Source organism: Adiantum capillus-veneris, chromosome 10, assembly GCF_014529385.1.
Source record: "Adiantum capillus-veneris isolate H3 chromosome 10, ASM1452938v2, whole genome shotgun sequence".
Classification (NCBI taxonomy): domain Eukaryota; kingdom Viridiplantae; phylum Streptophyta; class Polypodiopsida; order Polypodiales; family Pteridaceae; genus Adiantum; species Adiantum capillus-veneris.
Window position 1 is genome coordinate 50,032,457 of NC_140940.1, and position 72,089 is coordinate 50,104,545.

Sequence of the window (72,089 nt, forward strand, 5' to 3'; positions counted from 1 at the left end):
GGCTTGGAGATTTTGGCTCTTTTTTTTTGGAAAACCCACAATGGTGAGTGTATTATATTAGCTTAACCACAAGATTACAAATTTTGATCAAGCTCGAGCCAAGTCATGATGTCTCCCAGCACTCATAGATACATCAGTTGATAGAGGAGCCACCCCACTACCCTTTGAAAAGGACCTCTACTTGATCAATGACCCAAATCATAACGGAAGTGAAAATGTATTTATTTATTATAGTTGATAGGTGAAAAAAGCTTGCTCGATGGATAGCCTATGTGAAAAGATATCACGTTTTTTGTACATTTTATTAGTCAAGTACTTATAATATTTAATTAAATGGAAAATTGTTTATTTATTGCAACTGATGGGTGACAAAAACACAAGTGCACTATGAATTATGCAAAAGGATAGCACATTTATGAATAGTTTATTATTAAAGTGCTCTTTATGACCTATAATCATTGTACGTCCTGATGCATTTTTCTCTTGCATGTATTTATTTATAGATTTTTTGAATGCTTAAAATGAATACAAACTGTTCGCCAGGTCGTACGATGACCATAGCTTATAAAGAGCACTTTAATAAATTATGCATAAATGTGCTATCCTTTTACATAGTCCGTAGAGCACTTGTGCTTTTCCTCAGCTATAATAAATAAATAATTTGTCATTTTCATTATATATTATGAGTACTTTAATAATAAAATGTACGTAAATGTGATATCCTTTTGCATAATCTATACATTAAGCAAGCTTTTGCCACATGTCAACTACAATAAGTAAATACAATTTTATTTCCGTTACACAAACATATATCCAGACATTGCGGCATCAATTGCCCTATTCCACTCATGAGAGTTCATTTGTCGAGCTATATTGAATTAATGGCATCTTGTGTGTCTGAGTGTTGGTCTTTTTCTTTGATAATAGTGACAAGTGGTCATAATTGCATGGCCAGGCACCCAATAGAGCATAAATCTTGTCCAAGTGAGTTCTATTATTATGTTCTTGAGACAATTGACAAAACTAGCTATGTCTTCCCCAAGATCCATCTTCAATTTGTAAAGTGAGTGTAATTTGATAACATGCAGGATGCGATGATGATCCTTATAGCTTGCTCACCTTTGGCTTGGTTTGTGCACTCATGGACTATGTTTATGCGCTTTCACTTGAAGAGGGATCACTAATGGTAGGTTGACTATGCCCCATAAACCCTTCTTCATCAAGTAGCCCTTGAACTTCGTTTGCCATGTATGAAACCCATCGTCAATAACTTTATCAATTCCCCTTTTTCCCATAGTGTGCTATAGAAGGGCCTTAATCAAGCAAACTTTCCTTCGATCAATGTCTAACCTCTTCACAAAAGCACAATAATAAGGCAATCTCCATTTTCAAAATTTAATAAAAGTAGACATATTTGAGTGTTTTACTTGAGGGTGCAAAGAAGTTAAAGCCCTTTATGCAATGTAGAGAGAGAGAGAGAGAGAGAGAGAGAGAGAGAGAGAGAGAGAATTTTCCTATAGATGATTTATTGTTGGTAGCTTTAAAGGTTGAAGCTATTGAAACACTTTGTGCTTTGGCTACAAGTCTACCACTTACTGTGTGAATTCCCTCTAGTGTAGGAGTAAGCCCTTTTTAACTTCAATGGCAAGCTTCTCTTTGTTAGAGCCTTGGTTGAGAGAACTCTACCCACACGATTGGGTTGAATTGTGAAAAGCTTCTTGTCCCCCCACAAATGAAAAAGAGGTCTGCTTGGAGTCAACCATGTGAAAGCTCAATAAAGTGGGCTAATTGCATGCAAATCAAAGGGTTAAGATTGGTGAGAAGGAAAGTAGTATAATTTTTTTTCAACGAAGTGGTAATTACAGATGTAATCTAACGGGAGATTACTAAAAGGGAGACAAGAAAAATACAACAATCTACTCAATAGAGTCCACCTTAATTGTTTTGAATGATAATTGCATATGGACACATCCAATATCTAGCGCAATGAACGAGGAATTTCATTGAGATTGCCCTACATGAATGCATACACTTCAAACGCAACATAACCTTCTCCTAATCTAAAGTATGATTGACCTGGACAATTAGTTACACACAAAAACAAAGCATGCATCAAGAGGTAGAATAGACACAATCTAAACATGATAATTAAATTAAACAAAAACTATACCTTTAAATAGAGCTAGAGAAGATAATACACGTGGGTTGTACAAGTCAAGAGTCCAAATTGAGCTCCAATTCAACCCACTCCATTCAATGTAAGACGAGGCGTTGGGCAGCTAAGGAAAGTCCCTTCGAGTATCCAAACATGGCCCTTCCGAGTTCGAGATTATTAAGTATCATAACCTATTTCAATGCTCAACTTTGAATAACATTCGAGCTTGCTTCCCTCTCACCTTCAACTTGGACTCCCTCTCACCTTCAATTTGGACCACTCCCTGTATACCTCTCTCTACCAACAACTCCATGGACTTAAATTTGCCACCGTCATATCCCCATGCATCGAGAGTCATTGATTAGCTCAACATAGAGCATGCAACATGTTTTGTTTGGTCCCTCAAATCATATTTGACTTTGGAAGAATTCTCTCTCTCTCTCTCTCTCTCTCTCTCTCTCTCTCTCTCTCTCTCTCTATATATATATATATATATATATATATATATAAAACAGGACTCGGGTTCAACTCTCCTCGTCAAATAGATATTTAAGGTCTTTTGGGATAGTTTCCTACGACGTTAAAACAATCTTCTCCTCTCTCTCTCTCTCTCTCTCTCTCTCATGCGCGCGTGCACACACACACACAATTCTCTTGACAAATACTCTTTGCTCAGTCCCAGGAAGCAATATGCTTGGGGTAAGTTCCATTTATACTCCCCATGAGGCCTTCAAATGTACCCTAAAAACTATGTACAAAAAAATACACTGAGTTACGAAAACTCAGAAGCAATGAACCTTATTGCACAAAGAAATATTGCTGGTCAGTAGAGTCCTAAAAATTTCCACCAACCAACGCCAACTGTGCCCCACAGAAGGCAATTCAACACTCCACAAATAAATCCAGTCCGAAACATTTCCGGTAGCTCCACATAACCAGCTGCATTTGACAAAGAACCCATCAATAAAACATAAATGCAATGGACTCAAAACCAAGTGAGTTAAGGTAAAGCTTGAAAAGGCTGATTCTGAACTTCCCTATACCCTTCTCACATGACCAATTGATAAATACATCGGTAGAGTACAAAATACAAGGAGTAAAAAATTGTGCACCAAGTAGAACCCATGATCCATTGCTAATAGCAGGTAGGTCTCTACAATTTTCGGAAAATAGAAAATCCTTTCAAAACTAGAAAAGATACACGAGGGAAGGGTGAGGAGGATTTTAAAAATAAAACTCAAATGTTGTTGGCAATGTAGAGTCCCAAATCATTTGGAAAGTCAAAGGACTTAGAACTCCCTTATAAGAAAGGTTTGAGGCATGCATATCGCTTGTGTATGTCTCTGTATATACTTTCCCTTATTTTTGCATTGCCTTTGGTGTTTCCTTTGTGGTTTCCATACGCTATGTAAATTGGGTCTTGCTTACCCTAAATTTTTGGAACATGGGTTGCTTAAATATTTGGTACTCTTTGATTTTCTTTGGTTCTTCTTGCTTACCCCAGATTTTTGGAACATGGGGCAGTGAGCACCCCACGTTCCAAAAATTTAGGGTAAGCAAGACCCAATTTAAACCCAAGAGCTATTGTGAATAGCAGTTAGCACACTCCTTTTTCTGACATAGATGGAAAAGGCAAATAGGAACCTACACAAGCATTCTTGACAAAAAAAACAAAACACATCCATCCTAAAGATGAGTATCCATGTACAGGCTTGGTGAAAACTTCTTACCTCCATAATAAACTGCAGCTTGTCCACTGCTGTAATGAGCAAGCCCACCAAAAAGGCTTGTGTTGTAGGCCAAGGAAAGGGCTGCGAGTACACCTGGGACGCCTGCAGCAATGTGCATTGCCAAGAATGCCGAATAAAGTGCCCCAACATGAGCCGTCTGGCTCGCAAACAGATAGTGAATTATAAAGTAAGCTGCTTGTAGTATAACAAAAGCTGCTGGCCATCCAAGGGAAAGAGAGAGGAGAACATTATCAACCCCATCTGCTAGCCATTGTACAATCCCAAGGCTTGTGAGCTGACTGGCCATGCCTACAAGCACTGCAAACCAGGCGAGTGTATCCCAAGCTGCCTTTTCATTTAAGCAATCATCCCAATCTAATACACCCAGCAACAGAAGGATAGATAGGCCAAGCATGGCAGTCACCACACTTGTGATACCTATCTGGCCCCTGAAAAACAACAAACTACTACTCATGAGCAGAACACGATCAGAATGCATGTATTTAGCGGTGGAAGATGTTCATACCCAAAAATCCAAAGTGTAACTGCAAACACCATCGTCACTATCATTATCCATTCATCCACTGTAATGGGACCCATCTCTTGCAGCTTCCTTGCTGCAAGAGCCGGTGCATCTGGAGTATCTTTGATTTCTGGAGGCGATAATTTGTAGAGTATTAGGGGGTTCACCAGGAGAGCAACAATGCCCGGCACGCTTGCTGCTTCAAACCACTCAACCCAAGGATTTGAAAACATGACACCCAACTCTTCGGCTAGCTTTATACACAAGAGGTTCTGGGCAGCTGCGGTTAGAAATAGAGCACTTGAATGTCCTGCAGCCTGTTGTCAAAGGTAACATGAACAGTTTTAGGCAAATGTGTATCCCTAATAGAAAATGCACAGATCAATAACTGGCATTTATGTATGTAAAACCATGAACATTGCCTATATAGCTTTACAAATGATGAAATGCAAGTGCCTGATTTTATTTTTTTAAGGGAAAACCTGATGAGTGTAGACGGCTGAATAGTCACTAGGTGGGAACGTCTTCTTAGAAGATGGGCAGTGAATTACTTAGTAATTACTAGAGTAATTACTACAATAAACCCGAAGTGTATAAATAGGGCCCATTACATTGTTATCGGGTTGGCAATTGTTATCACTTGGGTTAGCGCTTTGGCTATAATTGTACTTAAGCATCATTGGCAGTATTGTCGGCTGTACTTTTTCTCTGTAATCATATTCGCTGTAATCTTGATCTGTAATCCCAATCATGGCATATATTTCAGTTATACTTACTTCTCGTCCAGTCTTCTGAATCTGAACCTTATTTCCAGTACATAAGTCTGATTCTTATTTCAATATGCACATTTCAGTCTATTCTCTGATTTCTGTCCAGTCTGCTGTCTAAAATCTTCCCACACTAGTAGCTGAAATCTTTCAACACTGGAATTAGCTGTCTCAAGAGATCAGCTCCAATTCCATTTTGGCGATCACGGTGGCTCGAGCTAAAGCTCGTTGACTGAAAGACTCTTCTCCCAGTTGAAGTTTTCAGCAATGGCACCAAAGTCCAATCGTGACCGAAAATCTACCATTCGTGTGGACCCCATTCCTGAGGAGTCAGGAAGAGAGTCTGACCCCAAGCAAGAGAAAATGATTGATAATTAGGCTCAGGAGGAGCATAGTCAGGCTGATGAGGCGCAGGACTCACAGCACTCCAGTCATTCTCGTCGCCGACGGGCAGAACGGGAAGCACGAAAGGCAAAGAGTTCCAAGAGTTCTCAGTCTCGCCAAAGAGATGAGCATACCAAGGGCAGTAAGGGAAGTCACCGTACTTCTAGCAAACAAAACAGGGAAGACACTGATACTGAGACAGAGACAGAGATTGATTGGGATGCTGACACTGATAATTGCAAGAAGGCTCCCAAGCGTCATTCTGAAGCCAAGAAGAGAAGTGGCGGGATCAGAAGTAATCGAAATGATTACATAGCTTCCCTGAAGATTTCCTTTCCAATATTCAAAGGAGGGAAAAAGGATGATCCAGATGTTCCCATACAAGCTTTCGAGTAGTATGTTGAACTAAAAAACATTGATGAAGATGATTGGGGGGAATATTTTCCACAAACCTTGAAGGAGGCAGCGAGGAAATGATATTACCATTACCCTGCATGACAACTGAGATCATATAACAAATTGCTTAAGGCCTTCAAGTTGGAATATTCCGACAATCGAGGGGACGAGGATATTCTCTGTGAATTAGATAAGATCAAACAGAGGAATTTGTCAGTCCACAACTATGTAGAAAAGATAAAAGAGCTAACCAGGCAGTTGCAAGAACCGCCGTCTGAGAAGAGATTGAGGGCATGGTTTCTGAATGGATTCAGAAGCAAGAAGCTTAGGGAACAAGAAGTACCAGCCCCTACAAAAAAATTCAATGATCTGGTCCAAAGGGCATATAAGCTGGAACAGCAGGCTAAGAAGGAGAAGGGCCACAAGAAGCGAAAGACCAGTAGCAGTAGCTCTGCTACTGAAACTTCTGATTCTAGTGAAATATCCAGTAGCTCCGAGAGCAGCTCCAATGAACGAACAAAGGAGAAATCAAAGAAAGGATCATGGACCAAGAAAATTGAAAAGATGGCTAGGTAGATTACAGAAATTAGCAACACAAGACAGCCGGTTCAAAAGATGGAGACTTGGTGTTCAAAATGCAAATCCAAGGACCACATCTCCACTGAATGTCCACAATGTACCTACTGCAAGGTCTTTGGTTACCTATGGAATAATTGTGGCATCAGAATTCGTAAGAAAGGAAAGGATCTGTCAGTGGTTGCCTACACTGAACCAGTGAAGGTAGAACCAGTCAAAGTAGCTCAAGAGGAGAGACCAAGTACCAGTGGTACTGGTCAAGGACGTGGCAGATACCAACCAAGAATGGGCAGAGGAAGAGGAAGAGGCAACTTCTAGAACAGGAGCATGAATTGCTATACTTGTGGGAAGTATGGTCATTTTGCAGCCCAATGTCCAGATGCACCGGTAACGACTGCTACTAAGGCTAAGGCACCAGAGCCAGTCCCAGTCAGGGTGGTTACCAGGAGCAAGGGAGTAGTCATTGAAGAAATTCCAGACATTTCAGAAGTACCAGTCAATCCTAACAGCAGCAAGTGGACTCAACAAAGGGAAGTTTGGAAGGCCAAAGGTAAAGAAAAGGTGGTGGATGAGTGGCAAGAGCAGCGGGAACTAGCAACTAAAATCACGAAGGATTTAGCTAAGAAGCTGCCAGAGCAGCCGGAAAGTTCCGAAGCTAGAGTCATTCAGAGGATACCAGCCCAATCGACTGATAAAGATCAGTCAGTACCGGCCATGACAGAGACCATGTTGGCTGTGGTACATGGACTAGCTAATGAAATGGAAGTGGATGGAAAGAGTAGAAGCACTGCAAAAGAAGAGTGGCAGTGTGAAGATACCAGCTCTTCAAGCTCTGACAATCAATCTGACCAAGAGCGAGAAGAAATTCATGTGAAAATTTGTGATAGAATCCAGAAGCTGACTGTAGAGCTGGAGGATATAAGAAAGACCTTGCCTGAGGTGGCCAACTTTATCAAACAGCAGAGGAAGACTGAAGCAAAGGCCAAAGCAGTGGACCTGACGGCTGTCCGGGATGATGAAGTTCCACTTATTCAGGTAGACTACAAGGTCAGAAAGCAGTGGAAACCTCTCTCAAGCGTCATACTGGATGGAGCAGCAGGAGTCAACATAATGGGATCCCATCTTCAGCAAAGAATGGGTATCACTAATATAAAACCAGCACCATTCAAAGTAAGAATGGCAGATCATAGAGTCGTACAGGCGACGGGCATGATTGAAAACATGCAGATAAGAGTTGACAGGGAGAAATTCAAAACCAGTTTACTAGTCCTAGATGTGCAGGGAGCATATGGAATGCTACTAGGGCGCCCATGGTTAAGAACAGCACATGTTGTTCATGACTATGCAAACCAAACTTTGACCATAGAAGGGGCCAGTGGTGGCAGAATCCAAATCCAGACCAACAACACCAAGAGCTGGAAAAAGGAACGGAGGCCGAAGGAGTTGTGTCAGAAGTACAGAGCAAAGAAAATCGAGCGAATGCTAGCGGCTATGAACATATTCCCTTTGGCAAAAATCGACTTGAATGCAGTCTTGATGAACAAAGAGCAGGCTGACAAGCAGAAGAGACAATTCCCTGATCAGTTTACCGAAGTCAATGCAGGGGAAAGAACAGTTCAACTAACTGGAAGGATGGAGGAACCAGCTAATACTAGTATAGTAGAGGAACCAGTATGTTCTGAAGAGTACCCACTGGATCAGAATAATGATTCAGAAATGAATGGACCATCCTGGGAATATGCTGAAGAATCGACCAAACGAAAAGGAGGCGGACCAAACTGGTTGCTTCCAGACGATCAGGAAGTAGAAGAGTGGAACTTGGGATCATAGGAAAATCCTAGAATGATCAAGGTCAACAAGCACCTCAACCCGGCAATGAAGGAAAAGGCACGGAAAATGTTCCAGAACTATAAAGATGTGTTTGCATGGGAACATACAGATTTGAAGGGAGTAGATCCTGAAGTCTGTCAACACCGAATACCACTGAAACCCGATGCTAGACCAGTAAGATTGCAAAGATACCGGATGAACCCCAATTATGCAAAGAAGGTCAAACTAAAAAGAATGGGAAATTAAGAGTTTGTGTTGACTATAGGAAACAAATGCCCAGACTATTAAGGATCCATTTCCCTTACCTTTCACTAATATGTTGCTTGATGAGATCGCAGGATATGAGATGTATAGCTTCATGGATGGTTATAGCGGCTATAACCAGTTACAGATCGCTCCTGAAGATAGAGCTAAAACCACTTTCATCACTGAGTGGGGAGCTTTCATGTATCTAGATGGTGATGCCTTTTGGCCTGTGCAATGCACCAGCTACTTTTCAGCGGTGTATGATGGAGATGTTTAATGAATTTCTTCATCAGATGAGGACCAGCACCTTCTATTCCTAGAGATGGTTTTTAAACGCTGTCAGGAGAAGAGGATTTGTTTGAATCCATTCAAATCTGTTTTTCTAGTATGGAAGGGACAGCTACTGGGACATGTGGTTTCCCGCAATGGAATAGAGATGGCCAATGACAAAATACAGTGTGTTCAGCAAGCTAAAGCACCCAGAATTGCTTCAGAGTTGAGTTCTTTCTTAGGTTATGTGAATTTCTATAGAAGATTTGTACACAAGTTTGCTTCTCAAGCAGTACCACTATATGAGCTTACAAAGAAGACCAGTAAGTTCAACTAGACTGCTGAGTGTGAGGAGAGTTTCCAGAATTTGAAAAAAGCCATTACCAGTGAAGCAGTCCTTACGCAGCCGAATTGGGATATTATTTTTCACGTACATGTGGATGCTTCAGGATTGGCAATGGAGGCAATAATAGCTCAGCCAGATGGCAGAACAGACTATCCGGGTTATTTCTGCTAGTCGCAGATTCAGTCAGGCTGAACAAGGCTATACGACTACTGAGAGAGAAGCCCTCAGAATGGTTTTTAGCGCCACGAAGTTCAGGCATTACCTGTTGGGAGAGTTATTCCATTTTTATGTGGATCATCAAGCTCTTTTGTTTCTGATTAACAAAGTCATTATTCAAGGCAGGCTGATAAGATGGATGATGTTCCTTACGGAATTTGAATTCCGAATTTTCCATAAGCTTGGCCGAAACCACTGTGGAGCTGATTTTCTTTCAAGGAGTACAGAAGGATATTCAGAATCACCCTTGAGAGATGAGCCAGTGCATGCTGATTTATTTCAGTTAGAGGCAGAAGAATCAGTGGATCCTGAATGGTATGATATTTATCAATTCCTTTCCCAAGGTGCCTTTCCAGAGGATTGGAAGCAGAATCACAAGAAAGCTCTGATCATAAAAAGTCTGAAATTTACCATCATAGGAGGATTACTTTATCAATTGGGTGTGGATGGTATACTTCGACGATGTGTCCCTATGGAAGGAAGAATGCAAGTGATTTCAGAAGCGCATAATGGTGAGTCTGGTGGACACTTTTCCAACGAAGTAACCTACAAGAAGATTCTGCAAGCTGGTCTGTGGTGGCAAACACTGATTGCTGATGTCAGAAGTTTTTGTAAAACTTGTGACATATGCCAAAGAATGGGCCGACCAACAGCTGCAGATATGACTCCCTTAATGCCAATACAACCATTGGGAGTATTCATGAAATGGGGACTGGATTTTATGGGACCTTTTAAGAAGGTGACTCCCAGGAAGAACGAGTACATAGTGATGGCTACTTGTTATGTTACCAAGTGGGTTGAAGCTAAGGCTCTTCCTGACAACACAGCCAAGTCAACTGCAAGGTTTCTGTTTGAGAATATTGTCAGCCGATATGGATGTCCAGTAGAGATTGTGACCAATCAAGGAACACATTTTATCAATGACACTATGGAAATCCTATTGGATATGCTTTCAGTCAAGCATCGGAAACCTACTCCTTACTATCCTAGATGCAATGGACAGGCTGAAAGTAGCAATAAGACAATAAAGACTATTCTCACTAAGGTGGTGCAAAAGAAACCAGACCAATGGGATTTGAAACTTCAGACTGCTCTATGGGCTTATAGGACAGCTTATAAGGTAACTACTAGAATGACACCATTCAGAATGGTGTATGGTACTGAAGCTGTGGTTCCTATGGAGTTTGTAATCCCCAGTCTGAGAATGGCTGTGAAGTATGGATTAAACTTCAACCATAATCTTAAGAAAAGGCTGGATGAACTGATGCAGTTAGATGAACTCAAGCAACGGGCTATATTGGAACAAGAAATTGTTCAACAACGAAGGAAACACTGGCATGATCGCCGAATTAAAGTTCGAGAATTCCAGAAAGGAGACTTAGTGCTTCTATATCAGTCTAAACTGGGTCCAAAGAAGCCGAACTTGAAGATTGCCAGGGCAGGACCTTTTGAGGTTGATTGGGTCTTCTCCAATGGCACTAGAAGCCATTGCATTTGCATTTCGGATGCCCAATGAGCCCAAACCTTCTGTGGCAACTGCGCAGCAAATAAGTATCGCCCTAAAGGAGGATGAAACGGCTAGACGAAAGCGCAAGGCCAGTGCTCAAGGAGTTCCAGTAGCACGACTGGAAGCCTCCGCTGCTTACAGGTTTGTAGCTAAAGCAGTAAGCCTTAAGAATAACCCAACGTATGTATCCGAAAAATTGTTTGCTATGCTGTTGGCCAAGATTCTGGATCCACAAGTCCAAATAAACCTTTGTCAAATTCTCTCGCATAATGTACTCCAGCAGACTGCCAAGCTAAAATCTCAAACTGTTTTCAAGGCATGGTATGTTTGGCAATTTCTATATTAGGCTATTGCTGCAGATGTTAATGACCAGGTAAAGCAGGCTTGGAGTGAGAAGCCAATTTCTAAACCAAAGAGAATTGAACTGTCCTCAGACGACGAGGAAACAGATAGTCAAACCATTTCCACCGACCTGAAAAGAAAAGCAACTACAGATGAAGCTGGCAGCTCAAAGAAGTAAAAAATTACATTGACTAAAAGCAGTGAGTTTTTGAAACAAATAGAAGGCCAGGTCAAGGCAGTAAGCACTGAGAAAGCTGAAGTGAGTCAGATTGAGCAGCAATCTGACGACGAGGAAACAGATAGTCAAACCATTTCCACCGACCTGAAAAGAAAAGCAACTACAGATGAAGCTGGCAGCTCAAAGAAGTCAAAAATTACATTGACTAAAAGCAGTGAGTTTTTGAAACAAATAGAAGGCCAGGTCAAGGCAGTAAGCACTGAGAAAGCTGAAGTGAGTCAGATTGAGCAGCAATCTGCTCAGACGACTGTGGCTGACCAGCCAGTTGTAAAAAGTACAGTTGCTACTAGGTCTGGGAAAGATTATGTCAAACCAGTCACTGTTGAGAAGATAACAGACCAGTCAGGGGACAAAGGCAAGAGTCAACTGGACAAAGGGAAAGGTCCAGCGTTCTCAAATTGGCCTGGTGGAGTTCCATAAGATACTGGTAACCCTCTCTAGTAAAACAAGATAAGTTGCAGCAAATGCAGACTCTGAAATTGAGAGGGCATCTTCTGCTCAACAAAGCTGATTATGCAACTTTACCCTACGTGGCTCCAGTGGCAATATATGAGCCTATTGATTCTGATCCAACCACAGTCAAAGACAGATGTTCAGTCCTTATACAGTCTTCTTGGAATACCATTGTCAGCTGTATGGGACAACTGGTGGAGGCTGCTGGATCAAAAGAAGAAGTCAAAAAGCTCAAAGCTGACTTGGCAGAAGCACAGCATCAGATTGTAACGCTCCAGAAACCCCAGGAAGTGCAGAACATACAACACAGGGTACTGGAAGCTCAATCAAAAAGGACTCATGAGTTGTTAAACAAAAAGATAGCTAAGGCTGAATCTGAAATCATGATCATCAAGAGTCAAAGGAATGAAGCACTGAGAGCGGACGAGCGAGCTGAAACAATGCTTAGGATGAAGCGGGCGGAATTCAGAAAGCTGCTACTGCACCATACAGCTTTGAAGGCTTCGCTGACTGAAAGATACATCTACAATAGCTTGTCTGAAATTTTAAACCCCTCAGGCAATGTTGTTTTCAACTTGGAGAATTTAAAGTCCTTGGTGGAAAGTATGAAGAGCGATTTGCAGGACAAGGTGGGTGAGTTCAATAATGCTCTGATGAACCAAGCTATAATGGATTATATTGAGCAGCAGACTTCCCCAGATGAGGATGAAGAAGAGGAAGAAGATGAAGCTAATCAGGAGGAGGATGATCAAGAAGCTGGGCATACAAAGGATGATGATGATGCCCCACCACCATCTCCACCTCCAGGACCTGGTACTAGTGGGACAGGGCCAAATGAAGGAGGACAGTCACAGCCAGACCAAAATGAGGGCCAGCAGGAAGGACAGGACAAAGAGCACCAGTCGGGTAATCAGCAGAAGAGCAGCAGCCCAGTAACACTGGAAATCAGCCAACTGATCAGTCCCATCTCAGCAGAGATGCTAAAGGGAAAATGAAAGTACAGGATGAGGGACCAGTTTTGTTGATCATCAGCATTCACTGCAGCTCATTACCTTAAATAGGTAACTAAGACATCAACAGGCCTCCATCACCAGACAATATCTGGAGGATGATGCTCTCTGGACTGACTTGGAAAGATTTCAAAAACTATATGTGGGAGCCAAGGAAATGGTAGAACATTGGAAATCAGCAGCTTTCCATGATAAAGAAGCTTGCCGACTACCTGCACATCCCAGTACAGTCCAGCTGTTGGAACGAATTCCTGAATGGATACTCAATGTTGATGAGAGAGTGGTAAACCCGCACTGGCAAAGGCAGTCTACTGCAGATTGTCGTTCCCTAGCTCTGGAACTCGAACTTCTGTTGGGTAACAAACCAACTTACCGCTGTATGAAGGATGTTAGGATACAACTCAAGGACGTTTTGGTACAAATGCAAGCTGCCAGAGGTGTTTTGGATCAGAGAGTCAAAGCCATTCTTGAGGACCAAGCAACCACTAGCAGAGGACCTCAAACGCAAATGTCAGTAGGAGCACAGGCAACTGCTCTCCGAACACTGTTCCAGCTAGTAAGAATCACCAGAAAGATGATGCAGCAGGAGAATCGGGCTATTCTCAATTTCTTAGAATTTGTGTCTGATTCTCCAGTTCTCTTGTATGCTGTTCCAGCAAGAGAAACCGAGCTCCCAAGATTCTTTCCAGCGCTGTATCCTCAACATCAAGAACCAGTGGATCGTCTCACATACTTCAATATTACTGATGAGCTTCAGGATTGGTATGAGCGGTCAACTGTGGAATGAAAGACTTGGAAGACGTTGATCAATGATGCTCTCCAAATCAATGACATTCAAGCAATGAAAGAGGAGCTGCATAGGATTCAGCTGTGTATGGGCCAGTGGAAGATTCAAGTCAGAGGACTGACTAGAATTACTAATCAGTTGCTACAACTTACGGTCGAATCTTCCAAATTACCTGAAAAAGACATTGCAGCAAAGACAGGTCTAGCACCACAGTACAGGGAGATGGCTGAGATTCTTTTCGAAGCTCGAGTCAAACTAATCAACCTCTTACATAAGGATGGATCCATACTGCTTCGCATTGTCATAAGCTGGCCAGAACCAGACTAAGTATGGGCAGGCGTACACTCTATGATCCTGACACCAAAACCTATCATTCTCTCACGCCTTATGAGGTAGAGATGACCGCCGACCGGCGGGATCAGCTTGAGCAGGAGGCCATTTACCGACTGATTCAGAAGGAGAATGCTGGTGCTGGGACTTCTCAGGCACCGTCCCGGTCAAAGAGCAAAGGCAAAAGGAAGACGGTGCAATGGAAGGATACTGGGTAGTTCCATCTCAGAATTCAGTGGCGACTTTTCTTCTCAGCAGGCAGGGAGAGATGACAGCTCCACCTTGGCCTTTTCAGCTGCCTCTCGCAATCCCTGGTCCTTCTTGAACTCCTACTTGTAATCTTTGAATGGCCACTCTCTCAGTGGTCAAGCTGGCATCCCAACATCAGAACCACACGATGGATTTTTCAGTCTCACATCAGAATCAGACAGGGGAATTTTTCAAAAATTTTGGAATCTTGCCAAAATTCAAGAAAGCAGGGAAGGATGTAGACGACTGAATAGTCACTAGGTGGGAATGTCTTCTTAGAAGATGTGCAGCGAATTACTTAGTAATTACTACAGTAAACCCGAAGTGTATAAATAGGGCCCATTACATTGTTATCGAGTTGGCAATTGTTATCACTTGGGTTAGCGCTTTGGCTATAATTGTACTTGAGCATCATTGGCAGTATTGTCAGCTGTACTTTCTCTCTGTAATCATATTCGCTGTAATCTTGATCTGTAATCCCAATCATGGCATATATTTCAGTTATACTTACTTCTCGTCCAGTCTTCTGAATCTAAATCTGAATCTGAACCTTATTTCCAGTACATAAGTCTGATTCTTATTTCAGTATCCACATTTCAGTCTAGTCTCTGATTTCTCTCCAGTCTGCTGTCTGAAATCTTCCCACACTAGTAGTTGAAATCTTTCAACACTGGAATTAGTTGTCTTAAGAGATCAGCTCCAATTCCATTTTGGATAACCAGTCTGACTCTGTTATAAATGGCATTAAGAATGAAGAAATTCAAGACCTTTAGGCATTGTATGCATCCAAAACTACTAACACATGTTGGAGAGATCATATGGTAAGGCAGAGACATACAATGGTGTTTGCGTAGCATTAATCCCTCGTTAATGACTTGTAAATGTATGCTTAAAATTACCATACGATGCAGCCTATTAGGCTAAATTAAGGGAATGACTAGAGATAATTGGGGGATGCACTTTCCACCTCCCAAATCAGATAGAATAACCCCAACTCAAGGTGCCCCTTTCTCCCTCTCATCAAGATAAGCCAATCAACATTAAGTTCCAAATCAATCAATGTCTGAATTTTGTCCCATTTTGCTATCGATGTGTTTTCTCTAACTAGGGAGCGTGCTCAGTGTCACACTGTTAGGACAAGGCTCTGTAGGAGACAACAAGACAGGAGCTGGCAACAAAGAGGCTACATAGAGTCTCAGTTTGATCTTAAGTATGAAGTTTAAGTCTTAATTATATGATTAGCACCACTAATCCTCACACCAATGCTGGTACAATGGCTAAATGCTGAATACTGAGTATTGCACGCTGATGCTGAACTGATGCAAATGCTATGGCATATCCGATGCTAAGGCTAGAAAAGCTAGTGCTGAAATGTTGAGACTGATTCTGAAAACATTGGTCTGAGGCTAAAAATGCTTACTATTGCTGGTGCTGAAAGCGCTGAATGCTGGTGCTGAAAACACTGAATGCTGGTGCTGAGAACGTTGAAAACTGGTGTTGAGGTACTGCGGGTACTTAGTACTTGTATTGCAGATACTGACTTATGCTTGAGAAGTGACCCCTGGGGTCACTTATATATGAACTTAAAGCTGGGTCGCGCAATCCAGCTTAAAGACCCCACAATTTCTAAAATAAATGCCTATTCTTATTAAGTGGCTTAAGTGACTTTTCAAATGCCTATATGCTGAACTGACTGTACTATGCAAGAGAGGGTATACAACTATGATCTGTCTAAATATGCACATCCTGCTAAAGGCTCACAAAATGCCAGGCTAGATCCTAAGCTAACTAAGACTGACGCTAGACTGTAGCAATAGCTTGTCCACGTGGCTATGCAATATGCACGTGGCATCCCCCTTGTTAAAGGTGAGGCACAATTGCCGAACTTCTTCATGTGTTGAATGCTTCTGATGCTTGTGGATGCATAAGCCAATGAAAACTCCTCCAAACTGTGGATACTGCGGATGTAGGTACTATTAAGACGTAAACACAGACCATACGAGTTACTAGGTAGCCTTACTATTGTTGCAGAATACCAACCTTGTGTTGACTTTGCCTTGCAAGCAAGTACTACCACTTGAATTATCCTGTCGTGAAAACATTGCAGGTGAAGATGAAAGGTAAGGGTGCTCAAACGTATTTTCAAGGGTTGGTTGTCGACGGAAGTGGATGCACGCTACATGCGAATGCGAATGCAGAAAGGATGAGGGATTCTTTCTCCAACACCTAACCGCACACAAGGCAAGCAAATCTTGGTATTCAAGATCTGGAATTTCGTGTATCCGATGTCGATCTTCATTCAAAGCGATGAAGACGGGAGCCCGCCCGATGCACGATGGACTAAGGGGTGGTAGTGGCTAATAAGTCCGGGGTCAGGGCGCGAAGCTTCTTTGAGAAAAAAAAATCTGAGAGAGGTTCTTCGAGTTCTTGGTTTTGCTTAAATACTTGGTTCTTTCCTTGAGTTCGAGAAGCTGAACCACGCACAGAGCTCTGATACTAACGTCAGGTGCAGCCTAAGTGTTTAAGGATTTAGCTGGGATCTAGTACTTCACACAAAGACAAGGTTACTTTATTTCTTGAAAAGAGAAACTGAACTAAAGACAATGAAGGAGAGAGAGAGAGAGAGAGAGACGACACTGCATGTCGGGTCCCAACCACCCTCAAGGGCCCCCTTGCTCTGTTGCCAGAGCAAGTACTTGCTTTATTTACTTACACAAATGCTCGTACAATGGATAAAAGTTGAATATTGAGTATTGCATGTTGATGTTGAACTGATGTAAAACGCTAGGACAAATCCGATGCTGAGGCTAGAAATGCTGATGCTGACATGCTGAGGCTGAATCTGAAAACACTGATCTGATTTGACCCGAAGCTAAATCTGAAAACGTTGGTCTGAGGCTAAAATTGTTGATTGAATGCTGGTGCTGAAAACGTTGAACACTGGTGTTGAAAACGATGCATGCTGGTGCTAAGAACGCTGAATACTAGTACTTGGTACTTGTACTGCGGGTACTGACTTATGCTTGAGAAGTGGCCCCTAGGGTCACTTATATATGAACTTAAAGCTAGGTTAGGCAATCCAACTTAAAAATCCCACGATTTCTAAAATAATTGCCTATCCTTATTAAGTGATTAAGTGATGGCTATTAAGTGTTCATATGGCTATATGCAGAACTGACTGTATGTCTCGTGACACATCCCAACCCTATGTGTCCGTGGACAAGCTACACCACAGCAAGGTTCAGTCAGTCCAGTCAAGTCTAGATTAGCAGTGATCTGGCACTTTTGTGAGTCTATTCGTAGACCGTGCATGCCCAGTCACTTAGCATAGATGCATATCCTCCGGTTGCACACAGCATGATCATCGGAATTCCCATCAGAATCCATTAGCATCAGTTAGGGTAATTTTCCAGTGCATTTAGCCTATTTTCCTATTTATTGGTTATTTTCACTTATTATTTTTAAGTGACTTTCCAACAAAAGTAGGTAGGGCAATTTTGCTAAGTTAATATATAAGCAAACCCAAGTTAGCACTTTCTAGCAGAAGAGGCAGCAGGAGCTTCCCGCTCAACAGGAAACTTCTCAACAGTACCCCCCCCTCATGACCCCCCATCGCCAGATCAGCCCATTACCTGGCGTTTTTCTCCCCTTCCATCAAGACCGTTGCCTAGCGTTTTTCCCTTAGCCTCAACTGCACCATCAGCGTTTTGAAGTCATGACCCAGATCAGCCATTAGCGTTTTGCTAACGCCAGCCATGCTGAGATTTTCCAGCGTTTTCAGCCAAGTACTAACGCCAGCAGATCTGCAAACACTTAGCGTTTTGGATCTGCAATCTCAGCGTTTTTTATCAGCAAATTCAGCATTGAAAACAGAGATCTTCAGCCCATGGAACAATAGTAGATCAGCCCCCAGTTGGTTGCAGAAGTCCCCCCATCTTTAGCCAAAGAAAACGCAGCCAAAACAGTCATTTTCAGCCACCGAAACAGTCCCGAAAAACAGCAGTTAGAAGACCACAGATTTCAGCCATCAAGTCATCGTCGTCACCACCGTCATCGTCATCGGCATAGTCCAAGTTGCATCAATCCATTGCATTCGCATTGTACACCTTTGTGCAATCAAAGTAGACCACTCTCGCCGACGAGAGTGGGGCCTTCGGAGGAGGGTTTTACAACCTCTCGGGTGTCGTATCTCTTCTCTCTCCTTCTCTCAGTCTCATTCACTTGCACGCACAATATCCACTCACTTTGTTCGTGATCATAGCATTCTCCATAAGACGGAAAGCTCTCTCTTTCCCTAAGAACTAAAAGGAACCTTGAGCAATAAAGATCACTAATCTTGAGAAAATACAACTTTCATTCCGCTGCACCTTACACTGTACTATGCAAGACAGGGTATGCAATTATGACCTCCCTAATCATGCACGTCCAGAGGCTCACAAAATGCCAGGCTAGATCCTAAGCTAACTAAGAGTGATGCTAGACTGTAGCAATAGCTTGTCCACGTGGCTCAAGTGCAATGCACATGTGACATGTGCGGCTTGGGGACGAATCCTGAAACTCAAAAAGTGTGAAAGGGGCTTGTAAAGGCAACGAGGAGTTTTTGGAGCGGCTTGGGGGATTTTTTGAAACTTTCAGGAGTGCGAGGAGGAAGATAATTTATCACACCTACCTGCAAGATGGCCCTGCCTTGGAGGAGCGCAGCAACAAAGTAAACGGGGATAATTATGCTCATTGAAACTTGATCATGCGACTCTGATTTTCACAAAAAGTCTCATGGGACATCATCGATGGCTCAGAGACACATTCTACGAGGGACAACAATAATAGATACACCTGCCTTTAGGATGAGGAGCACCTCAAAATCATGTGTTGATTGGGATATGAGCAATGCAAAGGCGATGTCAACCATTGCGGAGTCTCTCAAGAAGGAAATTTCTCCAGCCATACAAACTTTGAACTTTGAAGACCACCAATGCAATGTGGTCCAAGCTCATCATAATGTTTGATCAAGATTCTACAATGCGAGATGTCACCCTCCTTGGACAGTTATTTTCCATCAAGTTTGAAACCCGAAGTTCCATGCTATCTTTTCTACTGAAGGCAAAGGTTACTCATGATCAACTATCGGCTATGAAAAGTGCATTGACTAGTACTCAGTTACCTGCTTTGATACTCACGAAATTGCCTGAGGAGTACGAAACAGTGTCTAGGACACTACGCTTCCAAATGACAAAGGAAAAGCTGAAATTTGGCATCTCGGCTCTTTTCTCATCGAGGAGGAAGCTAAGTGTTAGGTGCAGCGGAATGATTGTTTGCGCTTTGCTCAAGATGAGTGCTCCGAACTGTGCTCAAGGTTCCTTTTGTTCTTATGGAAGGAAGAGCCTTCCCTTCTTAATGAGAGAATGCTATGATCACAAACAAAGTGAATGGACACTGTGCGTGCAAGTGTATGAGTCTGAGAGAGAGAGAGAGAAGAGAAATACGACACCAAAGACATTGTAAAACCCTCCTCCGAAGGCCCCACTCTCGTCAACGAGAGTGGTCTACTTATGATTGCACAAAGTGGTACAATGATGATGCATGGAAACTGATGCAACTCGGGGCTATGTCGGTGACGACGACGGGGATGGCGACACTGACCTAAGGGCTGAAATCTGCAAGCTTTTAACGGCTGTCCAAAAACGCTATCTGCTGAAAATCTGGGACTGTTTGGGGCTGCTGAAAACGCAGATTTGGCTACTGTTTTTATGCTGCTGAAAACGCTGAAATAGCCTGATGAAAACGCTGGCCTGCTGCTGCGTTTCAATGCTGAAAAAACGCTGATTTGGTCTGCTGCATTTGGGCTGAAAAACGCTGATGGGACTGCTGCGTTTGGGCTAATCTGGAAACGCTAGGGCAAGGGATGTTGCGGTCAAGCCAATGCTGAAAATGCCCAGGCAAGGAATGTGCTAGCGATGAGAAAAACGGTAGGGCTGGTGGTTGGTTGAAAATCGCCAAGGCTGGGGGGTTCTTCATGGTTCTTGCTGAGAAGGTGCCTGTTGAGCAGTGGAGCTCCTGCTGCCTTTTCTGCCATTTAGTGCTAACTTTGGTTGGCTTATATATTTTCTTACCCAAATTGCCCTACCTACTTTTGTTGAAAAGTCACTTAAATTAATAAGTGAAAAATGTCAAAAATAGGGAAAATAGACTAAAATCACTGGAAAATTCTCCTGACTAATTCTAATGGACTCTGATGGGAATGCTTATGATCATGCTATGTGCAACCAGAGGATATGCATCTATACTAAGTGACTGGGCATGCACGGTCTACGAATAGACACGCAAAAGTGCCAGATCACTTCTAATCTAGACTGACTGGACTGACTGAACCCTGATCATCTTGTAGCTTGTCCACGGACACATAAGGTTGGATGTGTCACGTGACATCCCCTCCTTTTCAAAGTGAGGTACTGGTACCAAATTGTATGGCATCGAGGGAGATCACCAACAGCATCCGGAATCCTAGAAGGGACTCTTCGCAGGCCCACTCCGATGTGTGGGTCGTGCGGTACTTGAACTTCATAAAGGTCTGCAATGCCTGCTTCTTTGGGCCGCGCCGAAAGCGACACAGTCTTTTATGGCTCCTTTGATGCTTCAACTTCGTCGAGGGTCGATCTTCTTTCTTCTTCAAGAATCTCCATGGCTGAAAATTCTTGAAACCATTTCCAACACAAAACCATGAACATACATATTCCATGTAAAATGAATGGAAAAAATCTTGTCTTCCTCAAAGACTGTGCATGCAATGTAGATGAACAAAGAGACGGAGTGCCAAACCGTTTACCACACACACGCAAACAATGAGATCGAATCTTGTTCTTCGGATCTAAAGCAATCAACTGTGGCAATTCACAACGGAAATGCACATGCTTGGTGCTCATACTTTCATGTGCTCTTTCTACAAATGTGTCATGCCAAGGAAGAGACATGGAATATGACTTCCTTACATACATACTTTTCAGCTTTTCGTGAAAAATCCGCATACATTCGTGCTCATTCATGAGCGAAACGTGCTCAACGTACAATATGTCATGCCTAAGAAAAGGGATCACATAAAGACGCTAACTAAAATACAGGAAACGATCACGAATGAAACACTCGAACAATGCGTGTGTATCAATCATGCAAACGCATAATACTTCCTGTGAGGGTTCTTTGGACCTAGGCTCGAGAGCCAAGATCGGTTCTTCCTGAATGATCGAATCGTCCTGTGGGGGTTCTTTGGACCTCGACTCGAAAGCCAAAATCGATTCTTCGTGATTGATCGAATCTACAACGAGGCTAGCTTCGCTAGAAAAAGCATCCACTAACACATCATCCTTGTGAACAATCACATCATCTTCATGCAACTCATCATACTTGTGGGAAATCACATCTTGATCATGCAAATCATCATGCTTGTCTTTATCATCCAAATCATCATGCTTATCATTGTCAATCAAATCATCATGCTGCTCACAATCATGCAAATCCTGTGTGTCATGTTTTGGAGAAGAAGAGACTGAGAGAGTCTCCGTTCCCCAAATCTCTTGCATCTGTGCCTGAACTTGAGAATAGAGTCGCCAGAACTCTTTGTTTTGTCGGTCGCTCTGTTCTTGTATTGCTTTGGCTTCCTTCCTTGCTGCTTCTCTTTCTGCTCTTCTTTCTACGTGTCTGCGTTCCATTTCTGCCATTCTTTCAACATATCTTGCTTCGCATTCTAACTTCCTTTCCATAAACATCTGGTCCAACTTCTCTATAGGAGTTAGTGCAATCCTTGACGTAGATGGGGAAGGGTCGAACAAACCTCCTGGTGGGGAAAATTCTTCTTTGCCTCTCTCATGCTCATCACCTCCAAGCGAAGTATCCATTCCACTTCAAGTGATGACCATTCTGAAGTCGTGGGTTCTTGTGGGTTCTTGTGGTCTTGGGTTCTTAAGTTCACAAGGAACTTGGGTTCTTGAGGTTCTTGAGGTTTTCTTTCGCTTGCAAACCGTGTTTGAGAAGGATCTTCTCTTCACCCGAGTTCTACTCCTTTCCGTGGGCGTACCCCTTGGCGGCCTTGCGCTCACACCAAAGTTGCTTTTTCCCACCTCACGTCGATTGGCCGGCCGCTAAGTGCACGGTCCGCTCTCAATGAGTGAAAAGAGGCACAAGGGGAGGCTAGACAAGCCCTTCTTTCCTCGGATTCCTATCACTCTTCAACAACACGATTAGGAATCGACACGCCTAAGCGAACTTGGGTTCATGCGACCTCAACAAGCAAAAAAAAATTATGTGGTTCTTGTGGTTCTTTCCTTGAGTGATACAGAACACTGCCAAAGCTCTGATACCAATGTTAGGAGCAGCGGAATGATTGTTTGCGCTTTGCTCAAGATGAGTGCTCCGAACTGTGCTCAAGGTTCCTTTTGTTCTTATGGAAGGAAGAGCCTTCCCTTCTTAATGAGAGAATGCTATGATCACAAAGAAAGTGAATGGACACTGTGCGTGCAAGTGTATGAGACTGAGAGATAGAGAGAGAAGAGAGATACGACACTAGAGACGTTGTAAAACCCTCCTCTGAAGGCCCCACTCTCGTCAGCGAGAGTGGTCTACTTATGATTGCACAAAGTGGTACAATGATGATGCATGGAAACTGATGCAACTCGGGGCTATGTCGGTGACGACGAAGGGGATGGCGACACTGACCTAAGGGCTGAAATCTGCAAGCTTTTAATGGCTGTCCAAAAACGCTATCTGCTGAAAATCTGGGACTGTTTGGGGCTGCTGAAAATGCAGATTTGGCTGCTGTATTTATGCTGCTGAAAACGCTGAAATAGCCTGATGAAAACGCTGGCCTGCTGCTGCGTTTTAATGCTGAAAAAACGCTGATTTGGTCTGCTGCATTTGGGCTGAAAAACGCTGATGGGACTGCTGCGTTTGGGCTGATCTGGAAACGCTAGGGCAAGGGATGTTGCGGTCAAGCCAATGCTGAAAGCGCCCAGCCAAGGAATCTGCTAGCGATGAGAAAAACGCTAGGGCTGGTGGTTGATGGAAAATCGCTAAGGCTGGGGGGTTCTTGATGGTTCTTGCTGAGAAGGTGCCTGTTGAGCGGTGGAGCTCCTGCTGCCTCTTCTGCCATTTAGTGCTAACTTTGGTTGGCTTATATATTTTCTTACCCAAATTGCCCTACCTACTTTTGTTGGAAAGTCACTTAAATTAATAAGTGAAAAATGTCAAAAATAAAGAAAATAGGCTAAAATCACTGGAAAATTCTCCTGACTGATTCTGATGGATTCTGATGGGAATGCTTATGATCATGTTGTGTGCAACCAGAGGATATGCATCTATACTAAGTGACTGGGCATGCACGGTCTACGAATAGACTCACAAAAGTGCCAGTTCACTTCTAATCTAGACTGACTGGACTGACTGAACCCTGATCATGCTGTAGCTTGTCCACGGACACATAGGGTTGGATGTGTCACGTGATACTAAGTTAACCACTCGAGGAAAAATTCAAATTTCTACTAAAGGTGGTGAAGCACTTGCTGCTTCGTATTCTAAAAAGAAGTCTACTAGCCATTGTTACAACTGTGGAAAACATGCTCATTTGTCCCAGGATCGCAGATCTAAAGGCAAAGACAAAAGCAAGCATGATGAGGAAAGCAGTGATAGTGACTCAGGGAAGGACACGAGGGGAATGGCCACTGTGGTAGAGACTACACTAGCAAGGGCTCCAACCTTCTAGTCACGGGAGGTGTTGTCGCAACTTGCTTCAACCAGGGAGAAGCTTGTGAGCGGCAGAGAGGGGCAAACATTGCTCCCAACATATGATTTAGACCCATGTGTTGGAGTTCAAATTATTGGTGTTTGAACCCCTGGATCGGAGTTCGAGGCACATGCATCTGGTAAGGAACCAACGCGAGGTATAAAAACACTATCCAATGTTGTTCGAAGTTCATTGTCTAGGAAAGTTTGGACGTGATATGTTCATAGTTCACGAACGAGGATTCTTGGACGTAGTGTGGTCCAGAGTTCATTGTCTAGGAAAGTTTGGACGTGGTGTGTTCACAATTCACCAATGGGGATTCTTGGACATAGTGTGCTCCACATTTCACTTTTCCATGAGGCAATTGGTGCTCAAGATGGCATTCTTCTCAGGTGACAAGTTGCCAAGTGCAACGGAATTGAAATGGTGACAAGATCTAGATTTTACACTTCCACAAATTTTTACTTCTTCCTTGCATTAATGATTGCAGCTTCGCATGAGAGGTGGTTCCTTTTATTTCCCTGAAGCAAGGGAAAGAGAGATGTAGAGTTCAGGCATCTCTCTTGGTTCGTCCAATTGGTCCCACTTTCTCCCGAGTGTACAGGTGCTAGGAAGTGAGGGTTGTTTTGTGGCGTGCCCGGCTAGTGTGAGGTAGGTTTTTCATGTCACGTTTTGCTTAGACATGCTCAATTCCATAGCCATATAGGCTCCTTCTGCCCTAGGGTATTTCCCACCCTCGGTTTCTAGTGCCCTCCAGAGCATTCTAGCCCTTTCTACTATTTTCCCATTTATGGGAAAATAGTAGCCAGGTTGTGGGGGGGCTAATGCTGGGTTGAGCATATCTGAGTAGTGCCTATATATAGACACCAAGGGGGTCATCTACAGGGCATGTTCTCAGCTTGCAGGGCGCCCAAGGTTGGGGCCCTTTGATAGCGTTTCCGGCCGCCAGGAGGGGGGGTGTACCTGCGTTTTCTACAGCCGCTCCCCTAGCGTTTTTCCAAGCAGCCTGATGGCGTTTCTGCTGGGCAGCCATGTTGACTACTTGCTAGCGCTCCTTCCATAGGGGCAATGGGCAGCAAGTTTCCCCCCTTCGTTTCTTCCCCTTAGGACATTTGTTCAGTAGCAATCAGAGGCATAGCACCATCCTTGTGTGCTGGCCCAAGAAAGCAGAGCTCCAATTTTCTCTCTCTCTCTCTCTCTCTCTCTCTCTCTCTCTCTCTCTCTCTCTCTCTCTCTCTCTCTCTCTCTCTCTGTTCTTCCTTGATGCCAAGAGGTGGATCTATGTTGGGGTTTCCGGCCCATGTTGAGACCGTGACAATGGTCTCGTGTGCAGGAGCAATAGGCCGTGTCAGTAGCAGTCGCAGTTGTGTGCACCTCACGTCTATCGAGTTGGCATGTTAATCCAATGCCGGATCACCATTGGTCACTTGTATGAGCAGATTGCTATCAGCATGGAGAGCCTTTCCCTTATCTCTCTCTCATTCTCAGATATCCTGTCTCTCTACCTCAGTGTGATCTCTCTTCTCCATAAGTGTGCCTTATTCATGTGTTTGGCATTGCAGGTGTTCTAGATCGGAGTCGAGGTGCCCACCGGATCACGAGCCGGTTCTTGTCTTCATTGCATCTTCCGCCACCACCTTTGACAAGAGAGAGATAGAGATGTGCAAAGCGGGAGAGAGAGAGAGAGGGGGGTGTCACAAAGTGATGACATGGCGGACAGCAGAAACCCTAATTTCTGCCAAAAACCCTAAAATTCCTGCAAACCCTAATTCTTGCAGAAACCCTAATTTCCGGAAATCACGGAGGCTTTTTTTTTCTTTTCTTTTTTTCTTTTTTTTTTATGAGCGACGCGAATCTTGCTTTTTCTCTACGAAATGAGAAAGAGAGAGAGAATGCTTTTGCTTTCAAGTTTTGACTCTGTGTGTGTGTGTGTGTGTGTGTGTGTGTGTGTGTGAGAGAGAGAGAGAGAGAGAGAGAGAGAGAGAGAGAGAGAGCAGTTGCTTTTGACTTGAAGCTTTTGGGGCTCTGCTTTTGGGCATCCCTTGTAACCTTTAAATTAGTGGTGAGGGCCTCACTTCTCAGAGCATCTGGACGCAGAGTCTGAGAGTGAATCCCAACCCACTCTCTTGTACTTTGAATTGATTAATACAAAAAGAAATACAGAAAGGGGCGCCAGTCTTTGGGGCCAATATCTCTAGGCACAGAACTCCGCCGGGCCAGTGCAAATCTATTGTGTTCTGTGAATTGTTTTGAAGTGATTATTTAGTGCTGTCGCGATTGATTCTTGACTTGGAGTGTCCAAGTTTGTTTAAGGGAAGGGGGGGGGGGGGGGGGGGGGGGGGGGGGAGAATGACACCCAATGGAGTCCCAACCAACCCTCGCAAGGGCCCCCCACACCATTGCCAATGTGGTATTTGCTTTTGATTGCATAAATGGAATGTACACACATGCAATACCTCAACTGCAGACTCTACTGACTCGAATGGGGAATATCTGAGGGATTCAACGAAGCAAGGGAATTCTAACGATTTAGATTGAGGTGCCAATGGACAAGGGAGGCCAATGGGAACAACAGGTCAAACAGCACAAGAAAAGAACAGAGAGGTAAGCAAGGTCCACTGGATAATTTGGTCAAGGGTGCTTTTTGGTCCTCGATGCAAAGTAGATGGATATATCTAGAAAATAACAAAGCAATAACATGGGAAACAACAGTGGACTTCAAAGAGCTTCATTCACTTGCATTCCTCAACCAATGGGCCTTAATATACTATGAGAGCATCATTTATAAATGCTACATTTTATCTTGTTAAGCTACATAACAACAACCACATTCATTCCTACTACAGTTGTTCACATTTAAGCAGCCAAACTAATTTTACATTGATTACAATACAAGTGGCCAGGCCAAGAAGGGAGTATACATTCCTAGTGGCTTTGATCTTCTCTCTATTTCTTTGCATTTTTTTCTTACGTGTGTTTGGTTGCAGATAATGAATGTTTTTTATATTGTTAGCCTTTGATCAATCCTTAGAAGCGACCATGTGATCCCTTGTATAATGGTAAAGTTCAGATAATGGAGGGAAGACGTGGCGCTCAAAACTATTAAAGGTGAAGAGCAATAACTTAGTTCAAAAGTACCTGAAACTGACATTGGACAAGAAAAGAACCCAGCTTCTTTGACGACACATCGTTCGGCTTGCTACCAGCTGACACAGAGAGAGACTGGATAATAGGCAGGAACACACCACCCGCTCGTGCTGTTGTGCTGGGCATGGCCGGAGCAATCAATGCTTCGCTGACAGTAAGCCCATAAGAAAGTCCAAGAGTGCTTCTGCCCATCATCTTCACGAACAAAGTTGCAATGCGGTCCCCGAGTCCAGTCTTTACAAACCCTCTTGCAAAGAAGAAAGAGATGACGATGAGCCATATAACCTCATTGGTGAAGGCGCCGAATGCTGCTGAGAAAGGCAATGTGCCTGTTGCGACAGAAAGAGTGAGCGTAAAGAACGCCCAAGCGCCGACAGGCAAGGGACCAGAGACAAGGCCCATGATGGTTGTGAGGAAAATTGAAAGCAGCTGCCATGCTTGAGGGGAAAGAGTTTCTGGTCTGGGGAGGAGAGTATATACACAGAGGCCAATACCAAGTGAAAGAGCAAGAGGCAGGGGTTTGGCTCCATTCCAGATGATTGGTATGTCTTTTCTCTGCGTCCCAACCTCTGCTTCCACATATTCCTTATCGTTCTCTGCATATGCAACATCGTCTTTTTCTGTTACCCGATCTTTCTCTCTGAAAGCAGCCCACAATAGCAGGGGCTTCGACTGATGTTTGGCAAGAACGCTTCGTGAGAATGTGAAATGGCTGGAGCTTAGGCCTGCTTTGATCGCAAATGGAGCTTGAGAAAGGGACTCACTACGGCAGCAAAATCTTCTGATGAAATGTGGTTGCAGAATGAGACCCTCCATTCGAGGAAAAAAAAAAACAAAACAATAAAAATTAAAATTAAAAAATAGGCCTAGTGCACCCAACCAATGCACCACACACCTGCTGTAGGCTATGGGAATCCAGAATCTCTGCCAACCAATCAGAGTGAATGCCTTCACAAGTTCGCACTTTCCTCTCTCACTCTGGAATCTGAGGCTCTCTGTAATTTGAACGTAAGGGTATTTTCACAATTTAGGGCACTTGCACACCACTGGACACTAGATGGCCACCTTTACACACCAAAAATAAGGCTTGGTTCACACTGGCCCACACAACATACATTTTTCATAGGTGGATCAATGGGTTTCATAGGTGGCACTTCAAACTGCACATTCGCCTCTCTTCACAACAACTTAGGGCGCTTACACACCACTAGACACCGGATGTCGAGTTGCACCTTTACGCACCAAAAATAAGGCTTGGTTCACACTACCGCACGCAACATACCTTTTGATTAGGTGGACCAATGGGTTTCATAGGTGGCAATTCTAACTGCACATTCACCTCTCTTCACAACAGCTTAGGGCGTTTGCACACCACTGGACACTAGATGGTGAGTTGCACCTTTACACACCAAAACAAGACTTGGTTGACATCGTCGCACAGGACGTACATTTTTCATAGGTGGACCAATGGTAGCACGTGCCTAAATTGAGGCAATTCAAATTGCACACTCTCCTCTCTTTGCCATGCTTCGTTGGCAAGTTGACTCATGCCCAAGGGGTCTCGTTGATGTTCCGGTATACCCACCCCACCAATGGCTTGTGCTCACATGTTGCAGTCAATCAAAAGACTTTGCATACTACATCCATGTGCTTTTCCCTAGCAATGTGTGAATGACTCAATGGACAAGCCTAATGTTCACGTTGCCTCTGATACGAAAAGTGTGTATTTTGTCTCGTGCGATCCGAATCCTCTCTAAGGTTGGGACAAGCGACGGGGCGTAAAACTATGCCAACATGCCGCATGCTCATTGGTCAAAAAGTAAAGGAACTATTTCCAAGCCCACAAAATAATGGGTGTGTGGGCCCTCTTTCAAAAAGCCTCTTCTTTTGCCCACTTTGCAACGGATTTTGTGGGATGTAAAAATAGAGCCAGAATTGATGGCTCAAAGATGAAGAACTTAACCGGAAGGGTGTCGTGCCTCTGCCTCTTGTGATCAAGGGGAGAGGCGGATTAGTAGCTGATTGACCACCAGGGGGAGTGGGGGAAGTTGTTGGGTTTGTTGGCTTGTGTCCGGTCGACTGTCACTAACTCCCGTCATTAACTCACTTATAGTTTCTTTTATCCAACTGTATAGATAATACATTACGAGCCTATACACACATTGTGTGTGATGTGTAGGAGGGCAAGGCTCACCCTCACCTATGTCTGCGTACTCTCTTCTCTCTCACACTCTCTCTTCCCTCTCTTGCACTCGATCCAACAATTGGTATCAGAGCTTTGGCTTCGCGACAGGTGGAGTTCGTTTTCGGTGGAAGCTTGAGATTGGTGAGCAACCACGAGATCTGTGCTCATGGAAGCTTGAGGGACATTTCCAAGCTTGAGAGGAGGGTGTATGGCAAGTTGTATGCTTTTTTGCAGCCATACTTGCAAGAAGATTGCAGATTTACATTTCGACATGTCATTTTTCGGGCTCCAAAACAGTGTTTTTTGCGTAACTTTTGCATACAAAATGCGATTTATGCAAGCAGCAGTTGTTTATTGTGTGTCGAGGATTCCACACATGGTTTGCTCTCAGATGTGAGAGGGGCATTGGCTGCAAGTTTTTTCACAAGTGGGAGGATACGATGTATGATCTATGTGGTGAGATGCTCAGAGAGTTGGTAGCACTTGTTTGAGGTCCACTTGCGGCCACATACAGGAGATGTGGTAGATATCTTGCGGTTGTCGACTCATCTTGCTGTTATGCGGGACACTTGCAGGATACTTTGACACCTTTGTGAGCTGAATATTCAACCAATTGGATTGCTATTTGGGATGCTATTTTCATGCAGACTGTCATAAAAACTAATATCAAATTCTCCCAAATGATTTTCTCATGTTAAACTGATTATTTAATATGGGGAAGTACCAGGGGAGTAAAAGCTACAATATTGGTAAGGCTGTTAGACCGGCCTTTGCAGGGATCTAAAGGAGAGAAAATAGGGATCCAAAGGGGGGGCAACCTCCAAAAGAGCAATGTGCATCACTGGAGCTTAAAATACCTAAGGTTTTAGCTCCATTAAGACTTCCATAGGCTAAGGTTCCAAAATTTTGATTAAAAAGTCCAAATGGTCAAAGCTGGAAAAATTGGATGGTGATGGGAAGACTCAAAAGTCTTCCCACATCCCTATCAAGGAGGGGGCGAGCCCTAAGAGTAGGGGAGGAGAGAAACACACACACACACACACACTCCAAAGCTTCCCCCAAAAGGAATACTGGACACATGGCAGACTCCTAGCCCAGTTGCCCCCAATCTTACCTCAAATCCTGCCATAGAGGTGGACCAATGAGAATTAGGCTAGAGTAAAATTAATCTAATAGATTTAAAAATACTTTTTAAAATATCCAATAGAAATTAAGCTTCCTAGAAGACTATTAGACAGTCTACCAAGGGGTCCAATGAGCATCCAACAGCCCAATGGCTTGCTTAATTCCTATCGGCCAGAAGACTAAAAGGTCCAATGAGAGTTTTAATAAATTATTTAATTACCTAAAGCTCTCACAAAAGGGAAAAGGAGGACACATGTCACAAGGCTATCAATTATGCTTCTAATTTGTGATTGGCTAAGCCCTGCAGAAGCCAATGGGAGGCCAAGAAGAGTAATTGGCAAGAGGGGTCGGCCAAGAAGAGAGAGAGAGGGATGCATTTTTTACCAACACATTGCTACACACACACACACGCGCGCACAACTCATGTGTGCAAGAAGAACTCCATCTCCTTCTTTAAGCATTGAGAAGTAGAGGCCTACACCAACAACTTTTGGCTATGGAATGCAAATCCAACCAAGGTCCAAGCTTCAATGGCATGCTCATCTCCTCTACCATGCTAATTACTAAGCTAAGCTATGCTATTAGAGTGATTATGTGAGGAGAATACTTCTTTCTTGTAAGATACACCTTCTTTCTCTCAATCTTTCCTCATTCCCTGCTAGCTCTCACCATTTTTGAAGGTGTGTAAGGTCTTGGGACTGAGGCTACGGACACTAGGTGTGTTTTTCAAGCATAACTTGGTGCATGAAGCTTCCATCTTTATTGCACCAACGAGTTTTCTCAAGGAACACAAAGATTGTATTGTACAAAAATCTCCTTTGATGGGAGAAGCTATAATACAAAGGCTTTTGGAGGGGGCGACCGGCTCCAAGTAAATCCGGTCCTCAACTGTTGTCAATTCGTTCTATTTCTCTCTCTTTTCAAGTATTGTCTATGCCAAATTAGCTAGGTGTAAATTGCTATGTTTCTTGAACTCAATCTAAGTACTCTTTCTATGCTCATTTAGGAACTTATTCTTAATGGAATGCTCACTATGTTATCAATTTCCGCTACACACAAGTTACTAGTGCTACAAACGGAGAACGCGGTGGCCCTGCAAAATATCGAGAATGACATGCTATGAACAATAAAAACGTGAATTTGTATACCTGACGAATCGCATAACCATAATCGAGATTGCACACGACAAAGAGAGGCAAAGAGCGGGAGAGATCAAGAGGGCACGTGCGGATGCACCTCCTATAGTGGAGTGCTACACCAGCACGGCGAGAGAGAAGTGAGGAGAGGAGAGAAGAATAGACATGATCACTGGGTGCAATCTCCCCCCGAGAAAGAGTGACCATTTCCCTCTTGCACGTATTTTATTTATAGATTTCTTGAATGGTCAAATTGAGTACAAACTAGCCAGCCAATCATAAATGGCCAAAGTTCATAAAAGAGCACTTCAATAAAAATATATACATAAAATGTAATATCCCTTTTGCAATAGCCTAGCTCGGTCAAGCTTTCCACCTGTCAGCTGCAATAAATAATAAAATACCAATTCCATAACATACCCCTCCATTGGAAAGCAATTCTCCTCAGTTGCAAAGATAAGAAATCTGCAAACGATACTTGTGAAAAACGGTGATTAGAAATCTGTGTCAAAAAAATAGCATAAAGGAAAAGTAATGATACGAAACAACATTGCATATGCCTGCCGTCATCCATGTACTACCTATTCTAGTGTCCCATACCACTAGAATAAGCAGTATATGGCATACCCTAATGAATCAAGATATCATAGGTCACACTCATCATCACAATTAATTCTCATCAATCTCAAATCTAATTCCACAATCCACAAAAATCCAAGTCCAAATATCTGCCAACATATATCCATTTTTAAATCCAAAATCCAAATATCCAAATCCAAAATCCCCGGGTAACAAAATCATACCAGCTACAGTGGTGGCTAGCCACTCCAGCATGATTTTGTGATCGGTGTTGCCTAAATCGACGAATCTACACCAATAAGATGTACTCCCTAAATCGGAACTAATGCTTCCTAAATCAACAAATTTGCATTTGGTATAAGTTTAAAAATCATGAATCTGCAATTTATCAATGTGCTGCCTAAATCGGCGAATCTACACCAAGATGAGCATTTACACTCTGCCTAGATCGGTGAATCTGTGTGCACGTGACCAAACAAAGCATTTATTACTTGTGTGGCACCACATTGGAGTATAGTTGAGTAGCAAAGTACTTACAAATTGTTGCTCACTAACCAAAGGACCTCAATTCATGTGAGTAGCTGCATACCGTAATTTCAAATCCATTCAATAGAAATTTCATTTAGTGCAAGCACAAGCTGAAACTTTAGAGATGGTTAATTTCACGATATGCCATAAGAGAATAGATAAACAAAATGTCTTTTTCCTTTCAAATTGTCCAACGGTATTATCCTTATCGCAAACTCTGTGAGTTGTCCCCCTAAATTTAACTGGAGGTGGTTCGAACAAATGGCTAGTAGCAAACAGTCAAATGCTAAACAAGCTCTTAAAGATGAAGATCAGTAGCACAATCATCATGTCGTTTCAAATAGCCAATTATATTATATTATTTTTTATTTTATTTTTTATTATTTTTATTTTGTGACACCTATCAACCACCACAAAGTCAACTCTTGAAAAGGATCTCCAATCGTTCCCTAGAATGAAGACCGCTCCCAAGACAAAAAATTTGGTAAAATATTCAAATTGTCTCATAAAACGGATTATTGGACGAAAGAGAAAAAAATAAAAATAATTTCTCAGGTAAGAGGCCTGAAAGATTGTTAAACTAGAAGAGACTAACAGTGAAAAGATTGGCAAGAGATCGTAGGAATTTTGGAAGACTCCTATTAGAGCATTGTGATCGAACACAAAGATTGTTAGTGGGTGTACCTTGAGAGCTGTTCACATTCTCCAACTTTCAAGCAATTATGAGACAATGTCTAAGAAAATAGACAAGTTAATTTTCTTTAAAAAAATTTCTTGGCTTTTGAATTGCATTGATGCCCAACTATGAATACTGCAAATTTAGAAAGCTTGAATGCCAGAAGATAGTGGACTCTCCAGCTAGTTGGCACCAAGTTTCAATGTGACAAGAGTCCTATGCTTGGTAATAGCTTCTAGAAGGACACATGTAAGCTTGGTGCTTGAGAGATCCAAGGAAGTAAGGCCGTTTAGATTTCCAAATGAGATAGGATTGCCTTTGACAATAAAGTTGCATGCAAATGGCCAAAGCGATGCCATTATAGTTAATACCAAAAGATGCATCTTAAGAATCATATCGAAGAGCTTCTTGGTGGTGTGTGTGTGTGTGGGGGGGGGGGGGCAATTGTGCCCTAAAAGAGACATTATAAGTAAGTCGTATGTATTCCTCTTCTGGAAGAGTGTCTTGTGAGCATGCCATAAAGCATGCAACCTTTCCAAGGTAGCTGCATATGCACACAATTATAGTACTATGTTGTCTCACAAAGAATGTTGGACGACTCCCTTGCATATCATTAGAGAGATTGTAGGCTACAGTAAAATGTTCTAATGTAACTAAGGGTAATTACTAAAACCAAATATTGTTGCATGACTGGAAATGTAAGGGAGAAGATACACTCCGCACGAGATTCCTACTTTGTGGGAAACAACCCCAAGATTGTTTTTTCCTTAGCTCATCAAAAAATTAAGAAATTAAAAAAATTGGGGCAAGCCATTAGTTGAAGGAGGGACATTAGGGAGAAACGGGAAATTTCTATTTTTAAAAGTAAAAATAAAAAACTGACAAGGCGCCGTCTTAGTTGCCGACCTCAATTGGCGGGGGTGGAAAAAGAAAAAGAAAAAGAAGAGCAGAAGGCGAGGGCCGTTTGTGTAGGCCGCCATGGACACTTTAAAATCCAAGGCCCAAAAAAATCGAACGATGCATGGAGGCTAGAATTGCAAGAGCTTCCCCTATTGCAACAGAAAAGCTCAACAAGGCACAAATGCGATAAGCTATCGATAAACATACAACTCCAACAAACATCACCAATAACAAGAAGCGCATATACGAAATCTGTGTCTTGCTTGAGCCCTCTTCCCTATTACCTCCTTCACATGCTGACATTATTATCAGAATTGAAATTGGGCATAGCCCTTGATTTTAACACCAAGATAAGTCCAAAACTTGCCATTTGGAAATTCTGCACACCTCTACATGCTTCATGCAAGAAGGCAATTGGTCTATAAAGCATTTCCCTCATTATCTGACAAAATTTGGCCATAAACTATATTGTTGGAAAGAATTAAACAACTGCTTTCTTGGTTGTCACTGAGTTGCAAATTGTGGCGAATTTCGGACCCTTAAGCGAGGCTCCTCCAACAAGAAATCCATTTATATTTTCTTTCTTTGCAAGCCCTTCACAATTGGCTCCATTCACAGAACCACCATAAATGATACGAGCAGCTTAATTAGCAGCTTCCGAAGAAATGTCCTTCCCCATCCAACCATGGATGACTGCATTGACTTCCTGACCTTGTAGAGGTGTTGCTACCTTGCCAGTACCAATCGCCCACACAAGCTCGTAGGCAATCACAATGCCCCATCTCGCCTCGCTCTCTATCTGGCTATCAATGGGTTGCAGGCTTTGTATTTGTATCAGGGTGCACACCCCCAGATAAATGGACTACCTACTTATAGCTCCAATTTTATTGACCCAGAACAAAATTGTTAGGTTTGGCTATGGCTAGATTGCAAGCGTTGTATTTTTATGGCGTATTGAGCCAATATTATATCTGTGTCGATTCCATCACCATTATTTTGTCATTTTATGTTGTATAGTCACATTATGCAAAGGTATTGGCCGAGTGAATGGCAACACAATTTGCCCAAAAAAAAACACCAGCATCGTGGCCTCTCAGGAGCTCTATTGCATCTGCATCTCCCTGTCTACTTCACCAATTACACTAAAAAAAAAAAAAAAACATTTCATTCGGCTCTAATTGTTCCTTATTTGTCTTCTCTAAACCGTCTAATACATGCAATACATACATATATATATTGCCATGTATTAGGTACATTGTATGCATCTTATTCCATTGATCATGGCAGCCAAATATACCAAAAGTAGGCGGCTAGTTAAATCAGTCAAATGATCATTCTTACTCACTAAATAGAGAATCCACAGTAGAAATTAATACCAACACTCTTACCGCTCTCACAAAAGTAGTAATACTCGTTGTTTCACAATGATGAAGAACAAAATTTAAGTCCAATGTAAGCATAACTTATCTTTAATATTGTAAGTCTCTATAGTCATCCTCGTTGCGAGCCCAAGAGCATAGTCCGCGCTCTGATACCACTGCTACAAACGAAGAAAGCGGTGGCCCTGCAAAATATCGAGAACGACATGTTACGAGCAATAAAACCGTGAATTTGTAAATTGTATACCTGACGAATCGCATAATCATAATCGAGATTGCACACAACAAAGAGAGGCAAAGAGTGGGAGAGATCGAGAGGGCACATGCGGATGCACCTCCTAGAGTGGAGTGCTACACCAGCACGGCGAGAGAGAAGAGAGGAGAGGAGAGAAGAATAGACACGAGCACTGGGTGCAGTCTCCCCCCGTGCAAGAGTGATCATTTTCCTCTTGCACGTATTTTATTTATAGATTTCTTGAATGGTCAAATTGAGTACAAACTGGCCGGCCAGTCATAAATGGCCAAAGCTCATAAAAGAGCACTTGAATAAAAATATATACATAAAATGTAATATCCCTTTTTCAATAGCCTAGCTCGGTCAAGCGCGCCTTTTCCACCTGTCAGCTGCAATAAATAATAAAATACCAAATCCATAACAACTAGTGCATTAAATGTTATATTGGTATCAGAGCTATTGGTTTCTCTTTTCTTGCTCAAGAAGAGAGGTCCTCAAGCTTGCTACAAACGGTTGATTTTATTAATTGCAAAAGAGTAAGTACAATAGGGATTTTTCATCCTTGAAGCATGCCTGCTTTATGCAGTTAACGGGGATACTATCGAGAGCTATGGTCTTAATATTGGAGTCCTATGGGGCTTGCCTATGGCTTAACCATTATTGAGCTATTAGAAGCTTGATAGGAACCGGTGTTGTCTTGGATCTTTTGAACCCTCTCTTATATTCCTTTCAGTTAATAATATTCAGGCCACATGTATAGATGCTTGAGTGCTTATCTTTGAAGGTAAAGAGGAGTAGCAACTAGGGCTTGAAGTGCCAAAGTACAAGTAAAAATTTACACCTAAAATTTGCTAATATGGCTGACAAGGGAAAAGAGATTGAAATGAATGTTGATAGCTTTGATTTTGCTAATGAAAGATCAACTAATGATGCCCCTATACTTGTGAACTATCTTGTTTCTAGGCTTCAACAAGCCCTGGGAAATCCATCCCTCCACGGTGAAGTGCTACAGCAATTGTGCACCCATGGTATTCTCCAGACTCCCCACCAAGAAGAGAGAGTACCTGGGAAAGCTCATAGTGAGACTTCCAAAAGAGGACTCTCTCCGATAAGGGAAGAAGAGGAGGATCCGTACGAAGGGCTCAAAGACTTACTACTCCATGAGGCATCTCCCTCCCAAAGGAGAACCCAAGTTTCAACGATAAAACCCCTACCGAAAGAATGAGAAAGAAGCGAGTCTCCAGGCACCTCGGCGGAGATGGCTCAACAAAGACGGCGGGCAAAACGCTCCCCAACACCCCCTAAACGGAGAAGACCATCGCATACTTCTCTACACCATACTTCAAAGAGGGAAGAGAGAAAACAAGAGTAGAAAAAGGTGAGAAAGAGGTCACCCTCTTCTCCATCTTGCTCGTCCTCTTCCTCTTTTGAAGAAAGTGATGGTGTAGAAAAGGAGGAACAAGGGAATAAAAAGTCCAGAAAGAGGTTACCCTCTTCTCCATCCTCCTCATCATCTTCCTCTTCTAAAGAAAGTGATGGTGCAGCTCATGAACTGCCCAAGAGAAGAGGCCAAAGGAAATCCTATGCCGCATGGAAAAGGTCGTCCAAGCTCAAAAAGTTCAAAGAGGGAGGAAAGAACATCTCCTTCCTTACCTACAATGGCACCGTTGGTGCTACGGACAAAGTCTTGGCCTTTATCCAACAATTCGATTGCAGCGTTTGGAAATGAGGGCTTCACGGAGTCCTCTAAGCTACGTCATGTAGCTATGCATTTCAAAAGTCTGCCAGGAAATGGTGGTCTAGCCTACGAGCAAACGATGAAGCTCCACGAACATGGAAAACTTTAAGAGTTTCCATCATGAAGCAATTTTTGGCTAGCGATGCCAAAGACAAAGTACTCCCCAAATGGCAAAGCTTGAAGCTCTCTCCCTATGAATCTATTCATAAATATGTGTACAAGTTTTGAGATTTACATCTCAAAGCCACTGTCTACAAAAATATGGATTTTGAAGAGCAAAAACAAAAATTTTGTGCGGGTTTATATGAGGATATGGCGGAGTATGTTAACTCCCAAAGGCCTCGTACCATATCTGCGGTCATACACCATACCATGGTGGCTTCAAGAATCAACTTCCAACAAGGGGCTAAGAGAAATCTTAAGCCCATGTAAAACAAGGACCGTAGTGAGCCTAAAGGGAAGGAAAACATCCAAAAGTCTCCCAAAGGCAATGCCAACAACAACAAAGCCAAGGAGAAGGGAGTTTATAAAGGCAAAAATAAACTCTCTCCTGAAGAGCTAGAGCGTTATCAAAAAGATAACCGTTGTTTCAAGGGCGGGGAGCAAGGGCATGCCTATCGTGCTTACCCCCACAGAATACACGTATTCAGCCTCCTAGAGCTACCTTGGTCGAAATTCAAGAAGAGGATGCTCACAAAGGATCTCCTCTATGTCATGCTTGGGGAAAGGTAAGAGAACATGATGCTCACTATGTTATCAATTTCCGCTACACACAAGTTACCAGTGCATTAAATGTTACATAATGTCATAAAAACTAATATCTAATTCTCCCAAATGATTATCTCATGTTAAACTGATCATTTAATATAGGGAAGTACCAGGGGGGAGTAAAAGCTAGAATATTGGTAGGGCTGGCATACCGGTCTTTGCAGGGATCCAAAGGAGAGAAAATAGGGATCCAAAGGGGGGGTAGTCTGCTGAGCAATGTGCATCACTGGAGTTTAAATGACCTAAGGTTGAGCTCTAGTAAGACTACCATAGGCTAAGGTTCCAAAATTTTGATTGAAAAGTCCAAACGGTCAAAGTTGGGAAATCGGATGGTGGTGAGAAGACTCAAAAGTCTTCCCACATCCCTATCAAGGAGGGGGCGAGCTCTAAGAGTAGGGGAGGAGAGAGAAACACACACACACACACACACACACGCACACACTCCAAAGCTTCCCCCAAAGGGAATACTCGACACATGGCAGTCTCCTAGCCTAGTTGCCCCCAATCTTACCTCAAATCCTATTGGATGGCCATAGAGGTAAGCTAATGAGAATTAGGCTAGAGTAAAATTAGTCTAATCAATTTAAAAATACTTTTTGGAAGATCCAATAGAAATTAATCTCCCTAGAAGACTACTGGACAGTCTACCAAGGGGTCCAATGAGCATCCAACGGCCCAATGGCTTGCTTGATTACTATTTTCCAGAAGACTGAAAGGTCCAATGAGAGTTTTAATAAATTATTCAATTACCTAAAGCTCTCACAAAAGGGAAAAGGAGGACACATGTCACAAGGCTATCAATTATGCTTCTAATTTATGATTGACTAAGCCCTACAGAAGCCAATGGGAGGCCAACAAGAGTAATTCGCAAGAGGGGTCGACCAAGAAGAGAGAGAGGGCTGTATTTTTTATCAACACATTGCTACACACACACACACACACACAACTCATGTGGGCAAGAAGAACTCCATCTCCTTCTCCAAGCATTGAGAAGTAGAGGCCTACACCAACAATTCTTGGCTATGGAATGCAAATCCAATCAAGAGCCAAGCTTCAATGGCATGCTCATCTCCTCTACCATGCTAATTACTAAGCTAAGCTATGCTTTTAGAGTGATTATGTGAGGAAAATACTTCTTTCTTGTAAGATACACCTTCTTCCTCTCAATCTTTCCTCATTCCCAGCTAGCTCTCACCATTTTTGAAGGTGTGTGAGATCTTGGGACTGAGGCTACGGACACTAGGTGTGTTTTTCAAGAATAATTTGGTCATGAAGCTTCCATCTTCATTGCACCAACGAGTTTTGTCAAGGAATACAAAGATTGTATTGTACAAAAGTCTCCTTTGATGGGAGAAGCTATAATACAAAGCCTTTTGGAGGGGGGACCGCCGGCTCCATGTAAATCCGATCCTCAATTGTTGTCAATTGTTCTATTTCTCTCTCTTTTCAAGTATTTTCTATGCCAAATTAGCAAGGTGTAAATTGCTATGTTGCTTTCTCAATCAAAATACTCTTTCTATGCTCATTAGGTTTATTCTTAATGGAATGCTCACTATGTTATCAATTTCCGCTACACTCAAGTTACTAGTGCATTAAATGTTACATATACAGAGGGCTGAAATTCTCAGCCATACATAACTTTACAGGTGCCATATTTTTGGCAGTGGTTGCATCTTAGATTTTGTTCGTTTATGCATCATTTTTTTGGCATAGTTTTCTCGACATCAGACAGGATACACAGGTCATCTTCTACGAGCATTTTGGCAGTGATATTGGAGCTTTATGCACACAGGTTTCATGCATTGAGAGCTTGTCATGGTTTATGTGTCTAGGTCGTTAGCAGGCTTGCTCAACTAGACTATTTATGCACAATTGATTCCAGAGTTGGGATTTGATGATCTTTTTTTATCTGACTTACGCTATGGATGTTATGTACATCACTGGTATGCTCTTTTGAGAGCATTTCTTCGTAGGATTTGACCACGATTTTGGTCTACTCCCAGAGTTCGCATCCGGTGGGAGTTTTTTGGCATATTGCTTGCACTTTTTTTTGTGTTTTTTTGTGTGCATATCTTGTGATTAGCAATGAGGACTGTACGTTATTTGTGGATACTGCCATCGTACGCTTTTGTGGATCCATATTTGGCTTGTACGGCAGTCACAACCATTTTGAGACTGGTCCGAAAGATAGCCATTTCTGAGACTTGGCTATATGTTTGTTGCATATCCTATGTTCAGAGGGTCGTGGTGAGGTTTACTTGAGCTGGGGTGTTCTCAAATGTGGAGATACTTTCGGTGATACAGGTCGCTAGAGATCCCCCTTCATGGCCTCGCCATAGGATAAGTATAGAGAGGACTAGGTGCTCGTTAGCCATGATGGATTTTGGTATGTCAGTTTGATAGTTTATGCATAGCTAGTACTCTCAGTTGTTCTTTATATTTGGTCAAAGATACCCTTTTACGTGTTTGGTTACATTTCTTGTCACTTTTGGTCGTTGTTTTGGTTGAGATTTGCTCCCAAAAAACAAAGGAGACTCTGCCAAAATTTTTGGGCTTATAGTTTACCAAGATGTCGCTTAAAGAGCATGATGTCTTTGACATGAAGAAGTTTGATGGCACAAGCTTTGCTCTTTGAAAAAACCAAATGCAAGATGTTCTTGTCCAAAAGAAGAAAAAGCTACCTATCATGTACAATGAAAGAACTAAGAAAATGGACATGACTCAGTTTCAGTGGGATGAGCTCGATGAACTTTGCAAGTCTACTATTAGACTGCATCTTGCCGAATCTGTTTACTTTTTCGTGTTGAAATGTGAGTTTCCTTACATGGTATGGCAAAAGCTATGCAATACCTATGAAAAGGATATGGCTAGCAATAAAGTTTTCTTAATGCGAAAATTGTTCAACCTTCGTATGCGGGAGTCTGCTAGTGTTGCCAACCATATCAATGATTTTGACTCTTTGGTTGTTCAGATACGTGCGCAATGCATGAATATGGATGATGAGATGAAAGCTATCTTTTTGTTTTGCTCATTACATCCATCATGGGATATATTTTGCACTGCAATAAGTAACTCTACACCTAATGGTACACTAGTGTATAATGATGTCACTAGTTCTCTTTTGTCTGAAGAAATGCGACGAAAGTCTATGGGTAGCTACATCTTTGCGAAGCTCACTATGTGCAGAAAGATGGGAAGCAAAGAAAGGGTCGTGCTAAGCAGCGTGATGCAAGTAAAGATGGCAAGAGGGACTCATCCCGTGATAGGTCAAAATCTCGTGGACATCATAAAAATATGCAATGCCATTATTGTGAGAAATATGGTCACATAAAAAAAGATTTTCATGCTTGGAAGCGCGATAAGGGCAAAGGCAAAAGTAAAGATAATGATGGTAAAGAGGAGAAGTCAAAGAGCTCTATGAAAATTGAAGAAATCAATGTGGTTTCAGATGACTAAATATGCTGACAGAGATTGATGATGTGTTCTTTGATGACCATGAGTCTCTATCATTGCAGAGTTCATTGCCAACAGAATTTCTTATCAGCGGTGAGGTGTCACATTCCTAGATACTTGATTTGGGTGCTTCTTTGCATGTTACTGCACATAGAGAGTGGTTTACCACCTATGAGGAGACTATTGGATCCGTCACACTTGGAGACAACTATGCATGTGACATAGTGGGTGTTGATGACATTGCTATGGTTATGGCAAATGGCGTACGTTTCGTGATCCACAATGTGCATCATGTCCCAGCTTTGACACGCAATTTGATTTCAGTTGGTCGCCCTGATGACGGGTTACAAAGTCACTTTCTTTCAGCAGTCTTGGTGTATTGCAAAGGGAAACAAAGTTCAAAAGTGGGATCCCTTTATCCTTTTCACGTGTCAGCAAAAAATAGTGTTCTATCTGTAATCAAGTTGCCAACTGTTGCAATGTGGCATAGCCGGCTAGGACATATGTCCAAGAATGGAATGGAGACTCTTTCTCGTTCGGGCTACTTGCCTTCTCTTTCATTTTTTGAATTTCCTTTCTGTGAGCACTGTCAATATGGGAAGCAAACACATGCTTCTCGTAATGGTTCATTTGAGAAAGAGCGTAAACCTTTAGAGCTTGTGCATAGTGATGTGTGTGGCCCTATGCCCACTAGATCTCTTGGTGGAGAGTCTTATTTTGTCACGTTTATAGACGATGCAACACGTAAAGGCTGGGCTTATGCTATGAAGTCCAAAGATGAGACATTTTCTTGTTTCAAGAAATTCTTATCCAGTGTAGAGACTCAGTCTGACCGAAAGTTGAAAGCTTTGCACTCAGACAATGGTGGAGAGTACATTTCCAAGGAGTTTGCATATTTGTATTTAGGAAGGGGAATTAAGTGTGAGTTCGCTCCTGCACATAATGGTGTTGCTGAGAGGATGAATATGACCATCCAGGAGAGGATTATGTCTATGCTTTCACAAGCTAATTTGACCCAAGGTTTTTGGGCTGAAGCACTTTATACGACGGTTTACTTAATCAATAGATCGCCACATGCTTCTTTACAGTTTAGTGTGCCTGAGGAATTATGGTCAGGACATAAGTTGTCTTATGACTAGCTCAAGACATTTGGTTGTGAGGCTTAGGCACATGTGCGTGAAGAGCTTCGTGGTCAGCTTGATACCAAATCTAGAAAATGCATCTTTATAGGATATGGACATGATGGTCAGTTTGGCTATCATTTATGGGATCCGAGAGTCGATCTGTAGCAGTGATGTAGTCTTCAATGAGACTAAGATTCATAAAGAGCCAGAGAAAGAGGTAGAATTGCAAAAAGTGACACTTTTTGATGTATCACCTCCTTTGCAGACATCTCATGAGCTAGTTATGCCGCAAGTGAATTCTCTTGTCACTAAAGCAACTGAACAGGTTAGTACTAGTCAGCCGAAAAGGCCTCAGAGAGCCTCAAATTCGCCAGACCGTTTTGTTTCTGTCCTTGATTTTGTATTGTGGACAGATAGTGGTGATCCGTCTTGTTACAAAGAGGACATGCTAGCCAAGGACAAGACTCAGTGGGAGCTTGCAATGAAAAGTGAGTTGTCTAGTATTCAGAAAAACAAAACTTGGGAATTGGTTCCATTGCCAAAAGGTAGGAAAGCGCTGCCTTGTAAATGGGTTTACAAGAATAAGATTGCATCCAGTGTTGAGAACTACAAAGCTCACTTAGTGGCCAAACGTTTCAAGCACGAAAATGGTATAGATTTTCAAAAAATCTTTTCTCTAGTGGTCAAGATGTCGACACTGAGAATGTTGCTTGGTTTCGTTGCCACTAGATTTGGAGCTTGAGCAAATGGATGTCATTACAGCTTTCTTACATGGAGATCTCGATGAGGATATTTATATGCAGCAACCTGAAGGGTTTGTGCTAAAGGGCAAGGGACATTTAGTCTGTAAGCTTCTAAAAAGACTCTATGGCTTGGAAATCATCTAGACAATGGTATCAAAAGTTTGATGCATTTATGCGTTCCCAAGGCTATAAGCGCAATATTGAGGATCCATGTCTTTATGGAAAAGACAACCCAATGGACAACTGATTATGCTTATTATTTATGTGGATGACATGCTCATTGCTGGTCATTCAAAGAAGGACATTGCTGACCTCAAAATGAAGTTGAAGAGTCAGTTTGACATGAAAGATTTGGGAAATGAAAATCACATTTTGGGTATGCGCATTACTTGAGATCGTAAGAAGAGATTGTTATACTTATCTCAGAAGGATTATGTGCATAAAGTTCTTGAGCATTCCAACCTGCAGAAGGGGAAGGCATTGAGTACCCCATTGCCTGCATATTTGAAACTTAGCAAGAACGATTGTTCCAAATCTACTGAGGAAAAAACTACGATGACTAAGGTTCCTTATGCTTCAGCTTGTGGTAGTCTCATGTATGCCATGGTGGCTACGAGACCTAACATTGCACATGCAGTGGGAATTGTCAATAGATTTATGTCTAACCCTGGTAAAAAGCATTGGGATGTTGTCAAGTCGATTCTTAGATACTGGACTGGCACAGTGGATAGACAGTTATGCTATATTCGTGGAGATCTATCCATCAAGGGATATGTGGATAGTGATTGTGCAAGCTGTGTTGATACACATAGATCAACGATAGGTTGGATCTACACATTTGTTGGTTCTACTATCTCTTGGAGATCCATTCTTCAAGATTGTACGTTGATTTTCACTACAAAGGCTGAGTATGTTGCTTTGAGTGAAGCATGCAAGGAAGCTATATGACTTGGTCGCCTAGTGGGAGATCTTGGATTGGAGCACAAATTGCCAGTTCTTCATTGTGACAGTTAGAGTGCTATTTCTTTGGCCAAGAATCCAATGTTTCATTTGAGAACAAAACACATTGATGTGCGGTATCACTTCACTTGGGAGTGCTTGGCAAACAAAAAGCTTGACTTGGTGAAGATTCATACGTCAAAGAACACAGCAGATGCACTCACAAAAAGTCTCTCCATCCATCAGTTTCAGCACTGTTGTGAGTTGATGGGCACTGGGTGATATGTAGTCTTCCTCACTCATTCTTTCTTTTGTCCTCCCACATTGGCAATCAAGTGGGAGATTGTTGGGTTTGCTGGCATGTGTCCGATCGACTGTCACTACTCCCATCACTAACTCACTTACAATTTCTTTTATCTAGCTGTATAGATAATACATTACGAGCCTATACACACTATCTCAACATTGTGTGTGATGTGTAGGAGGGCAAGGCTCATCCTCACCAGTGTCGTACTCTCTTCTCTCTCTTCCCGAACCTGCACTTGATCCAACATAAGCGGAGCACTACTAATCCAAGGTCGCACTCTGTGAGTAAAGTGCCTGCCAAGATTCTTGTGTTCCCACTAAAACTGAGTGAGAAGCAAGGGACTAAGCGAAAAATTCATGCAACTATCTGCACAGCCAATGGACTATGTCTGTGCATTAGCAGATGCCACTACCCGTATGCTTGCCCCCTCGTCTCGTGTGGTCTGCACCATTTGTGGCATGCTTTTAGTGCATCAAACTAGCCACGACTTCTGCAACTGAATCAACACCCAATGTCCAACTATTTGCAATAAAAGGCAAGGTATGCTTCTCCAAAATGTAGTACGCTCCCTACTGCAAGAAAGCGCAAGAGTGGGATGATATAGAAGCACCAAGCAAGGCAAGTGCTATTTCCCTCCTCAGTTGCACGTACTGTGTTCTCAATATATGTGTGTGTGTGTGTGTGTGTGTGTGTAAAAAAGTGTGTGTGTGTGTGTGTGTGTGTGAGAGAGAGAGAGAGACAGAGAGAGAGAGAGAGAGAGAGAGAGAGAGAGAGAGAGAGAGAGCATCCATTGGAGGCAAAGGGAAATAATTTTTCTCTATCAAGAAATCGGAGCATGCACCTCCAGAGAGGAAGTTCAGTGTCAACACAAATACCACTAATCGCTATGGTTCTAGGTACTGATTTGCTCTTATTCATATGCTTGGGCATTAGCAACCTCTTTAATAGTGCTGGCAACACCCTCCGTCACAACATTAGTTCCATTGAGCAAAGCATTTGTTCCACCTGTAGCTTCTGATCGGGTTGGGCGAGCATAGATTAATGCTCTTGCATTTGCAACATCTGTAGCTTTTGATCGGGTTGGATGAGAGACTCGGCTCTTATGATGCTGGTGTCTTCTATTTTGTAGGTGACATATTAGTTGTGGAGTGTCCACGTGCAGTACAGTAGGCTTGAAGCTAATCCTCCACAAGGGCTCTAACTGTTAAGGTAACATGCATCTGAAAATCATATGAGTTTGTTTCTTTGTGCATGCAGGAAGACGAATTGTTTCAATCATCTGTCAATCACCCCCATGCGATTGGGACAAGAAAGGCATGCAAAGGTCCCTCGTCATATTATGACTACTTTTATGCCCCAAGGTGCAAAGCAATCTGTTGCGATAGGTGAGTCATTGACTTTGCTGAAGGAGAGCACAAAGTCTTGTGTCAATTCATCCGAGACGGATAGCAGAGGTGAGTGAGTACATGTCGACAAATGTTGTTCCCAAATTTTTTTGCATTGGAGATTTGGTATGCTTCCCTGCTTGCCACTGCTTGTTGTGTAAATGCATGCTGGTTTTGAAATGCCGTTTTTTTAACTTTCTAGATTATTGCTTGGCTGCCAAACTAGAGGAGTAGATTTGAAATTTCAAAGTGCCAAACAGTACATATACCAACCGTCATCTTCAGCTACATAATCCTTTGATTCTCTGGTGTCAGATGACTACACATCTAAGTCTTCTTGTTCCAATGAATATGTATCATGAAACCATGACCCATGCTTGTTGCTCTTGTAGGTCCAGCATGTCGTTCCAAAACCCTTTTGTTTTTTGTGCCAGCATTGGGATACCACCACCGCATAGACCTTCTATGTTGCAGCCAGCATTTTCTTCCTTGGACATGCATCATACATTGCTTGTAGACCTAACCTAACATCCCAAACACAAGAAGAGGACTTGTTGGGAGACTTTTCCCCTGCTGGTCATTCTGGCGTATCACCGCATCCGCAAGGACGAGCCATTGTGACAATGAATGCAAGGCAAACTGTGCCACCTAACACCACTTTATTTCCATCCCATTTTAGGGAGAATATCTTACCCGCATCATAGATTTGTTGTAGACCTAAACCTGATGTCCCAAACACAAGAAGAGGACATGTTGGGAGACTGTTCTCCTGTTGGTCATTCTTGCGTATCACCGTATCTGCAAGGAAAATGCTACAACAAGAGCACGGTGTCCCTTCAAAATATATAAATAGCACACAATCGACGATATAATCCACAAATTCACAAACCTGGATATTTGAATATGCATAGAATCCATAGCAAGTCTGATATGAGAGAGGTAGAGCATTGAAGAAAGAGAGAAAGAACGTGCAGAAGCACCTCCTAAAGCGGAGTGCTACGTCGGCACGATGAGAGAGAAGGGAAGAGAGGAGAGAAGAAAGACACAAGCATCGGGTGCAATCTCCCCCCGTGCAAGAGTGACCATTCCCTCTTGCACGTATTTACTTTATAGATTTCTTGAATGGTCAAAGTAAGTACAAACTGGCCGGCCAGTCGTAAATGGCCAAAGCTCATAAAAGAGCACTAAAATATACATAAAATGCCATATCCTTTCACATAGTCTATTAATTGTTAATTCTTTTTCCACCTGTCAACTACAATAAATATTAACATATCAATTCTATTACATACCTCTCCGTTGGAAAGCAACTTTCCTTAGTTGCAAAGATAAGAAATCTGCAAACGGTATTTGTCAAAAATAGTGATTAGAAATCTATGTCAAAAATAGCCCATAGTAAAAGAAAAAATTAATGAAACTAAACAACATTGATTATGCTTGCCGTCATCCACATACTACCTATTTTAGTGTCCCATACCACTAGAATAAGTAGTACATGTCATACTCTGATGAATCAGGTTATCATTGGTCACACTCATTATCGATCTCATAAACGTCAAGTCCAATCACATAAACATTGTCGTGACAAAAAATATCATCATATACCAAATCCAATCCAATTCCAATTCCACAATATAAGTCCAGATCCAAATCACTTTCAATATGTACCCGGGTAGCAAAATCATACCAGCTACAGTGGTGGTCAGCCACTGCAACACGATTTTGTGATGGGTGTTGCTTAAATCGGTGAATCTATACCAATAAAATGTGCTGGATAAATTTATGTCAAAAGAAGAGCAGTACTACTTGGCCTCTCTAGTGATACCATTGTATAAAAGACTACACGTTGAGCTAGATTGCACATGGAGGATGTTTATGATTGTTTATACCAGAATTAGAAAAACAAATAGTTACAAAAACTTGCAATCATATTTAGTGAAGGTAGGAATGACTAGTAAAATCACTAGAACAAAAATAGTAATGCTCATGTATGAGTCTTGTGAAAACAAAGTGCACACGATGGTGAGAGTGGATAAGGTTAGTCATCCCACAAATCAGTTATCCCCTATTTTGATGAAGCATTTATTTTAATTGTAAGTGCTTGTATTGTTATGAAAGGCCGTAATTATTCATGCATCCATAAATAATTACCGAGGATATGCATGAGAAGGATAAATTGAAAATGCTTTCTGAACATCTGTTTTTAATTGCAAGAAAAAAAATGGTATCTAAATTGAAAGTACTTCAAGAGAAGCTCGAGATAGATAATGCCACCCCACTTAAAAAATATATGATTTATTTATTTATCATTCACCACAATGCTACAAGAGCTTTGCACTCCACTACTCAATAAAAAAAATCAAGCTCGAGATGGTATCATTTGCTGTGCAATCTCGATAGAAAAACTAAGAGAAAGGAAATTATGTTTAAGCACAAAAATAAAATATGCCCTACTTACAAAAACTTCAATTTTCTAAACCTAGTCAAAAGAAATGTTCACAAAAGCATACTTGATTGTGCCTTCTGTGATGAGCTTCTCTTGAATGGGAGGGTGTCCAACATTGGCAAGATATGTATTTAGGGATTGAGTACAAATTCATATGCGCGAATGAGTGTGAGAGCTATCCAGGAGTTGGTACTAGTGATGCATATTTTAGGTGCAATTATGGACGGAGGAATTTAAAGAGGGATCCAGGTTTGAAACAGTAAAACCCTACAATGATGGAGACCTTGCAAAGAGATATCTAGAGAAAATAATAAGAGGATGGAACACATGCATGTAGGTAATGCATATGGTTGGATATGCTAGTTTGGATATTCTAGTTAGCCAATTTTCTTATTACAATGAGCTCACTTATTGAGGGCTTCCAGCAATGCTCAACAATTTTGCAGGTCAAAGTTCAACCATAAATAGTGAGATTACATACATTCTTTTTGATTTGACCTAAATAATGTAGAATGATGAGTATGATCTTAAGACCATAACAAGATTGCTAGGGTCTCACCCATGCAGGCTTGTTTAACAGATACAAAAAAAAAACCTTGATTCAACGATGTAGCATACACAGAAAGAAAACTAGTGCTTAATTGTACAAACTTGCAGCTTCATTATCACCCAACCCATGGGCTATGAGTAGGGGGAGACTCAATCAGTGTCTCTTGGAAACCTCAAGGCGGATGTATTTTGAGATGTATCTGTTGGGGTATAAAGCCCAATGTGGTCGCCCAGGTAAGTGGGCGGGCCGCCAGGTATGTACACATATTCTTTTGTAAAAACCTAATAAGAACTCACTATGCTCTACACATTACAGTAGAGCGAGTTCACCATATCGTCGTGCTCTTCTTCTCGCACTCTCTCTCGCGTCGCACTTCCGCTCGTACTCCTTCAACTGGTATCAGAGCTCAGATCGAGGCTCGGGGCAGCACTGCAGGAGGCTAGAGTCACCAGCTCAGATTGGAGTGAAATTCGACAGGCAAAGACATGGCCCCAAATCTTGTGGGAAAGTGCGTAGGGCTTGGTGTGCTCATAATTTCATTCTGAGGTCATCTCGGTCACCGTTCGGCTTCGACAAAGTTCTGCGTAGGCCATTTTCGACTACGTGGTCTTAGCGGGTGCAGATCGGACTCTGCAAATTTGGGGTTTTCGGCCTACGATTGCAGGTGCTGAGGATATCGACACTCCCAGAGTGTTGATTTGTGGCTGTCTACACATCGAAGGACGGCTCACGGTTCTTGGAGGCGTGTCACATACGACACGGGCGCATTTACACACAGACTGTAGGCGACATCCACTAGTTCATCAGGTAGCTTGTGTTTGCTGCTTGATATTCCAGATTTCATCCTGACATTGCAGGTACTTCCACATGGGATGTATTGTCAGAGATGATGTATGTCTGTTGAGGGTTTGCTAGCTGTGAGTCACACAGCAAACAACCGCCGCAACGGTTACAGCATATAGTGGGAAATTTGTGGATGTATGACTTTGTGGGAAGTCTATGTACTGTCCGATTTACTGCAGCCTTTGTTGAGGGTCGAGTGAGGTTTTATTGAGCTGGGGGATTGTCGAATGTTGAGATCCTTTCGGTGATATAGGTCTTGGAGCGATCCCTTGAGCACCCTTAGATAGGCAGCTAGGATGTATTGACTGTGAGTTAGACAGTTGGGATTGCATCTTTGCTTTACTGCCGTTGAGGCATTGTCACAGTCTATGTTTACAAGACAGTGACAGGATAGTGAGAGATAGTACAGGTGCAGGACAGGTTTACCCTCAGCTTACATTGTCAGAGAGATAGTGTTTTTTGAGCTATTTTTTGGTCTGTTTTTTGAGTACACCAGAGCCATTTTATAAAGGAGACTCTGCCCAAATTTCTGCAGAATCTGAAGCTTTCTTGGTTCATTTGACAGGTTGATATTGGTTCAGAGGTCAGTTTACAGGGGAAACTCTGCTGAATTTTTTCCAGGAAAGTAAACTACTGTGAAGTGTAGCTATGGCTGGATCAAGCATGGTTAAAGTTGAGTGATCTTTATGAGAAGCAGAGTGCAGCTTCATAGGTATACTGGCTTAAGAAGCTTGTTGACTTGAAGATGAAAGAAGGGACACCTATGTCCAATCATCTGAATGAATTCAACAAAATCTATAGTCAGTTGTCAGCTCAAGGTGTCAAGTTTGATGAACCTGTTAGAGCTATGTTCCTGTTGATCACATTGCCGGAAAGTTGGGACACTTTTCGCACAGCTTTGAGTAATTCTGCACCTCCAGATGGTTTGAACATAGCAGGTGTAGAAGGAAGTCTGCTTACTGAAGAAACCAATAGAAAGACAATGGAAAAAGGCAAAGGAACAGCCTTAGTTGTCAGGGGAAGGACCAAAGAAAAGTACAAAGGTGGAAAGAGGAATCAGTCTCGTAGCAAGTCCCGCAGTGCTAAAGGCAAGAGTGACATAGAATGCTACCATTGTGGCAAGAAGGGTCACATGAAAAGAGACTGCAGAGAATGGAAAGCAGAAAAAGGCAAAGAGAAAGCTAAAGAACACGGTGAGAAGAAAAAGTCCTCAGTGAAGATTCGAGAAATAAATGTGACAAACACTGTTGCAGAGGATGACAGTCTAGTGTCAGGAGACATCTACTTCTTGAAGAATACAATGGACTCAGCTCTTCTTACAGCATCTGATGGAAATGCACTGAGTGACTGGATTATAGACTCGGGGGCCTCACTTTATGTGTCTCCAAACAAGGAGTGGTTTACTTCTTATGTGACCACTAAAGATCATGTTCGGCTAGGCAATGGGCAGACATGTGAGATCTTAGGTGTTGGAGATGTTCAATTGAAGTTTCAGAATGGCTCTTCTTTCACGCTGAAGAATGTGAGACATGTTCCCGCAATTACAAAGAGCTTGATCAGCACAGGTTTACTTGATGATGCTGGCTACGTCACCACTTTTGGACAGAACATGTGGAAGATATCCAAGGGTTCTATGACAGTAGCACATGGAGTAAAGTCTGGAGGACTTTACATGATTTAGGTATCAAATGTCTCTAAAAATGTAATCAATGTAACCGAGCAGCCAAACGTTTCTTTGTGGCATTGCGGTTAGGACATATGTCCAAGAAGGGAATGGATATCTTGTCTCGTTTTGGTTATTTTCCTGGCTTTTCATTTAATGATTTTGAATTTTGTGAACATTGTCTGTATGGTAAGCAAACACAACAGCCATATAAGCATAGAAGCAGTAGAAGAGATACACAGTTGGCACTTGTTCATAGTGATTTGTGTGGACCTATGCCTAACCTATCTCTAGGGGGAGCTTCTTACTTTATGACATTTATAGATGATTACTCGAGGAAAGTATGGGTTTACTTTCTCAAGCACAAGGATGAAGCGTTTAGTGTTTTCAAAACGTTTGTGACACTTGTGGAGAATCAGAGTGGCAAGAAGCTTAAATGCTTACGCACTGACAATGGTGGAGAGTATGTTTCAAAGGCCTTTCAGGACTTTTGTGAGTCAAAAGGTATAAAACGTGAACTTACTGCTCCTTACAATCCTCCTCAAAATGGTGTTGCTGAGAGGATGAATAGGACCATACAAGAGAAGGTCAGAAGTATGTTGTCTAATGCACAGCTGCCAAATGGGTTTTGGGATGAAGCTGTATCAACAGCTGTTCATCTTGTAAATAGATCTCCTAGCAAGGTTTTGCAGAAGGATTTAGTGCCAGAGATGGTATGGTCAGGCAAAATGCCCTCATACAAGCATCTCAGAGTCTTTGGCTGTGAGGCATATACTCACGTTCCAAAAGAATTTAGGAACAAACTTGAGCCAAAGAGTAGAAAGTGCATCTTTCTAGGCTATGGTAATTCTGGTGAGATGGGGTACAGACTTTGGGATCCCGAATCCAGAAAGGTTGTCCGCAGCAATGATGTTCACTTTAATGAATCCAAATATCATTCTAAACCAGAGAGGGTTGAGGAGATTAAAAGAGTTGTCTTCCAAGAAGATGGACCTGCACGTGCAAGACAAAATGTCAGGGCTCAAGAGGAGCAAGGACAGGATAGATTGGAACCACAGGTTGTGGCTGAGCCTGAGCCACCTGTTGTGCGTAGATCTGGACGTGTCACGCGACCTCCTGATAGGTTTGTTCCATCTATGAACTATGTCATGTTGACTGATTGCAATGAGCCTTCATGTTACAAGGAAGTAGTGCAAATGAAGGACTCCGGGAATTGGCAATTGGCCATGCAGTCAGAGATGACAGCTCTGCATAAAAACAAGACATGGAAGCTAGTTAAATTACCACAGGGCAAAAAGGCTCTACCTTGTAAATGGGTTTACAGGTATAAGATCACCGCTCATGATAGTCAGCCAAAGTACAAAGCAAGGCTTGTTGCCAAGGGCTTTAAGCAAGAACAAGGCATTGACTTTGATGAAGTCTTCTCTCCGGTGGTCAAAATGACTACATTGAGATGCTTTCTTGCATTGGTTTCCATATTAGATTTGGTGTTGCACCAAATGGATGTCAAGACAGCGTTCTTGCATGGTGATTTAGATGTGGAAATTTACATGCAGCAGCCAGAAGGGTTTGTTGAGAAAGTCAAGGAAGATTGGGTATGCCAGTTGTTAAAGAGTCTTTATGGCTTAAAACAATCACCGAGGGCATGGTACCATAAATTCCACAAGTTTATGCTTTCTCAAGGCTACAAACGTAGTGAGTTCGATCAGTGTCTATATACAAAGAAGGCTAAGGATGGCAGTTGGCTGATCCTTATTTTGTATGTGGATGACATGTTGATTGCTGGCAAGCACTTGGAAGAAATTTCAGCTTTGAAGTCAAAGATGGCAAAATCGTTTGACATGAAAGACATGGGTGAGGCAAGTCATATACTTGGTATGCGCATTGAGAGAGACAGATCAAAGAAGTTGATTTGGTTATCTCAAACAGAGTATATTGACAAGGTTTTGCAACGTTTCAATATGGAGAAGGGAAAGGCACTGAGTGTTCCATTGCCACCATATGTGAAACTTAGCAAACAGATTGTCCTGTGTCTGAGGAAGAACAGGCTTAAATGGATAAGATTCCATATGCGTCTACAGTGGGTAGTTTGATGTATGCAATGATTGCTACTCGCCCAGACATTGTATTTGCAGTGGGAGTAGTAAGTCGATACATGTCAAACCCAGGCAAGAAACATTGGGAGGCAGTGAAAGGAATATTGAGATACCTGAAACCTACAAAGAGTATGCGTATATGCTATGGGAGTCAGGAGCTAAGTGTGAAGGGTTTTACAGACTCAGATTATGCAGGTGACTTAGACAACCGAAGGTCTACGTCAGGGCATGTCTTTACATTGGCTGGTGGAGCAGTATCATGGCGTTCTAGATTACAAGATTGTGTTACTCGGTCTACTACAGAGGCTGAATATGTTGCAGCATTAGAGGCATGCAAAGAATCAATTTGGCTTAATCGACTAGTAACAAATTTGGGAATCAAAGAAGAGATGCCCGTGCTATATTGTGATAGTCAAAGTGCTATACAATTGGCTCGCAATCCAGTTTATCACTCAAAGACAAAGCATGTGGATGTGAAGTATCATTTCATCAGGGAAATGCTCGAGGATAAGCAACTTCAGTTTGTCAAAGTTCACACCACAGAAAATCCTGCTGATCTACTTACAAAAGGACTTCCCTCAGAGAGCTTTGCGCATTTTCGCAAGCAGTTAGGTGTAGGGTAGTACATCACTTCTCTACATCTCTTGTATATTAGCTTGTATAGTAGCTTCTCTCACACTTAAAGTACCACATTGGACTTTAAGTGGGAGGTTGTTGGGGTATAAAGCCCAATGTGGTCGCCCAGGTAAGTGGGCGGGCCGCCAGGTATGTACACATATTCTTTTGTAAAAACCTAATAAGAACTCACTATGCTCTATACATTACAGTAGAGCGAGTTCACCATATTGTCGTGCTCTTCTTCTCGCACTCTCTCTCGCGTCGCACTTCCGCTCGTACTCCTTCAATATCTTTCGCTTGGAGGGTATTGAATGTTCAAGAATAAGAAGATGTCTTTGGGCTCACCTATGTTGAAGCTCATGATGATGATGATGATTTCAATTCTGATAGTAGAATGGTTACATTAAAACTTGTCCTTCTTAATCTTGGCAAGATCATTGTGCTTTCCACTAGCACGAATGCACTTTTGTGTGTGTCACAAACTTCCCACTTTACTCCTTGGGTCCACCTTCTCAGAAGGATATACTTGAAATCGTACATGCTGGAGCTGGCAAAGAGAAGAGTCGAATCATCGAGGGGAACAACCAAACTCAATTCGACTACTGTGTGTCCCTTTGAGGCAAAGGAGGAGGTGAAAGCTATTACCATATACATGTGGTAGTGATGTGTGTGAACACACTTAGGACCGCCGGGGCATTTTTCCCTCTTTAGGAGGTTTTTTCCCACCGTGCATTGTATATACGCCCATTCATTCTAGGGCTATCTATCTTTCATTGCACACTAAGCAAAACACTCTCGATTGTGTGCCTTAAGCTTCCTTCATCTTCTCCAAGCTGTGTGTGTTTTTCTAGAACCCTAATTCCAACAATTGGTATCAAAGCAAGTTGCGTCCTCCCGGGCTTAGTCACCGGCAGCTCTAGCACATGCCTGCTCACTTTCTTCGATTTTAGTGAGCTTTGGCAAGTGTTCATCGGTCGACAAAATATTTAGGATAGCTCGCAGAGCTTAGTCTGCTCAGTTTTCTGATTCGGGCTCATTTCGGCCTTCGTTTCCACTACAAGCAGTGCTACACAGACTATTTCGTCATTTCGTGCAAAACTTTTGTCAGTGCCGTTTCCTACATAACAGGTCCCTTACAGTCTTCTACGGTTTGTGCTATATAGCACTTGTTGTTCCCGCTTGGTTTCTCCTTCTTTTGGGCAATTTTCACATCAGGTGCAGGCATTCACAATGGCCGACAACAACACAAATGTGTTCAAGATGTTTGCTGCTGAGGACAGATTGGATGGGGACAATTACCCTATGTGGGCTTACATGATGCAACATGTTCTTGTGTCAAAGGGCGCCTGGAATATTATGCAGGTCATTGATGTACGTCCTGGTTCTGAGGATGTAGGCGATGTTGAGGATGTTGCAAGTCTTGCTGTTGTTAGAGTTGTTTGCCTACCATAGAACAAGCTCGTTGGGTGTAAATGATGCACATGCTCATGAATTAATTTCATTTTCTAGCGCACCGCTACTCCTCACGTTCGTTCAGCAAAATCTGCAAAACAGGCTTGGGATATTTTTGGCTGGTCTTTATGCAAGCCGCAACGAGGTAAAAATTTCATTGTTGCATAAAGAGCTAGAGTCAAAGGTTATGCATGAGGAAGATGATATGGAAACTTTCCTTGCTGGTGTCAAGGATATCAATGGGCAACTTATTTCTGCAGGTGAAGTCATTTCAGACAGCTCCCTTGTGCAGACTGTTCTTGATGCCTTACTAGATTCTAGCAGACTTTTGCTAGTACTTCGAGACTTATGACCCAAGGAAATCTTGAAGTTGTCAAGTTTGATGCATTATGCACATTTTTGTTGCAAGAGTCACTTTTTAGAAAGAACGGGACTAGACAACGTGCAGTTGAACATGATTCTATTGCTACAAAAAGAAAGGATGGTAACAACAATGCAGCCACTTGTTATGGTTCTTCTACGAGTGGAAAATCAACTGTTCCTAATGCTTCTCTTGGCAGCAATTCGTGTGGAAATTCTGGTGATAAGGGCAAAAAGAAGATGCATTGCCATTATTGTAAAGCTAATGATCACTTGTTCAAGCAATGTCCTAAGTTGAAGGCCAAAGAGGCTAAGAAGAAAGAGGGTGGTTCCATTGCAAATGCTGGTTCCACTACAATTTAGCCATTGTTGAGTCTTTTGTGAAAGGAGATTGTGATGCTGATGTTGATCAGAATGGGCTTTTAGTGCAGACTACACTTACAATCCTGTTGTTCATGATGCATGTATGTCAATTGCTACAAATTCACATGTGTGGTATTTCGATAGTGGTGCTACAAAGCACATTACCTCACATCGCGAATTGTTCACCTCTCTTGAGTTTTTCCCTCATGGGAATTTAGTCACTTGTGCCAACAATGCCTCTTATCCGATTCAAGAAGTTGGAAAGATTGTGCTTACTGTTGCAAATGGCAGTTCTTTCATACTTGTTGTTGCACTTTATGTACCTGGGATCAAGAAGAATCTTTTGTCTGTATCTGCACTTGCTAGACTTGGACTTGTAGTCAAATTTGTGGATGATAGATGTACAGTTCACGATCTCAGTTTTGCTGATGAAATTGTTGCATTTGGCCTTTTGTGCCGTGGGCTGTATAAGCTCATTTTGTATGACAAGTGTGGATAAAATTTTGCAGATACAGTTGTAGATTCAAGGGCTATTTCAGATGCAAAATTGTGGCATGCACGTTTTGGGCATCTGAATTTTGCCAGTTTATTGCGTTTGCAGAAATCTGATATGGTTGCTTCTTTGCCGCTTGTTGAAGCACCTGTCAAACATGTTTGACAGTGAAGGTTGTATTTTGGGTAAAATGCAGCGTTCTAAGTTTCCAAAGGATGGTTCAGTTAGGGCCACATGCATGTTAAAACTTTTTGCATAGTGATGTTTGTGGCCCCATGCAAACTCCATCCTTGGAAAATTACCTTTACTTCGTGACTTTCATTGATGACTACTCCAGGCATGCATGGGTATTTCTGCTTAAAGCAAAGTCCGAAGTTTTAATGTGCTTCAAACAATTTATGGCTATGGCTGAAAATGTCTCTCAAAATGTACTATGGGCACCCTCCATTCTGATCAAGGGGTGGAGTATATGTCTCATGAATTTAATGCATTTCTTGAAGGGGATCGGGGAGCACCACAGACAGAGAGTGAGAGAGAGAGAAGGAGACACACACGATGTGGGTGGGGAGACTCAAAAGAGTGAGCAGCCCCCTATACACTTATGCTATGTATAAGGTATACAAGTCAGTGGGCGCCCAGACTCTGGGCGGCCGGGCAAGGCACAGACGCCTATACCCCAACAACCTCCCACTTAAAGGCGACTGTGCCTTTAAGCAAGGGAACCTAGTCTAAAGACTACAAAAGGTGAGAGAAAACCGCTCTCAACCGATGCCCACTGGCTGGCTGTGATCGTGTGCATCCGGCTGTCCTGCTCCCGTGTAAGTCCATACACCACCAGACGTACCGCACACGTACTGCAAGTATGTACACAATACCTGCATATCTCCCTCGTGCACTATGCCATCATCAGTCAACAAACGACTGACAATCCCAACTACATATGCTCCCACTGCAGCTGCGATATCCGGTCTCAAGATCAGCATCTCATACATGAGACCACCGAATGCCGATGCAATGCTAGCGGGCCCTGCTAGCTCTACGGAGCATGCATCAACATATATGTCCCTGGCAATAGGCATCTCTGACTGACAAGGCGTGTCAGCCACATGCATCTCCTGACTGTCCGCAAAAGACGCATCAACCTGTCGTGCAACCTCAGAGCAAACCAGCTACTCTAGGTGTCTGCTGGAAGACATATCCTGCACAACTATATCCCCATGCTCACTGTCGAGCATATAAAGGAATGACTGCATAATCGCTGACATCTCAGCCTCCTCTGCAATCATCCACTGCAAACATGACCACTCAATCTGCTGTGACTCACTAGAGCTCTCATGCTCTAACTCCGTATGCATAGACTCTTGCACAACGTCCTCCTGTCGTGACTCACTAGAGCAAGACCACTCTACCTGTCTATCCTGCATAGAAGTATCTCGCACAACTGACTCTCTGCTTTGCTCAGTCACTAGCAAAGCATGCATGTCTGACTCTGTCACCTCTCTGTGTGACTGCTCAAGTCGTGCCCCAACTGTGTGCACAATGAGCTCACTACTCTGCACTCCATGCAAAGTACCCTGCAACCCACAAGCAAAAGAGACTCGCCTGCTCTCTCGCTCTCTACCTGGCTGCGTGATCACAGAGACAACACCGTCTCTCGCGTGATCCACATGCAATGGGTAACCTGTACCACTCCTGGCACCTCTCGCAATCACTAGCGAACCCAAATGCATCACAAAATCTCGCTCTCGTAGCGAAATCTGACATCCACAATCTCTAAGCTGACCAATCGAGATCAAACTCACTGTCAAATCTGGTACATAGCGCACATGTCGTAACAAGTAAGATGCACCACTCGGTAATGACAGTCTCACATCTCCTGCACCTACTATCGCATGCACCGATCCATCGGTCAAACGTACACTGCCAAGCATCCCGCTAGAATAGCTACAAAACCATGCACGATGCGACGTGACATGAAACATAGCATCTGCGTCTAGCAACCACTGCGAAGGGAGTGCACTATCCACATGTATAGCATCTCGTGCATAGCTCGAGGTAAAAGTGACATCCCCGTCACTAGTATACTCCGACACTACATCTGCATCAACTGTCAAAGCAACTGAGTCCATGGCATCACTACATACATCTCTGAGACTGCCATGTCTCCTACGATGTCGCATACGACGAAAACAACGCCGTCTAACGTGTCCAGAATGACCACAATACCAACATGTCACCTGTCGGCGTGCTCGTGAATGTACATGTCTCACACAAGTCCGTGATGACTCAGATCTATCATACATATCATGTAATCTGCGCCAAAGTGCTCTCGTAGTAGTCTCATACATAACAAGAGCATATACAGATTCTGCAAGGTGCAAAGAGAGCGTAGATAGTGCCATCTCCTCTAGCTCCTGCCACTGATCGTCAGACATGTTTGAAGGTCTACCTGCATCACCACTCAATGGTCGATGCAACCCTCGCTGTGTCAATGCATCAAGCATACACTCTCTCCATGCCGCAAAGTCTGACCCATCAAACATGTGCATCTGTGAGAGGTCACAATCTGATCGATCACCTGTCTCTGCCATGAGCACAATGTAGCAAACTAGAAAGCAAAACCACCTCACCAACAACACCTGAAAACTGTCTACCAATATGGCCAGAAACACAATGTAAAACTTGTGAGACACACTCCAAAATAGAGCTCCCGCAATGTCAATACAAGCCTCGCCTGCTCTAGTATCACACTGCAATCTGTGAGCTAATCACCAAGCCCACACTGTGCGGTATCGATGCATACACACGCACAAATCTCCCACCTGCAGAGAACACCGCACACAAATGCTGAGTGCAACCCGCAATCTCTACCTAGATCGCATAAATGATGCGCATAAAACTCCTGGGAAAATTTCGCCAGAGTTTCGTCAGTAAAACGGCCACAAAACCAGTAACCAAACTGACTGCACGCTCAAAACCATGAGCAACCAAAGCGCGTCAAATCACACTCCAAATGCATGCACCAATCTCCACATTTTGCATACATCATTGCAAACACCTGCAAATCTAGTACACAAATATCTGCTCTACCTGTGACTGCCAAAAAACATGCTCGAGGCATACATTGCTGAGCTCAAAATGCAATCACATTAGTCTCCCTGAGCATCAAACCACATAAGGCATACATCGTATCCTCCCACCTGTGAGGAAACTTGCAGCAAATATCACTCTCACATCTGAGAGCAAACCATGTGTGGAATCCTCGACACACAATAAACAACTACTGCTGCAGAAAATTCAGCGTTCAGAATTTTAAAATTTTGATATGACGAGCGCGTCCGCAGCGTGCCAAAACCCCAAGGTAGACTCCTGGATCATATGTATCCGAGTCCGGGTGTGAAAGCTATGCCAAAAACAGTGTTTTTGGGACCCGAGAGTGCACAAATAAACTTGCTGCTGTACCTGCTGTAATTCAAAGCATAATTTCAGCAAATAGACATCACCATCGCGTCCGGAGCGTGCCAAAACCCTGACCTAAACTCCTGGATCATGTAGATTTGACTCTGTATGACGGAGCTACGCAAAAAACTGCGTTTTAGAGCCCGAAAATGGCAAAAACGAGCTGCACATAGTCTTGAACCTGCTCCTGCTCCACTCTGCGTGATGCACTGTCCTCTCAATGCAAGCTCCAACACAAGAGCTCTGCCACAACAGCATCCAAGCACTCGAATGTCAAGCTCTCCTCCGCCGAGCACTTCTCTAACGAGCTCCACTGAGCTCAAAAGCTCCTCTCACCAAGGAAGCCGCAACCGCCTCCTCGACCAAGCTTGACCACACCAAGCTCCTAAGCTCCAAAGAAAATGCTCCTCAAGCTAAAATCGCTCTCCGTGAAACTCCGCGATCGAACTCCACCGTCGAGAACGAGCGAGCTATCGCCTCGAAGCTCTCAAAGCCGTCGTGCTCTCCGCGGTCACCATAGCTCTGATACCAATTGAAGGGGATCGGGGAGCACCACAGATGGAGAGTGAGAGAGAGAGAAGGAGACACACACGATGTGGGTGGGGAGACTCAAAAGAGTGAGCAGCCCCCTATACACTTATGCTATGTATAAGGTATACAAGTCAGTGGGCGCCCAGACTCTGGGCGGCCGAGCAAGGCACAGACGCCTATACCCCAACATTTCTGGCTAGTCGTGGGATAAAACACCAATGTACAGTGTCTTATACACCTCACCAAAATGGTGTTGCTGAGAGCAAAAACAGGCCACTTACGGAAATGGCACTATGTATGGTCAAAAGTCAAGCTTTGCCGCATTCTTTTTGGCTTAAGGCCATCATGTGTGCCACTTATGTACTAAACACTTGTCCTACGAAAGCATTGCAGTCTATTACTCCATATGAAGCATGGCATGATAGAAAGCCTTCTATTGAGCACATGCATGCTTTTGATTGTTTGGCATATGCTTTGGTGCCATAAGCACATCACAGATTATCGTGGATGATAAGGCTGTCAAATGTATTTTTGTTGGTTATAGTGCTGAAAGCAAAGGTTACAGTTTGTATCATCCACAAATAAAGCGTATTTTGGTTTCACGGGATGTTGTGTTTGTGGAAGATCCTGTTCAGTCCTTGCTATCATGTACTAGAGACAATAATGTAAGCTCACATGACATCAATGACACTTTGTTGCCTCTTTTTAGTGGTGGAAATACGAATATAAATTCCAATGAGGCAAATGTACAGCCTATGGGGGTTTTTGCAAGTGTTATAGATTAGCCTATTATACTGATGCAAATGTACATGATGTACTTGATGAGGAAAGGGCTGAAAATGAGCAGGCTAGAGGTATGCCAAAATGGCTGGTGCATACATTGTGTGATAGTAAATTGGATTCACCTTTGTCCAGTCATACTCGTTCAGGTTCTTTCCATGCATCTTTTGCATCAAATTATTATGCTTTGGATGTGTCTAGCTAGCCTACATGATGTTGAGGAACCTCTGTCTTTTGATGAAGCACAAAATTCAAAAAATTGGATGGGTGCCATGCAATCAGAATATGATGCACTTATAGAAAATGACACATGGACTTTATGTGATTTGCCTCCTGGAAAAAAGGCCATTGGTACAAAGTGGGTTTACAAGTTGAAATGCAAGGTGGATGGTGAGATTGATCATTATAAGGATCGACTTGTTGCAAAGGGTTATGCAGAACAAAAAGGCATAGATTATGAAGAGACTTTTGCTCCCACTTGTCGTATGACTACTGTGTGTTTTCTATGTGCATTGGTAGCTCATTTTGGTTGGGATGAACATCAATTTGATATTGTTAATGCTTTCTTAAATGGTGATATTTTTGAGGAAGTCTATATAACGTAGACTTGCGGTTTTGTCAAGAAAGGACAAGAGGATAAGGTGTGCAAATGTAACAAAGCTTTGTATGGGTTGAAGCAATCTCCTCGTGCTTGGTATGAGAAGGCTGACACTCATTTGGTCAAACGAGGCTTTTGTAATAGTCCTAAAGAAAGCACATTGTCTGTCAAGCGTGAGGGCGATGTACTTCTCATTGTTGTTCTTTATGTCAATGATTTCCTGATCATTGGTCCCAATGAGGCACATATTGCTGAATTTAAGGCTGATTTGAATTCTACTTTCAAGATAAAAGATTTGGGGTTATTGCATCATTACTTGGTATACACTTTAAGCAGTGTGATGGTGGTATTGCCTTGTGTCAAAAAAGTTACATAGAGACATTGCTCTGTAAGTTTGAACTTGAGGATTGCAAACCTATTGCCACTCCCATGGAAACAGGTCTGAAATTGAGTCTACATGATACTGGTGATCTTGCTGATGTCACACTTTACCAAACTGCTATTGGTTGCCTCATTTATGTATGCAACATGAGGCCGGATATTCTGTTTGCAGTCTCACAGGCCAGCAAATTTATGCATAGCCTAGGGTCTAAGCATTGGTAGGTTGTCAAGAGGATTTTTTGCTACTTGAGTGGCACTTTACATCTTGGCTTGTTTTATCCCAAGGGGGGATCATTGCTACTTTTTTGGAGTTAGATTGGGCTAGTTGTTTTGACACATGAGCGTTCACAAGTGGTTTTTGTTTCATGCTTGGCAGTTCATGTATATCATGGTTGAGCAAGAAGCAACCTAATGTGCCCACTTCTAGTTGTGAGACTGAGTACATGGCAGTCTTCACAACTACGATTGAGTGTGTATGGCTCAGACGCCTTATGGTTGATTTGGGTGTTGGAGAGGAAGCTGCCAACACTATCTACATTGACAGTCAGAGTGCATTGGCAGTTGCGAGGAACCTAGTTTTTCATGCTCACACAAAGCACATTGAGGTGCATTACCACTATGTCAGGGAGAGGCTCTCAGGAGGAGAGATTAGCTTGGCTTATGTGCCAATACAAGACAACCTTGCAGATCTTTTCACAAAGGCATTGTTTCGTGAGAAGTTTGAAGCTTTCTGCAAAGCTTTGGGCTTACTCCCCTTTGTGGACTGATCATGTCCTCAAGGCATGGCACTTCCCTTTACTCATGTGCCAGCTCTCATTCACCGCATCACTCCGGGAGGGATTTGTTACCGTATACATGTGGTAGTGATGTGCCACAACGCGAGAGAGAGAGAGAGAGAGAGAGAGAGAGAGAGAGAGAGAGAGAGAGAGAGAGAGAGAGAGAGAGAGAGAGAGAGTATAGGCAAAAAGCTCAGAGAGCATGATAGAGAAAGGGGTACACAAATGGCTGTCGGGTGAGGGCCGTGGTTATTGAAGACAGAGAGTGAGAGTGAGAGGAAACGAGACGAACTCGGCATGAGTGGGTGGTGGGTTTGTCACCGCTCAAAATTAGTGCGCTCATGCCCTTTACCCTTCATTTAAGACGTGTGCCGCTTAATAGCCACTGCATGCCAAAGGGGGGGATGGTGGGCGCTGCATGCCAAGGGGTGGTTGTTGAAGGTGGGTGGCACTTGTAGCTACATGCCAAAGGCCAGGGAGAGAGAGAAAAACATCGTTCTTTTGTTGCATGGTTGTCCGAAAAAAAGGAGGGGGGGGGGGGGGGGTGGCAGCTCTGAGTGTCCTGAGGAGGGTAGTGAGTGGTCGCCCTTAGTAGCGGCCCAGAATCTGCCAGTCACCCATTGGCACAACCAATTTTGTATACGCTATTTATCGGTGCTGTTGTCATAGGGTCACATCCTGGCTCTAGTCGTTATTGACATTCCTGTTCACTCGCATGGCAGTGTTGGTCATGGCTCAAGAATGACGCCAACCTCAACCAATTAGTTGACCATGATCGGCTTCAAATAGTATCATTGCTTGCATGGAAAAATCACTTGAGCTAAGGCTTGTGCACAATTGCTACAAATTGGAGTTTCGATTAAGTTCTCAGCCTCTCAACAAGTTCTTAGCCTTGTGATCGTTCTCAGAGGAGGAAAAACTTGTGGGGGTATTCCCCTTGGGTAAAAGGTCCAAGGTTCAAATTTTTGTTGGACAGGTCTCTAAGGACACTCTAATTCATCTTCTCCCCCCTCTTTGAGCTCATACATGTTTTCAAGGGTCTCTTGGGTTTGTCATATGGCATTGAACTCCTCTAGGCGTAAATAATCTTCCCCTTGTTCTTTCTTGAAACCATTTGGTCTCTTTCTATACTTAACTATAGACTGCTTTAAAAAAGAAAAAAGCAAAACTCACAATTGTGAGTGAATTATATTGATCATCTCAAAAAATTACAAGAACTTGCCATGCTCGTGCCGAGCCATGACACCATCCAGAGACCAAACTTACATCAGCTATCTGGGGAGCCACCCCTAACGACCTGCCCCCATGTCCTTGATACACAGGGTTAATTATCATGTTCTTCACTAATCTTCTGGTTTCATGATTTTCCCCTTTCCTAAGCATTTCATTGACAACAAGGCCCAGGTAACCCTAGACCAATCATCCGCGTTTTGCTTGCACCCAAGCGTCCATATTAGCACTCTTCTTTCTTGTATATTTCTGCAAAACTTGCCACCTCAGGAACTCCTTCAAACACACGATGGTTCATTGTTTGCCACACATTATGTCAAAAGCAAAAACTGGTAATTTGAGTGCAGATGAGGAGGGCAAGACTACCCAAGTTCTTACCTCCAAGGAGTAAATGAGTCTTGAAAAAACCAATTTTCCATGTTCTTTGGACCCACTTGCATATTTTTCCTGTAAGGCCTCTGATATAGCTGGGCATTCCATAAAAAGTTGGGTCAGATCTTCACTAGCCATCCTGCACCCTAGGCATCGATCTGTCCCTATCCCTCTCTTTTGAATCTTCACCCCCATCGGAAGAGCACCCCATTAACTATAGATTGCTTAATCATAAGCAATCAATGTTACAACCTATATGAATAATTTACAATCACGACATGAGCATCGTGACATCTAATACTATTCATGAGATAGTTACTCTAATTTTGTCACATAACGAGAAGAAACAAAACTTTAATTAATCACAAAGGCCTTGGCTAGCTATCCCATGCAATTACTACTCATCTACTAAAATAAGTTTTTTCTCAATTAAGAGTATTTATTTTATATATATATATATATATATATATATATATATATATATATATATATATCGAGAGAGAGAGAGAGAGAGAGAGAGAGAGAGAGAGAGAGAGAGAGAGAGAGAGAGAGAACTTATCTTTGATCGTTCTGATGATTTCTATAGACATCGGAACGTAGCCAATGCTCTGATACCACTGCTACAAATGGGAGTGTGGTGTCCCTGTAAAATATACAAATAACACACAATCAACGATATAATCCACAAATCCACGTACCTGGATAATCGAATATGCATAGAATCCATAACAAGTCTGATACGAGAGAGGTAGAGAGCGGGAGAAAGAGAGAAAGAATGTGCATACACACCTCCTAAATCGGAGTGCTACATCAGCTCGGTGAGAGAGAAGGGAAGAGAGGAGAGAAGAAAGACATAAGCACTGGGTCGAATCTCCCCCCTTGCAAGAGTGACCATTTCCCTCTTGCATGTATTTACTTTATAGATTTTTTGAATGGTGAGTACAAACTGGCCAGCCGGTCATAAATGGCCAAAACTTATAAAAGAGCACTAAAATATACATAAAATGCCATATCCTTTCACATAGTCCATTAGCTACTAGTTCTTTTTCCACCTATCAACTGCAATTTAAAATATCAATTCCATTATAGACGAGCCGTTGTGACAATGAACGCAAGGCAAACTGTGCCACCCAACACCACTTTATTTCCATCCCATTTGAAGGAGAATATCTTACGCAACCTAGTTGCCCTATCACATGCGTTAGTGGAAGTTCATCATTTGCATGCCACAACCAATCAATCCCAGAGCATTGAGGAATCTCTTGCTGATGACTTTGTGCCATCGATGCAATTGGCCACTGAAGTTTATGTGCCTACGAAAGTGCCCCTGCCTACTATCACAATGGACTCTACACCTAGGAGTCTACACCCAATGCTCAATCCAAGAAAGTTCGCAAAAGTGGTCATAACCCACAAGAAAAAGTACCTCCCAAGACTAAAAAAGCTCCTAGTGGTAGATTTCATTGGGATCTACATGTCCAAGTAGTTCTATTGGAGTGCAAAAAAGCTTATGACGACAAACGCTGCTCAACTGACTTGTAAAAATTAAAACCAATGAGGAGCAATGGATTGATATTGTGCGCATTGCGAGCTCTGGTGGTTGACTGGCAGCAAGTGCACAAAAAGCACAAGCTTCTAAATTCTTTGTATTGAGAAATCAATGACTGGGAGAGGAACACGCCTTCTGAAAAGATTCGTATTGGGCCATGACACATGCTAAGGAAGTTGCGGATGGGAAATTTTTGCATTGCAATTCCCCTATAGAGCTATATGAACACATGGATTGACTTTTTGGTATGGACAAAGCAGTGAACGCTACTGCAATTGTTGTGGATACTAACAACACATCATCACTGCCACCTTCTTCTCTACATTGAATATCTTGCAAGTTACAAAATCTGGTGGGTATGTCTCCTTGCTACACATCATCACGGCCATGCAAGTTACGAAGTCTGATGGGTATGTCTCCTTGCTACACATCATCACGAACAAGGTCAGTCAAGCTTGTGAAGAGGTCGATAGGAAGATTAAAAATCTCTCTCCACCTCTCTTCATCTGCTCGTGTGTAGAACACAAATCGTTCCGCCAATTGATTGGAGGAGTGTGGCTTTATGTACCATCAACCTAGCACTTCATTGAATGATTCTTGATACCGAGGGGTGAGGTGTGTTGCACAAAGATTGCTACCCAAAGAAGAGGTAGATATGGGGCAACATATTCCTTGAACTCCATCTCCTCCTCCTCAGCCTGCATTGCACTAGTTGGTAGGCAATGTAGAGACTCCCACTCATGAAGCAAGACACACATCAAAGCATTTATTGATGGAATGGTAGCTTGTAAATGCAACCTGAGATCCATGCCTCTGTGATTTGTAAAAAAAGAAAATTCTAGGTAAAAAAATCACATGATCAACGGAGAATTTTGGTCCAACAAATCACGTTTTGGAGTAAACATTACAATGAATTCTAAGATAGAAAGACCAGCTCAAAACTTATAGCTCAAAACTTAAAATTTAATTTGTTTAAGACTAACACCTGGTTTTTTGCTTTCACAAGAATTTATCAAAATTTTCTACTACTACCTTTGGTTCTTTGTTGTCATAGGATTATCTTAGATTTTTGCAGCCTCTACAGTCCTAGCTTGGCATGGCTTGATGGAGTAGTGTATTTAGCATTACACTATTTTTTGTTTCTAGAACTGTTCATATGAAGAGGCATTGAAAACACGGTTTTTGAAGCACGAAAACAATGGTTCATTGCCAAAAAATTTATATGTAAAAGCAGTTGTCTTTCCCTACCTTTCATGGTGTTGTTTGCAAGATGAATAACAATGTTTTCATTCCCAAAATCTTAGTTGTAAAAGAAGTTTTGTCATTCCCTCTCTTTCGAGGTTTTGCTTGCTAACTGATGCTTCTCATGGTTTTGTTTGCAATGGGGGGAAGGTTAGTTGGCTCACTAGACTCACTGCAAAGTGGGTTAGAGAGTCAAGTAGCCTTTCCCCAAAGAGAGCATGGTGTACCCACTCTCGTGCAAACCGAGTGGTGAAGGGGTTTGAATCCCCTACTCTTTTTGGAAGGTTGCCATGCGACGTTCCAACAGAAGAAGTGTAAGTGCGTGCATGCAAGTGATGTTCAATCATTTTTAGCATTTGTTGAACTCTGTGTGTATGTGTGTTCGTGCAAGCACAATAACTCATTTCATGCTAGTGATGCAACCATAACAAGTTGCGTTTGAAGCATGCAACCGATTCATATACTTTTTTGGTGACAGGGATAAAAGACAACACCTACGAGCGGTATCGTCTTTGCTTGATGTTGCAAGTTGTTCATTTGGTGGGCTAACTCCGTAATGCTTTGAATACTAATGTGAAGGGAAACTTTCTTTTGATTTCTCCCACTCCGAACGTATTGTATGCTTGCAAAACATAACAAAGACTACCCACCATGAGTGACATTCAGTCCCAAACAATGCTCTTCTTTGTTTGTGTGTGTGTGTGTGTGTGTGTGTGTGAGAGAGAGAGAGAGAGAGAGAGAGAGAGAGAGAGAGAGAGAGAGAGAGAGAGAGAGAGAGAGAGAGAGAGAGAGAGAGAGAGAGATTCAGGCCCTATAATTGAGAGTTGAAATTGCTCATGAATTTGTAGATGAGGTTGCAATGATTTGGAAGGCAGTACATGTATGTTGTTGAGCTCATGAAATCGGTTGTTGGATTGACGAGCGCCTTTAATTGTAGGGCTTGTAGGCAAAGTTGTTGCGAGTGTCTATTGTTTGTTGCTTTCCAATAATGGTGGGCATTTGCATCTCTTGTAGGCATGACAAATCATCGGGCTTCTCATTGTGCAAAGTTGATGGTGTAGGAAAATCTCTGAGGCTACGTAGAGGAGTGCCTTTATAGAAACAATATTGTGCCTGTGCAGAGTATTGTCTTCTGCATGAGCAATGTTGTGTCTAGGCAGAGCATTGCCTTTGCAAAAGTGGAGTGGTAGCAACTACATGAGCACTGCTATATGAAGGATTTCGATGGAATATGCTACATGAAAAAGTTGGTTGTGTTCAATGGAGTCAGTCGGTAGTCTTCAAAATTATTTAAATCATTGGCGCTAGGTGCGACCAAGGGTTAGTGGGGTAGAGTTAATACTCCTCTATCTCTTTGGGAACCCCACTAGCCCATGGTGCGTAATGAGGCTCTCAACAATTTGAAAGTAAGGGTATTTTCCAACAACATAGGGAACTTACACACCACTGGACATTCAATGGCTACCTTTACAGGCCAGAAATAAGGCTTGGTTCACACTACCGCACACAACATACATTTTTCATATATGGACCAATGGGTTTCATAGGTGGCACTTCAAATTGCACGTTTGCCTCTCTTCACAACAATTCAGGGCAGTTACACACCACTGGACACCCGATAACGAGCTGCACATTTATACACCACAAATAAGGCTTTGTTGACTCTACCGCACGCAACATACATTTTGAGTAGGTGGACCAATGGGTTTCATAGGTGGCAATTCAAACTGCACGTTTGCCTCTCTTCACAACAGCATAGGGCGCTTGCACACTACTAGACACCGGATGGAAAACTACACCTTTACACACCAAAACCGAGACATGATTGACACTGCCGCAGAGGAGTACATTTTTCATAGGTGGACCAATGGTAGCACGTGCCTAAATTGAGGCAAATCAAACTGCACATTCGCCTCTCTTCGCCATGCTTCGTTGGCAAGCTGACTCATGCCCAAGGGGTCTCATTGATGCTCCGACGTACCCACCCCAACAATGGCTTGTGCTCACCTGTTGGCAGTCAATCAAAAGACTTTACAAACTGCATCTATGTGCTTTTCCATAGCAGTGTGTGAATGACTTAATGGACAAGCCTAATGTGCACGTTGCTTCTGGTTTGAAAAGTGTGTATTTTGTCACGTGTGCAATCCGAACCCTCTCTAAGGTTGGGATCAAACGATGGGGCGAGAAATTTTGCCAGCACGTCGCAGATCATTGGTCAAAAAGTAAAGGAACTATTTCCAAACCCACAAAAAAATAGGTGTGTGGGCCCCCCTTCAAAAATCCTCTTCTTTCGTCTACTTTGCAACTGATTTTGTGGGATGTAAAAATAGAGCCAGAATCAATGGCTCAAAGATGAAGAACTTAACCACAAGGGTGTCGTGCCTCCACCTCTTGTAAGCAAGGGGAGTTGCAGCTTCGTCAAAGCTAAGCATCGACCTCCGCTTACTCTAAACCCACCCTCAAATAACTAAAGAGTTTCAGCAATTTGCAAAACAAATGTAGTTGATTGACCATGCCACTACATCCCCTAGGTGTAGGCCATGGGATCTATAGTATCTTGAGGGAGCGATAAATGGCCAAAAGCAATGGTGTTGCAATTGTCTTGTCTTGACTCAATTTTGCAAAATTTGTAAATACTACCATTAAACAAGGAGAATTTGAAACGAGTAGAAAATAAATGAGGAAATCAAACAAACAAAAAAGATGTTATATTTTGTCTCCATGTGAGGATGTTATTTTGTTTAGGATGAGAGTTATGCACATTTTACATTGTGGCTCTCTCTCTCTCTCTCTCTCTCTCTCTCTCTCTCTCTATATGTATATATGTACATGCATGCATTCGTCCCCAACAAGGCACCCTCGACTCCTAGCCTCTGCGTTCACCTTGCCCACAAAAATATGTGTGATGACTTGCTATGTCTCTACAAAAGTGAGCTTTCACCTCGACTTACTCTAAACCCACTGTCAAATAACTAAAGAGTTTCAGCAATTTGCAAAGCAATTGTAGCTGATTGACCACGACACTACATCCCCCAAGTGTAGGCCATGGGATCTATAACTGGCATTCCTTGCACAAATCTCGAGAGTAATAAATGGCCAAAACAAATGGTGTCGCAATTGTCTTGCCAATTTTGCAGAACTTGTAAATACTACCATTAAACAGGGAGAATTTGAAATGAGTAGAAAATAAATGAGCGATCATACTTGTCTTCTAGATGAAAATCAAACAAACAAAAAAGATGTTATAATTTGTCTCCATGTGAGGATTTTATTCTACGTAGGGCCAGGGTTGTACACATTCTACATTCTCTCTCTCTCTCTCTCTCCATATATAAATACACACACACACACACACACACACACACACACACACATGCATGCATTCGTCCCCAACAAGGCACCCTCTACTCCTAGCCTCAACGTTCACCTTGCCCACAAAAATTTGCGTGACGATTTGCTATGTCTCTACAAAAGTGAGCTTTCAACATATAATCCTTTCCATGTTATGCCAAGTGCAAGAGATTGTGAGCTGAATGGGTATCTACTGTCTTATTTAAAGTACCAACCCTAAGACAAAGGTCAAATATTGTTATAAAATATATGTTGGTTGCCCCATGATGGTGCCGTGCGGGTGCTTGGGGGTCACTTTTAGAAAAGGGAAGCCAAGGAAGGGACTTAAATTACAAGAATTTGGTTGCTCTCTAGAGAAGCTTCCCCATAAGGACCAAACATGGATGAGAGCCTTGCAAAGAAGGACCACATATGTTATGTCGGGTTATTTTTTGAAAATAGACGAGATGCATTGAATTGGTTGGA

At 42.6% G+C, this 72,089-nt stretch overlaps 1 protein-coding gene and 1 pseudogene across 1 annotated transcript; one reads left to right on the forward strand and one right to left on the reverse strand.

Annotated features, from left to right (window-relative positions):
* Window positions 1–2,804: 2,804 nt before the first annotated feature.
* On the reverse strand, window positions 2,805–28,583 carry LOC147448806 (dicarboxylate transporter 2.1, chloroplastic-like). The gene is made up of 6 exons (XM_086521464.1): window positions 28,554–28,583; window positions 28,167–28,195; window positions 27,263–28,052; window positions 4,412–4,725; window positions 3,886–4,334; window positions 2,805–3,094 (listed from the first exon to the last, which is right to left on the reverse strand). Exons 1-6 carry the CDS (start codon window positions 28,581–28,583, stop codon window positions 2,979–2,981), a joined length of 1,728 nt encoding a protein of 575 aa, XP_086377590.1. The 3' UTR covers window positions 2,805–2,978.
* An 18,287-nt stretch (window positions 28,584–46,870) lies between these two features.
* On the forward strand, window positions 46,871–67,359 carry LOC147448807 (uncharacterized; annotated as a pseudogene).
* The last annotated feature ends 4,730 nt before the right edge of the window (window positions 67,360–72,089 follow it).

Bases quoted from the DNA above. Each gene is read 5' to 3' on its own strand.
- LOC147448806 (XM_086521464.1), bottom strand. From the start codon at position 28,583: ATGAAACCCATTGGTCCACCTAATCAAAAG. The intron at 4,335-4,411 runs GTATGAACATCT...GTTGTTTTTCAG, and splicing joins GTTACACTTTGGATTTTTGG to GGGCCAGATAGGTATCACAA. The intron at 3,095-3,885 runs GTAAGAAGTTTT...TGTCAAATGCAG, and splicing joins AGCTGCAGTTTATTATGGAG to CTGGTTATGTGGAGCTACCG.